Source organism: Jaculus jaculus, chromosome 8, assembly GCF_020740685.1.
Source record: "Jaculus jaculus isolate mJacJac1 chromosome 8, mJacJac1.mat.Y.cur, whole genome shotgun sequence".
Lineage (NCBI taxonomy): Eukaryota > Metazoa > Chordata > Mammalia > Rodentia > Dipodidae > Jaculus > Jaculus jaculus.
The window spans coordinates 120,200,108-120,272,196 of NC_059109.1; positions in this window are offsets into that span (position 1 = coordinate 120,200,108).

Genomic DNA, 72,089 nt, shown 5'->3' on the forward strand with positions numbered 1-72,089 from the left:
TGATAAAAACTATGGAGACTTTTAAATTCATAGTGAATGCATTGTATTTTATATCATATATGCATATCAGTTAATGGGGGACAGGGGAAGAATGTCATGGTTTGATTCAGGTGTTCCCCATAAACTTAGATATTCTGAATGCTAGTCTCCTCAGCTGATGGCAATTGGAAATTGGAAATTATAACCTCCTGGAGGCAGTGTATTTTTGAGGATGGGCTTATGGGTATTATAGCCAGTTTCCACATGCCAGTATTTGGCACACTCTCCTGTTGCTATTGCCTACCTTATGTTGGTCAAGGGGTGATGTCTACCCTCTGCTCATGCCATCATTTTCCCCTGCTATCATGGAGTTTGTCCTTGAGTCTGTAGCCAAAATAAGCCCTTTTTTTTTTCTCCAAAGCTGCTCTTGGCCGGGTGATTTCTGCCAGCAATGGGAACCTGACTGCAATAGGTGTGACAGACAGCTCCCTCTTGCCAGAATGACTCACTCTCCTGTTTTCCACCTGCTGTGGAAAATTGTGATGATCATCCTCTGCTTGTAACATGTTTTCCCTTGCCATCATGAAGCTTCCCCTTGAGACTGTAAGCCAAAATAATACAACACAATGCAATGCAAAGCAATACAATACAATACAATAGAAAATATATGCTTTCCATCTGCTGTTTTTGGTCTGCTGCTTTATCACAGCAATGTGAAAGTAGCCATTACAGCCACTCTGGAGATTCCTTTTTAATAGGCCTAGTAGCCTGGGCATCTGGCTTTTAAAAGCTTCCCAGATGTTTTAACCTGCCATCATTTTTCTGCGAACTACCACTTGGAGGTCTTTTGCAGTGAGCCTCATGCCCAGATACATGGACTATGGAAAACTGGTCCTGCCCACTAAATCAGTGATGGATAAGCCTTAGTATACATAGAATTTTCTAGAGAGCCTATCAAAGTAAAGATTGCTTCCCTCAGAGTTTCCAATATAGTAAGCCCAGGTGGGACTTAAAACATTGGCATTTCTATCTAGCTTTTCCGTGCTCTGCTCTTGCGACCAGTCCTGGGGCCCATTGGAGGATGACTACCATTGGTACTGTGACTTAACTTGGTTCGGGAAGCTTTTTATCTGTCTCTACCTAAGTGCTGTCTCCTAGTAACTACAATCAGTTCATCCTGGAATTGTGCTGGAAAGTCACCAGGGTGCCAGTGTGAGTAGCTTCCTACTTCCTTCCCCTGTGGCCTCCCAGGTCAGTGTGACAGTAGGCATATCCCAAACACAAGATGAGCTTGGCTGGGACAGCCAGCTGTGCCACTTAATAGCAGGTAATTGTGGGTATATTATTAGCTTCATTTTCCTAGGACTTTTCCTTATTTTACTACTGAAAGACCCACATCCCAGGAAACATCTTAGTCTAAGGAAAAACTCAGGAAAGCTGGTACAGCCCCTATTCTATTTTTTTTTTTAATTTTTTATTTATTTGTTTGAGAGTGACAGACACAGAGAGAAAGACAGATAGAGGGAGAGAGAGAGAATGGGCGTGCCAGGGCTTCCAGCCTCTGCTAACGAACTCCAGATGCGTGCGCCCCCTTGTGCATCTGGCTAACATGGGACCTGGGGAACTGAGCCTCGAACCGGGGTTCTTAGGCTTCACAGGCAAGCGCTTAACTGCTAAGCCATCTCTCCAGCCCCAGCCCCTATTCTTTATAGCAGTGGCAAGGAAAACCAAGCTACTTTTGTAGCATTTGATGCAGTGTGTATAAACCTTGCTTCACACAAAGGGATGAGGGGTATGGCCCACATCGTCTTTTAATATACAGTCTACAGGAGAAGGATACGCCATGCTTCTAAGCCATCAAACATCTAGAGTGAAACTCATGCAAGGATCCTGGTTTGAACAAACTATTTCAGAAATGGTGGCTGCTTGAAATCACCAGGAGAGACTCTGCATCCCTTCCCCCATTCCCAAGCCACAGTCCAAGGGGTTATATCAGGATTTCTGGTGTTAGAATGGAGGTATTGGTAGTCCCATGAGTCCCCTAGCTGATTTCAAACTTGATACCAAAGTCAAACGATGCTGGTCCATTTAAATGTCCCAAGTGTGTTCCCTCAATTGACAGCCTCAGATTAACCTGCGAACTTGCCAGACATGCAGATTTTCAGCATTCTCCCCTCCCTACAAATGTGATTAGAAAACACTTGCTCAAAATCAACAGAGCCCAAAAATCAGTGTTTGTGAACCTCACTGGTTCAGGGTATCTGTCATACTCTCACTCTGATAATGCCATTTTCAGTTCCTTTATTGACATGCCTAAATTTTTCCACTGAAAATGTTTTGTCTTTCTGGTAGAACTACATAATGTTTGGGTACTTCTGGTCTTTTTTAAGGGGGCAGTAGTGCTTAATAGACTATTAAATTCTGTTTGTAAGAACTTTACTTAGAACTTTTGAATTCACATTTAAAAATTAATTTGGCCCCTGGTTCTGATTTTTAGGCAATCTTTCCCAAATCCCCAAATCTAATGCCAGTGATATCCTAATTTGGTAACATTACTTGCAAGGCTTTTATTTTATGTTTCAGACCAGTTTATCATGGAAACTATCTGTGCTTCAAAAATCTGAGATTTCCTGGTCAAAAATCTCTGTGGCTTTGTTACCATCTTTGGAAGTAGTGTCTGAAAAGTCCATAAACATTATTTCCAAGGTTATTTGGCTATTTATTTAACCTAGAAAATCATCCCTTTGATTTTTTTTTTTTTTTTACATACTGGATTGGAGAAAAAAAAAATAGAGTTTCCTAAAGGTTTTTAATTCTTTGCTATGTATGTTAATGTTTTATCCAAACTCCAGAACTGCATGTTTAGTACATGAATTTAAGTTCATTTAGGTTGATATTTAAATAATTAAGTATACAAAGTTTTCTTAAAGATTAGACTATGGCAGATAGTTATTAGTTTTGTTAAATTCTATTATTAAAAATTGCTATGTTTTATAAATATAGAAAATGTTCTGATAGATAAATAATTTTAATATGTGTTTTGAGAAACAAAAGCAAGGCATCTGAAAGCATTGCACAGTGTAGGCATGTAGGTATATAAGTATATATCTCACTTATAAATGAATGTTTATTTCTCAATCAAAAAGTGATGCACTGCAATCTCCTGAACTTTTATGAATCTAGAAGTATTAGTGAGAGTAGTAAAATTCACCTATAAAGCCATAAAATGGCCATTCTGGTAAAAAACTTCTCTCTCTCTGTGTGTGTGTGTGTGTGTGTGTGTGTGTGTGTGTGTGTGTGTGTATACATATATATATCACTTAAAAATTATAATAATTATCTTTCTGGCATGTTGAAATTAAGCATCTTGTTATTTTCTTAAAATATTTTTTTCAGAGCTGGCTTAGCAGTTAAGCACTTGCCTGCGAAGCTAAAGGACCCCGGTTTGAGGCTTGATTCCCCAGGACCCACATTTCCCAGATGCACAAGGAGGTGCACGCATCTGGAGTTCCTTTGCAGTGGCTGGAAGCCCTGGCACACCCATTCTCTCTCTCTCTCTCTTTCTCTCCTTCCCTCTCTCTCTCTCTCTCTGCCCCTTTCTTTCTGTGTCTGTCATGCTCAAATAAATAAATAAAAATAAACAAAAAAGTCTAAAATAATCTTTTTTTTTCAAAAGTTATGACTAGTAATTTTGGAAAGCCTTAAAGGGAGTGGGGAAAGAGTTAATCAAAACTTAGGAGAGGGCTGGAGAGATGGCTTAGTGGTTAAGCGCTTGCCTGTGAAGCCTAAGGATCCTGGTTCAAGGCTTGATTCCCCAGGACCCACGTTAGCCAGATGGACAAGGGGGCACATGCGTCTGGAGTTCATTTGCAGTGGCTAGAAGCCCTGGCGTGCCCACTCTCCTCCCTCTCTCTCTGCCTCTTTCTCTGTCTGTTGCTCTCAAATAAATAAATAAAAATAAACAAAAATTAAAAAAAAAAAAAAACAGGAGAGGCAGGCTGGAGGGATTGCTTAGTGGTTAAGGCATTTGCCTACAAAGCCAAAGGACGTAGATTCGATTCTCCAGGACCCACATTGGCCAGTTGCACAAGGGGGCACATGCATCTGGAGTTCGTTTCCTGTGGCTGGAGGCCCTGGCATGCCCATTCATTCTCTCTTTCTCCATTTTTCTCTGTAAAATAAATAAATAAAAATAAAATATTTGAAATAATATTTAGGAGAGGAGCTAGAGAGATTGCTTAGTGGTTAAGGCACTTGCTTGTAAAGCCTAAGGACGCAGGCTCGATCCCCCAGGACACAAATAAGCCAGATGTACAAGGTGGTACACACATCTGGAGTTCATTTGTTGTGGATGGAGGCCCTGGTGAGTCTATTCTCTCTCTTTCTCCCTCTCTCTCTCTCTCTCTCTCTCTCTCTTTCTCTCCCTGCCTTCTTTTCACTCTCTCAAAAAAAATAAATTAAAATTAAATATTACTAAAAATTTAGAAGATATGAAAAAGCCATATGTAAATCTGCTACATTGTAAGTTAATTAAAATATAGGTACAAATTGGCAAATGAACACAGATACTGTGCATGGATGGCTTCTACTGCTCCAAGAAGCTATGGGTTAATTATTACATGGAAATTGCAAGGTATGGGATGTCCTCTATGACTTGTTAGTCATGGAAGCCTGAGAGGCCCCTAAAATAATATGGGCTGTTGCCATTGCTCTTGGTGGCCCACCAGAACTGAGTAGTAAGACCTTTTGCTTAAAACCACATCTTCTGTTTCCCGGATGCAGAGAAATTAAGCTGGAACTAAACAAGAAGCTTCCATCCCTATCAGCTAACTTTCTTGCTGCTAGAAGGTGTTAGGCAAGCTGCTGGGATAGAAAAGTCATGATTAGCCTCCCTCTGTGGTGGACCCTGAATGCTTCAGTACTAATCTTCCAGGCAAGAGGTGTTCAGTGGTGCAATAGCGACATGACTGCTATGGAAGTAACTGACTGCTTTCTGACTGGATTTGACATCCTCTCTACAAGAGGGAATTCATGCCTGATACTATAAACCAGGTCAAAATCCCACGGCTGAGGAAGAGCATAAGCCCTAGGCAGAGAAGACCTAATATGACAGTTTTGCTAAATAGATTGTATCATTGAACTGCCTTCTAAATATATATGCTAATATCCACAGATGAGGTTGCCTGCAGTGTGTACATCTAAACATCTCTATATGAAACATTTTAACATGTACACATGATCGCAGCAGGTCATGGATAGTTATTGACTTTTATTTTAAGCCTTTTAAACAGTGCTTCAATAAATGTTCTCCTACGAGGTTTGTGTTCATGAATGATTATTCTTTTAGAAGAAATGTCCAAAATGGGGAATCAAGTCAGTAAACATGAAATCTATGGATAAATTATTGAAATTTTTTTTTTTTGGCTGTGCTTCATTATGTGCTTTAATTATGTGCTTGTTTCTGAGACAAGATAGTACATATCCTAGGCGATACTCATTATGTGGCTGACAATGACCTTGAGCTTTTGATCTTCGTGCTTCCATCTCCCAAGTGCTAGAATTGCAGGTGTGCGGTCACTGCCCCCAGTTTATGCAGTGCCAGGGATTGAACATAGGGCTTCATGCATGCTTGGTGACCCCTACCAACTGAATCCATTCCCAGCACTTAGCTGTGTCTCTTTTCCAAGTCTCAGAGGTTTATGTTCATTCTAGTTGAAATCTTGTTTATTTAAAAAATAAACAGTATTTTCTTTTGCATATATGACCCTAAACTATCTTTCTTTTGTTGTTAATTGCTTTCTGAAATTTATTTACTTTGGTGTGTATCAATTTGCACTTTGTTGCCTTTCCCTGTGTTTCTCTGTCATTTGTTAATGGCATTAAATCCTTGAGTCTTTTGGTAATGCCAGAAATTTTACATATATGTATATTGATTTGTTGAGGTAGGGTCTCACTCTAGCCCAGGCTGACTTGGCATTCACTAGGGAGTCTCAGGGTGGCCTCAAACTCTCAGTGATCCTCCTTCCTCTGTCTCCTAGTGCTGGGATAAAAGGTGTGCGCCACCACATCCGGCTCAGAAATATTTCGATTTAAGAATTTAGACACTTGGGCTATATCATGTCTCCAGCTCCTTATTTATAGAAAGGACATAGATAATCCTTTCCTAATTCTCAAAGTGGAGTCAGGAACCCCTTTCTTCACATTCATTGTGAGCTGATTATCAGAAATGTTTCTTAGGCTGTGGACATAGCTCAGTAGCTAAAATGCTTGCCATGCAAGCATGAGTACCTGAGTTCAGATTCCAAGATCCTGCATGCTATACTGTTGGGATCTGTATACCAGACTGCCTAGGTAAGAAGGGAGGCAGACACAAGAGAATCACCAGGAAATTCCTTGGGTCAGTTAGCTGGTGACTGCAGAGGGGACCAATGTGCTTCAGTGAGGTGGAAGATGAGGAGCGCCAGCCAGAGTTGCCCTCTAACCTCCACATGCAAGTGCGCATGCTCACGCTCACATAGTAAACACACACACACAGTTATTTCTTGAGTCTTGCCATAAAACCCTATGATGTATGATCTACTGGGACTAATAGCTCAGGATTCTGAATTTTTATAAGTACCTCTAAACAAAGTTTGAAGATTTTACTACTGCTAATTTCGATTTATTTTTCTTACCATGGTATACAAAGATCACATGGAAGAATTTTTTTTTTTTTAAGCAAGGGTCTTACTCTAGCACAGGTTGACCTAGAATTCACTATATAGTCTCAGTCTCTCCTTGAACTCACATTGATCCTCCTACCTCTGCCTCCCAAGTTCAGGGATTAAAGGTGTATACCACCACACATGGCAAAAATCACATGGAAGAATTCAAGCTAAGTCTTACTCTAATAGTAAGCCGTAGTTTCCAAGGCTCCATTGTGCTCTGATTACTTATCTGAATTAAAATGAGACAGATATTTGGGGGATAGCTAAATGGAAACTCTGAGCACTGTTTCTTTAGTGGTTTTTAAAGATACCCTGCATCTTCTTAACGAACCTCTGTGAATGACCTCAGTCCAGAGGAGTATTAGGCAGTTTCAAACCAACCATTTTCCTTACTTTCCCTGAAGACTAGGTAACTATTAGAGCAGACATTAAACCCTAACCACCACCAGCTATCCCAGATGACTCAACTCCACTTATAATTACAGGAAGAAGAAGCCAGAGGGAGATTGGTGGGTATCTGTATAATGCAGCTGCAGGAAAGAGGGGTGTTCCAGTTTTGGTCTTACTCTAGGGACAATGGACTTTTCTTGGGGGGAGGGTACCATCTGTCAGTGTCCACCCACATTCTTAATATTATTCTTAAGCCAACTGGACTCTTAGGTGTTGAGAAATACTTGCGTTTGAAAGACAGACAAAAATAGACTTGGATATGGCAGTATATTTTAAAGCTGGATAACTAAAAACTGCCCAGTGTCTGGTATCAAAATGAAGAAAAGGGAGAGCAAAATGTCTGGTATTTGAAGAAACTCATGAAAAAAAAAAAAAAACATTTATGGAGCTAGAAGTAGAGCTAGGAGCTCATAGAATTACCCATTTCTATTAGGAAGAAGTGTGGATACAGAAAAATGGGAATAATACAACGTCAAAGATTGTTTATTGTATTATTAACTCATCAGAGAAGGAACTGTTGGAGAGGTGATGGTGATGGATGGGGGAAGAGGATTAGAAAGGAAAACCCCTGGGAAAGTCTTCCAAAGTGATAGGCTTCCATCATTTGAAACATGCTCATTTCTCCATCCACATTCCCCATAGGATCTCCTCAGCACTGACCACTCTGCCACAGCCAGGCTTCCTCAAAGTCTCAGAGTGTACCTGATCCTGCCAGCTTCAGGCTACTATGGACCTGTTTTGTCCACCTGACTAATTTCGGTTTAGTTACCATCGATTTCACTGTTTCCAACAGCAACTTTGTTATTTACAGAGGTACGCGAGGGGATTCTTCCATTTCATTTGGTGACTGGCAACTCATAAATAACAACAAAAAAAGGACTCAACTCACTGTTTTTTAAGAAGTATCCATTTTTTTTTTCATTTGTGGCTCCACATGTAGAACTGAAGGGCATTATGTTAAATGATAGGAACAAGGCAGACAAAGAGAAAACCCATGTTCTTGCTTATTTGTGAAAGGGCAAACAGTTGAGCTCATAGAAGTTCAGTACAATAGTTGGGGCTGGAGAGATGGCTTGACTCAGGCGCAGGGTAAGGTGCTTGGTGAGAATACAAGAGTGATTACTAGAGGTTAGCAAAGGTGTGAGGAGGTTGTTCTAATGGTATTAAGATATACTTAGATAGCATGACTGAGTCCTAAGGTTTCATGACACAGCAGAGTGACAACAGCCCGCACTTTACTACATACTTTAAGAGGAGTTAGACGAGGGTGAAGTTTACCAACATAAAGAATATATAAATATTTTCCGGGCATGGTGGTACATGCCTTTAATCCCAGAACTCATTAGGCAGAGGTAAGAGGATCATTTCAAGGCCACCCTGAGACTACATAGAGAATTCCAAGTCATTCTGGCCTACAGTGAAATCCTACCTCAAAAAAAAAAGTGTTTAAGGAGATAAAAATGCTAATAATTCTAACTTGTTTATCACACATTTTATATGTACATTAAATTATCACAGTGTCCCATAATTACATGCAATTATTATATGTCAATCTAAAAGGTGTTCGTTTCCATATAGATGTGTGAAGGCCAGCAAGGATTTGGGGTTATGTTAAGGCAAAGAAATAAAAATTTAATTCTGAGATTTTCCGAGGAATGTCTTGATGCTTGAAAACTCTTGGCTTCGAATGGGTTTCCTGTCCCTTTCACAGTGACAGGGTGGGCGCGGTATGTTCCCTACACAAGCTTTTCTGGACTGTGACACTGGTAATGAGAAAACATCCTCAGGAAAGAGTGAGGGTGTGACGGATGAGTGTGAAAACACAGTGCAGTCTGGCTGGAGTGGAAACCAAGGCACAGGGCTTGCTTTTGTAAACATGTGTTTAAGCTTTTGCGTAAATTGCTCCCTGACCTAGAATCATCCATTTAAACAAGCCCAGAATTACCACAAACTCACGCAAAACCAAGCCTGGCAGTGCCTTTATAATCCTTGTTGTGGTCTCTACCTGTTCATGCTCATTGAGCTTTGAGAACATTGTAATGAAAAAAAAAAAAAAAAAAAAAAAAAAATTTTCCAAGACCCTCAGTATGCAAGGATTAGCTCAGTTTTCCCTTTCCAAAAAAGACTTTAAAACCCATGTGTGCAAAGTTTCCTTTGCAGCAGTCCAGTGAATTGCAAATGAAACCAACCAGTGGCCCATGTCACTCATAAGCTATTCTAACCTCAAATACTTGCCTCAGAAATCCTGCCTGAACAAATTTGAAATTCCCAAACCTGGATTAAGCCTGTAAGCTTCAGTCGACCTCAATTCAAGCCCAGCTCCCTGGTTGTATCATGTATGACATTACATCATTGCTTTGCAATGAAACATATCATCAGAAAGCCAGACTCTACTTTCCTCTGAGGTTTTGGAAGAGCAATTCCTTTTTAGGGGCAAAAAAAAAAAAAAAAAAAAAAAAAAAAGTGAGCTGTGACCTTCATCTTCATATTGTAGGTCAAGTATCAAACCAAACATTCATCCTTTTAAAGAAAGGTTGCTATGGATCAACCGAAAGCCTGGCTTGCTGATTGCTCCTCTACCACTCAAATAACTACTGGGGCAAGGTCACAGGAGAAGATCTTGGGGAAGCCTATCCTTTACTTTGCACACTTGAACTAACTGGAAAGTTCAGGTAGGAAGAGACAAACTTCAAAAGATCAATTTTTAGGGATTATCAAGCTAGATAAGGTGGTTAGGTTTAGGAATAGTTAGAACCCATTTGCTCAGGATCTCAGCAAAGGGAGAATCAGAAATGACCTTCAGCACATAGAGCTTGGTAACAAAATAGAAGATAAGATGTTAGATATGCAGGGCCTTAAGAGCACAGCACAGCAGAATTGAGTTGAAAGGCACCGAGTGAGACTATAATTGGGGCAGAATAAGTCTGGTTTCAAGAAAGAGGTGAACCGCAGCAGACCCAGAGAGATCCAAGCTTTTCTGACTATGAATCAGCCCAACTCCTGAAAGAATCGCCATGCAGAGACAAAGGAGGGTGTGTGCCTGGGCAGGTCCAAGGCCGCAGGCCAGAGCATGCAGACCCACGTGTGAGGAAGTGAGGGGTAAGGGCAGGTAGCCAGGTTCCCAACACAAGCTGTGGTAACAATTGCTCCCTTCCTTCAAATAAACATCGGGAAGCTGCAGTCCCAATCATCCTTCATGATTCACAAGGAGAGAGGGTGAGGATTTAATATGAAAAGGGTGTTTTAAAATATGCAAATCACTCCACTCACAAACAGTTAATAATTTATAATAATCTTTATTTGCAGATAATTTGAATATTATGAACTGCTGCATGCTTCAGAGCATACTGATAAATGCTTCCCTGAGAACTGTCATGTGTTCACCTGGAATTTATCCCACTTTACTGCTCAGACCAAGGAGCAACTTCACTTGAGGTTGAGACACAGGCTGCTGCTATTCACACCATTCCTGAAGGAGCTGGTAGAGATGTTCTTCCCTGAGGCTCTACTGTATGTAGATCAATGACTAGAAGCATCTTGAAGTTAGGACTATTGACTGTGGAGCTGTGAGGAATTCAATAAAGCTGAGCAGTTCTCTGGGTGACTTGGGCAAATCTCTGCCTGCTGGTATAAGCAAGTTATTGCTGAACACCTGTGATGTACCTGGCATGCGTTGGAGGAAAGCCGGCGTCTTTTTCTTGAATTGAGAAAGAATTAGCTAACATGGCTGAGTCTTTACTCCATGCCATGTTCATGCCAAGTGCTTTCCTCAGATTCTCCCACTTGACGCTCCCCTCTGTGAACTCTGTGATTTCAATTATTCCCATTTAGTGCTTGAGAAAACTAAGGCTCAGGAAAGTTAGGTATCTTCTCCACAACATAATTAGTTTTCTATTGTGGCTGTAACAAGACACTGCAAAGTTAGTTAGCATTCAGACACAGCTGGGAATATTAGAAGGCGTATGGGTCTCCATGAGCTAGAATCAAAGCGTTGCAAGGCGCCACTTTTTCCTGAAGTCTTCCCGGGACAGGCTTCTTGAGTGCGTCTTCCAGGCTCATGAGTATGACCACCGTCCCACATCCCTTGTTTCCTTCCTCCAACTTCAAAGCCTCCATCTTTCTGATCCTCTTTTCATCTCTGAATCTGACTTCTGCTGCCTTCTTTTAAGGGTGTTATTGTTATTGTTATTATTTTGTTTGTTTGTTTGTTGAGGTAGGGTCTTGCTCCAGTCCAGGCTGACCTGGAATTCATTATGTCGTCTCAGGCTAACCTTGAATTCATAGTGATCCTCTTACTTCAGCCTTGCTAGTGCTGGGATTAAAGGTGTGCGCTACCATGCCTGGCCATAAGGATCTTTTTGATCACTTTGGGCTCATCTAAATAAATTGCCTTATCTCCAGGTCAATGGGATGGCACCCTAAGTTCCATCTGAAACCTCAGTTGCATTTAGCATATAACTTTACATAGTCACAGATTCCAGAAATTAGGATATGGCCATTTTGTGGTCATTATTCTTAATAGGATGAAGGGGAAGGAGGGAGCAATCTGGCTTCAGACATCATGTTTTAAACAGAAGAGAATATCAGTTGTGTTAGTCAGTACTCACATCTAGGCATGCAGGTTAGCCTCTCTAACAAGTTATTCTCTGAACATGTGGCTTATAGGTGTTCTTGTCCTAATTCGGTCTCTCTCTCTCTCTCTCTCTCTCTCTTTTTCTCTCCCTCCCTCCAGTCTTCCTTCCTGACGATTATGATGTATGTGAACCAGCTTCTTTCCAGGTTCCTTATGAGGTCCTGAGGAGTGATTTTGAATGTTCCTCTTCTTAAACTTCTATGAAAAGAACACCACCCATGGTCAGATACCTTCATGCAAAAGCCTAGCTAGCATGGAAATACACATGACAGAAAGCCATGGACACTCCCCAGGGGATTTCCATGTCACTGAGGTAAAAAATAAGGTCCTGTGTTTTTGCTCACAAGGTCTGGAATGTCCTCTGTCCTTCCAGCATCTTCCTTCTTATGTGCCACCAGGACTCTTTGCGCTCCTTCTTCCTACAGCCTCTGAAGTCTTCCGACCTCAAACTGTGTGGCTTCCTGGTTTTTACACTTGCCTGGAACCTGATTCTTTCCACATCATAGCATGATTGCCTAGTTGCCATCTGTCTCCCAGACCAGGGATTGATCAACTAAAGCCCATGGACCAATTCCGAATAATTATATGTTTTTGAAATAAAGATTTATTGGAACCCATCCATGAAGATTCACTTATATGTTGTCTGTAGCTTTTTTTTTTTTTTTTTTTTTTTTTGGTAAAACAGCAGAGTCGAGTAACTGAGACAAATACTACATGTTCTGCAAAGCCTCATATATTCGGTCCATAACTGTTTGCAGAAAAAGTGTACTGTCCCCCATACTGGAACCTCATGGAAGAACTACATCTGGATCATCTCCCATCCACCATAATTGTCCCTGGTGCCTAAAAAGAAACCTGACCCACGGAGGAAATCACAACTATTTTCGTAATATTGCAGGAATAAGTAAAATCTTAGCATGTCAGAATATAAACATGTCATCTCAGTCTCTTAACACCCGCACAGTTCTAAGGTTTTCTCTATGCAGAAATCAAAATTTGGAGAGGATGAAAGTCTCAAAGAAAAAAAAATATATGCACATATCTGTGAACATATTAAATACTAACGGCCAAAGCTTTATTGGACAAAGTTCAGGTCAGCTTTCTCTGACATCAGGTAGAGAACATGGCTTATGTGAAAGGTAATTTTTTGTTACCATGACAAAATACCTGAAGGAAAAGCCATGTAAAAGAGGACAGGTTTATTTGGGCTGATGGTTGCATTGCTGACCTGAGGTGAGGCAGGACGGCACGGCAGCCCAAGCACGGGGCAGAAGGGACTGTCTACCCCATGGCATTCGAGGAACAGAGAGACCAGGTCTGGGATGGCACATACGCATCCAGGGCACATCAGTCCAAGTGACCAACTTCCTCCAACAAGGCTGCACCTCCACTACCTAGTCCCCACCCCCTCCCAACAGCACCATCAGATTATGAGCCCACTAGTGGATTATTCCTTTAATGAAGTTAGCACTGTCCAGATCCAAACTCTTCCTAAAGCACCACTATTTGAGTATGAGCCCTTCAGCACATGATATTGCAGAGAGATACTTCATATGCAAGCCACAGTGAGTGAATGTCTAGCCACGATCTCTTCAACTACAAACCCAGGCTCGTTCTACTAAGTGCTTTGTGGTAGGCAGATTCTGGGAATGTGACAAAATGTAGAAGAAGCTAATGATTTTTATCCAGCTAGATCTCTCTCTTTTTTTTTCTTGAGTTCAAAGTACTCCTCGCTACAGCTGCCTCACAACATGGAAGAGGTTATTTCTGAAACACCAGGAGGACATGTCAAGAGGGTCCCAGTGATAAGCCCACACAGTTGGTGGATGATGATGCATGTCTTCAGCAGTATATCCTAGGAAATCATAATTAGTATATGTGGGGCACAGAAAATAATAGTATGCAGGGTGTAGACCAGCCAGTGAAATGAAGAGGTATCTGAACTTAGCCCCCAGCCTGTGATTAGGAATGCAGAGTCTGGGTCTAACCTTTGATGAGGTAAGAGCTAGAGGACATATGACATATGATTGCAGCTGTGTTTTATGGAATATAGGAATTATATTTTACCACAGATTTCATTACATCCATAAATCAATGGGAGGATTTTCTTGGAAAAGTGAAGTATATAACTTCAGTATCATCCAGCCAGAAGGCAGCAAGAGCTAAACTTAAGCAATGTGAGTGGCCCAGCATGGATTTCTAGAGAGCAAACCTGGAGTGTGGACAGTTTATGATTTTTAACTAAATAAAAGTCAATGAATCTAGAATCACGTTTAAATAAATCTTCAACCAAATAGACAAAGAAACTAACCAAATATCTAAATTCTTACAGATATTCATATTTATAACTTATCCATGGTCAAGAAAGTGATGTGTTCAACTTATATTTTAATAACTGTTATATGCTAAAAACTGTTCCAGACACTTCAAATGCTTTGAGGTAAGGTAAGGGTTTTAGAATCTTTACATATTGAGCTGGGAGTACGTGTGGATTTCCAGAGCAGGATGAATGTGGTCTTTCAAAAGACACTAATAATATAATCTGAGCCAGGTACACTATCCTAGACACTGAAGAAGTAGAGAAAAGGTGCATGCATGCACTGTGAGAGGATGAACCCCTAGTAGGGGAGAGAGGCACAACAAGAATTGTGTTAACTTGTAGAAAGCTACTGGAAAATAATTGAAATGGCAATTGTTATAATTTGTTCAGCACATTAAGAGTGGCATTTTATAGCAATGAGCTCATTAAGTACTATTAAATCTAAAAAAATGGCACATATTCAGTCTTTCAGATTATAGATTGATAATTTCAGGCTTAAATAACTTGGGCATCTTGGTCAAACCTCACAATTAATAACAGAATCTGGATACATGTGGCACCAGAGTGTCCATGCTTTATTGCCGTCATTTATCATCTTACTATTCCCACCCCATTTTGAATGTCCAAAAGTAGCTATTCAATGCAAAGAGAGCACAGGGGACCTGGAGCAGGAAGAGGAAAGATAGAAAGGTTGACAGAAGGATGAGATTTGAGTCAGAGCTTCAAAACACAAGTTGATATTTACTAAGCTGTAAGCAACAGGTACTCAGTGCCAATGGCACAAAACAGCAAAGATTTGGAAAGTTTATGCCTCTTCAGAGAGAGACTAGACAGTAAAACATGCGAGATGCTGAGAGAGATACAACCATGGGGAGATGCAACTATTCCTGCTGTGAAGAGAAGACCAGAAGCTCTATTCCATTAGGAAAGGGAGCCATTGACTTTTGCTAAGCAGCAGAGTAACTTAGAGGATGAGTCCATGGCCACAAAACATGCATTTCCCTAGATTCTTTGTCAGAATAACTATGGATAAATTAAGACACAATGTTAAAATAATCTCTCCATAGTAGTATGGGTAACAGGATGATCACAGGGTTCTCGAGAGAGAATTAACCCCAGGATGTCTGCAGGGATGGTAGTCTTAATGGGGAAGAGAGAAGGAACTGAGTTAGGAATTCAAAGAGTAAAGTGCCTTAGAGACATTACTGAACGGATCGGAGCACAGTGAGAGGCAAATTCAAAGTGGTAGCCAATAGGTCACTCTTGCCCAGAGGTCTTAGAAAGTGGACCCTTATCAAGTAGTCTATGGCTGTGTGACCATATAGTGAGGACATGTAATGAGAAAACAGAGGACCCAAAGAAGACATAAACTAATCAAAAACCAGCAACCTAAACCATCACAAGCATGGGCTCTGGCATTGTAGGAGCTCCGGGCAAAGCGGAGGGCCTAGTTTTTAGCCTTTTCCTGTGGAAACTTTATGAAGCCCAGATTGGAGAAAATGTTCAGATAGTTTTAAGGCTGGCATTTTAAGCCAGAATGCCTTCTCCAAGAGTGTATAACAGCACAATTCAATAACTCTGACCATTGTGGAAAAATGCCATGTGCCAACAGCAATTTTCCATAATTTTGTTCAGAAAAATCTGAAAGAAATGCAGAAAATGGATTTGCAGCCCTAGCAGCAGGCAGAGAAACAGTAGCAGAGGGCTGCAGGCCAGTAATTGATGTTTCAAATATCACTGAGTGCTTTGCCTGTAATTTCAGGGGAGAATGATAGTAATTAAAAGCACAAACTTACAAGTCATTTCTGAGGAGGGAAAATGCTGAATGCACTTTTAGTGAAGGGGGTTCATCGAAATGTTTAACTTTTTTTCCAGCAAGCTTTCAAATATGCAATGATTAGTTTTATATTCACAGAATGACTTTCTCCCCAAATGTTCTAAGGGGCCCCAAAATGGAGTGAATTATTAACCCCTGGGATTCCCCAGGAGCTGTCGAGAAAGTGAGTCCCCTAGGAAAAGTTCATTTCTTACAAGCATCAAACCTTTGTAAATGACAAAATTAAGACTTGACACCCTCCCCGAATGATGAAATCGTCTGTCATGATGGTTTGTGGCAGGAGAGATTTGGGGTTTTGCTATGAGCCCTATTTGTACTTGAATCCTCTCCTTTTCTGGGCCCATGATACATTGGATAGATCGTTCATTCTGCTTCACTTAACTTTTTCCTGGACTTGGAAAATGGGTATCACAAAAGCAATTATCGAGGATTAATGGGAAGCAATAAGCATGGGCTTTACTATTTTTTCAATTTTTTTTCATTACTTATGATCAATGCTCCATAAATATCTGCTATTCTTGATATTACTATTATTACTACCAAAATAATAAGGGCAGACTATTTTATATAGTTTATTTATTTTGTTTATAGATTATAATTTATTGAACTATAGATTGGATAAAACATTTGGACACTACAAAATAATAATGATAAAATAAATAAAAGTGTAAAAACCTAAGCTGGGCTTTATTCTCCTTTCCTGAAAGGTTTGCTGCATCTCTATTCACTTATCACTATGAGTATCCTAGAACACAGTGAGTAACCTGTAACTGTGTGTGGAGTTTATTTACATATGTAAATAGAAAAAATATAATTCTAGAGGGGTAAAAGACAGGTGCCTCTAGCCTCTTACTTCTGATGATCAATTTTGTGTTTCTGCTTTTCTCACTACCTGTGGCATCTGCATTTATTTGAAAACTCTTCCTTCAAGATCCTGACCAGGAGTGACCCTCTATGTCTTGGGTTGATAGTGGAGAAAATGGGCTCTACCTAAGAAAGATAAGAGTTGTGGATTGACATGATCATTTCAATAGATGCAGGAAAGGCCTCTGACAAAACACAACATCACTTCATGATCACAAAGCTGGAGAGAATAGGCATAGACAGTTTATATCTCAACATAATAAAACTATATATAAAGCACCTAAAGCCCAAATAATATTTAATGGGGAGAGACTAAAGGAAATTCCATTAAGATTAAGAATAAGACAGAGGTGCCCATTCTCACATCTGCTTTTCAACATAGTACTAGAAGTCCTAGTTTAAGCAATCAGACAGGAAAAAGAAATAAAAAGGATGCAAATTGGAAAGGAAGAAGTTAAGTTAGCCCTATTTGCCAATGACATGATTCTAACTGAGAACCTTCATCTCCAAACTCTTAAAAGTGATTAAATTCCTTCAGCAAAGGAGCAAGATAAAAAATCAGTACAGAAAAATCAGTGACCTTTTGATATGCAAAGAACAAAGATACAGAGAAAGAAATTAGCAACAATGTTCCATTTTCAATAGCAACAATAACAAAAATACCTTAGAATAACATTAACCAAGGATGTGAAAGACTTATATAATAAAAACATAAAACACTCTCTGTAAGGACTTGATCAAGTTTCAACCTTTATTCTGTCTTTCAGGATATAGGGTGTTATGGTACCAGTTCCTTTTGGGTGCAGTTTTGTGCCCCCCCCCCACTTACCCTCCCCTCCATCCCCACCCTCCCTAGAGTCCTTAGAGAGAACACCTGAATCAAAGATCCCTGGAAAGGGTATGATGAAGCCTAACCTTTATTTTCTCCTGTTTCTCTCTCTCTCCCTCTTTCATATTACCTATCTTTTTCTTCCATCTTTTCCCTTAGCACTTGCCTGTAACTCCTAGTACCGGGATACGGTTAACATCCACAATGAGCTGTTGGTTGATAAGACAGACTTACAAGGTTTCCAAAAAGAAGACAGACTTCTGTCATAGCACTTGATTACCCACCATAAGTTAATGGTAAGACCATACTGCCAAAAACACCATATGCTCTTCGTAGGGAACATGGAGAGACCTGGCTGGAATCTGGAAGAGAGCCAGTCTCCAGACAGCTGTCTAGTGCCTGAAGGTGCTACATGAGCTACTGGGAGAAAATGGCCAACATCTGTTCAAGCAATTTGAGGTATAACCTATTCAGCAGCAAACAACCTGACGTGATGCTCACACAAGTGCAATAGTGCCATACAGCCATGATGGGCAACCAACTGCTCTTGTATTGGCTAATAGATCCACTCTGTGAAACTGAACTCATAGCTGGAACTGGGAAACAAGTCAGAATCATATGAAAATAATGAGTTCACTCTCCAATATCAAGCTCTCACCAATCTTAGGCTACAAGAGGGCCTATAACTATTAAATTCTCTCTAAACTAATAATAGTTATCCCATTAATCTGGTTGTGATTTCACTGTCTGGTGGAGTATCTGCTTCTCTTTTTCAGATGGACACAACCTGAGGAGAGAAACAGCCCATCACACCTTACTAGGGCCCCAGCTGAAATCATAGAGTAATTGGGGAAATGAGCAAGAATGCTGCTTTCTTGGTGAACCTGATATTAGCACAAGGGTAAAGGAGATAGACACAGAGAACACTCAACTCCTACCAAAACAGAGATCCAGAGACACAGAGGCTCCCAAGAGCCCATCACTGAAGTAGACCTAAAACAAACCCAACATGGCTCAGGGAAACTCCCAAAGAGAGGACAGAAAGATTGTTAGAGCCACAAGTTGGGACATTATGCGCAGAGATATTGCCTTGCCTCTTCCCCATAACAGGCCCACAATCTACATGGGTATAACTGGCATCCACATTGGGAAGGGTCCCTTCAGGGGGGACCAGGATGAGGGTAAGGATGGTACCAACATGTGCTGTTCACACACTATGTACATAATTAATAAAAAAATAATATCAATCATTAAAGTAAATTGAAATAAATTCAATACTACCTCCCACCAAAAAAAAAAAGTTGTTGGTTGACCAAGATACCATGAGTAACAGTTGAAAAAGACATGTTAAGCAAATGTTGTAATCATTGTGGTGACCATTAGTGCTGTAGCACCATTATCCTTTCTCTGGTTTATCGGAAAGCACTGGTTATTCACTTCTTTAAGACTTCAAAGGTAATGATCCTACCTGGGAGGCTCATGCTTCTACCAGTAGACTAACACCCCTTACCCCAGCTCAAAACTGGGTCTTTGATGCCCCCAGAAAATAAAGTGGATACACTACATGAGGAAAGAGCAGTGCTTGCTAGAGTCATGCATCAGAATAAAAGGTGTCACTTCTTCCCAGAGTGGCTTGGAGGCAGAACAAGCAGTCATGATAAAATCATAGTACCATTTTTCAGATCCTCCCTAATTAATAAGTTAGCTGTGTAATCCCTGATGACTTTTTTTTTTTTTCCTGTCTGAGACCCAGCTTTATCCAGATGCAAGACTCAAGTTTCTCAAATACCTATGGCATTTTGCTAATTTAAAAACGGTAGGCATAGAGTTGGAATGGAAAAGTCTTTTCTCCCTGGAAACTGTGTGTCATGAGTTACACTGGAATAAATAGCAAAGTCAAGGAATTTAAAGATCAGCCAAGAAGCACGGAGACTCAGTAAGAAAGAGGTACCTGATAATCCTATTTAAAGCAAATATTCAATTATTTATTTCTAGTTGAAGTACCCAGGCTAAATTCTATTACAGAGCAATCATAGTGTGATGCCAAGGATGAAGGTGATACATCGTGGCTTCTTACACTCAGCATACTTATTTGGATGCCTACCCACGTTACAACATGTATCAGAAACACACTCATGATGAGTGGTACTCTACTATATGGAAAATACAGTCTTTCTATCCATCCAACTGTTCCTGAACACATGAAGCATGCCCCTGTATTTTGACTACTTTAAATAGCTTTACTACTATAGAAATACTGACTATTTACAGTCTGTGAGGTATTTGTTTGCTTACCTGCTTACTTTTACACATATATGGTGGTGTGTATAATATGGGGTGTGTGACGTGTACACACGCAAGGGCTGATGCAGCCTCCCATGCACTCACCTGTGGCATCCCATGGGCTTGCCTGCAGTGCCCAGAGGAGAAAGTCGGGTATCCTTTCTCCACCACTCACCTGCCTGCTTTTCCTTGCACCCATGTTCCTTACTCCACAGCTTGCCATTTGTGAGCCCCAATAGTTCTCTGGTCCCTGCTCTACTGCAGGAGTCAATTTACAGGTGTGGGTGGCCATGCCCACTGTTTACATGAATCTTGGAGATTTGAACTCGGGCAGTCTCAGGCCTTCATGCTTGTACAAGAATCACACTGAACCATCTTGCCAGCTCCATGCTATGAGTTTTGGCAAGGGTATGATGGTATCTGCCTACCATAATATTAGCATACAGAACAGTTTCTCTGAACAGTTCCTATGCAGTCTGTTATTCAACCCTATTTTACCCTTCAGTCTTGGAAATCACTGATTACTTTTATAGCCCATAGTTATTGGGGGTCCACCCCCCAGAATTACATCATTGGAATGCCCAGCATATAGCCTCTTCCTCTTGACTTATTTCACTAAATAATATACAATGAATTTCCTCCATGTCTTGAAAACTCACTTCTTTTTAGCTCTGAGTAATACTCCATTGTCTGGATGTACCACAATTTATTTTTCCATTCATGTTCTAAAAGATACCCTGGTTGCTTCTAAGTTTTGGCAATTATGAATAAAGCTGGCATAAGCACTTGTGCAGATATTTATTTAGACTTAAGATTTTTACTCATTTTGGAAAATATGAAGGAACACAACTGGTAGAACATATGGTGTAAAAAGGTTCATTTTCATAGGAATCTGCCAAATTATCTTCCAAAGTGACTGTCTTTTTGCATTCCCCATCAGTACCAGCATTTGGTGCTATTAGTGCTTTGAATTCTGCCCATCTTAACAGGTGTGTAGTGGTATCTCATTGTGGTTTTAATTGCAGTTTCCTAATGACATGTAATGATGATCAGCTTTTCATATGTTTATTTGACATCTGCTTAGCTGAAGTGCCTGTTCAAGTCTTTTGACTAGTTCTTATCAGGTTGTTTGTTTTGTTTTTGGTTGTTTGTTTTTTGATTGTTGGTTTTTAAGGATTCTGTGTATATTTTTGGATAAGAGTGCTTTGCCAGATATTCCTCTTGGAAATGCTTTACAATAAAAGAAACTTTACCATACAAAGTAGTGGGTTTCATGAAGGTATTTCCACACATGTATGTCATTCTATGTTATTCTTACTCATTCCTCTCCTTACTGGTCCTCTGTAGCCCCTATTCTTTCTTTCATGTACCCTTTTACACACCCAAATAAAAATCTCTTTATATTTCTTGTCATGTGTATTGCATTATTATCTCTTCCATTAAAATCTCTTGCCTCTTGCCTTGTTTTCTAGACTCATGCACACACACGCACACACACACACAAACCTAGATTCTAAATATAAGTGAAAATGTTGTGGCATTTGTCGTTCTGAGCTTGGCTTGTTTCACTTAACATGGTGACTTAGAAAACTTTCTATTTTCTTGCAAATGTCATTATCTCAGTTTTTTCTTTATGGGTAAATACAATTCCCTTGTGTACGTAACCTATTTTATTTAGCCATTCATCCATTGATAGACATCTATGCTGGTTCTATTTCCTTGCTACTGGGAGGATGGAAACAAGGATCAGGAAGGTACAAGTGTCACTGTGGTGGAATTGGGTATATGCACAGGATGTAACTGGGTCATTAAACAGTTTAGTCTTTTGAGAAACCTCCATACTGGTTTCCACAGTGGTTATTGTTAGTTTACACTCTCATGAGCAATGAATAAGAATTTCATGAGAATTGGAGAATTTCTATCTGATACCATAGTTTTCTATGATTTAAAGTTTTCTTTCTTTCTCCTTTTCTTCCTTCCTTTCTCCCCCCCCCATTTCTTCCCCTTTTTGTTGAGGTAGAGTCTCTCTCTAGTCTGTTGGTGTTGTATTACATTATTTGTTGATTAGCCTGTGTTAAACCAACCTTGAATTCCTGGAATGGAACCAAAATGTTAAAGGTGAATCATCTTCTCTAATATATTTTTGAATCAATGTACAAGTATTTTATTGGGAATTTATGCATATACACACATAAGGACAGTTGCTGTGTAGTTTGTTGTATCTCATCTGGATTAGTGTCAAGGTAATAGAAGCTTCATATGAGGTAGTAATTTTCATTTCCTTTCTATTTTTTAGAACAGTTTCAGAAGATGACTTGGTGATAGTTTTCTTTAAAAATTTGATAGTTTCAGCTAGTGAATTCATCCTATCCTGAGTTTTTCCTTGTTGGGAGATAATTATGAGGGCTTCAATTGCATTGATTCTCATGGCTGTTTATTTATATCACCCTGATTTTTTCTTTTCTTTTCTTTTCTTTTTTTTTGAGGTAGGGTCTCACTCTGGACCAGGCTGACCTGTAATTCACTATATTATAGTCTCAGGGTGGCCTCAAACTCACAGTGATCCTCTTACCTATGCTGCCTGAGTGCTGGGATTAAAGGCATGTGCCACCATGCCTAGTTCTTGATTTAATTTTGATAGATCATGTGTATCTTAAGTTTTTATCCATTTCTTCTAAATTTTCCAGGTTTATTTGGAACATAAATTTTTAAAAATATTCACTAAGTTTGTCTACACTTCACTGTAATTTATTACAATATCCTCCCTTTTATCTCTTTCTTTGTTAATTTGGAACTTCTGTCGTTGCCATTTAGTTATTTTGGGGTAGGGGATGATAATTTGGGTTTTTCTTGTTATTAATTAATCCAAAATATTGTTTTTGTTTTGTTTCTACATATTTTATCTATAATTTAACTAACTTTGGGCTGATGTTTTTATTTGCAGTATATAGTTCTTGGGGTTTAGCTTTTTGGGTTTTTTTTTTCTAAGATTTTTGGTAAATAATTAGATCATTTATTTGAGACTTCTCTGATTTTTTATGTACACAATTATATCTGTTGAATGGAATAGTCTGTAAACATCTATTAGGTTCATTTGATTATGGTGTAGTTTAACTCTGAAGTTTCTTTGCTGATTTTTAGTTTGGATAGCTAAAGATGGCTGTAGGACATTAAAATAACCTATATTAGGAACTTTCCCATCTTTTATGAATTAGGAACCTCAATATTCAGTGATATATATTTATAATCATTATTTTTTGATGATTTGTTCCCTTTCTTAATACACAATAGCCTTATTTACCTGGCTGATTTCGACCTTAAGTATATCAGATATCAGGGTACTAGTATGTTTTTAGCTCAATTGTCCATAAATCTTGCTATAATGATTCTTTAATTCTAATAGGAATTAATGTCAACATCATCTTCTTTATAACATATATCAAAGAATTCATGTAGAATGTTCATTCATCCTTTATCAAAGACTTAGTTGTAACTTACCAATAAAAGAAAATTGTAATATAGAATTTTCTTTGAAAGAATTTTAACTACAAATTCAGAAAGTTTACTGGACAGAGAGATGCCCAGATTATCAATTTCTTCATGAATAAACTTTGATGATATGTGTTACACAAGATATTATAGATCTTGTCAAAGTTGTTGAACTTTATGGCATTAAATTGTTAATAAATTTTATTATTATTTTAATACCTATATATATTAATAATAAGCATCTTTGAAACTTTTCTGATTGTTCTCATAACTGATTATTTAATTTTATTGATTTATCTAAGAACTAAGATTTTCTTTTATTGATACTCTGTAGGTGGGTATGCAATGCTTCAGAATAGAGCTTACTAACTGTGGGTTTTGCATATTCTCTGCCACATCTTCCACAATGTTTCCTGAGCATTGAAGAGTGTGTAGAAACTCTCCTTTAGTACTGAGCTCTCAGAGGCTCCTGATTTTCTGCTTTGATGAGTTTTGAGTCTCCTTATCTTGTCAGTCTCTCTGCTGATATAAATCAAACTCAAGAACACATGTAGGGTTGAAGAACTGCTGTGTTTATTGGTATTCTGCAACAGTACTGTACCAATGTCAAGCACGTAATGGAGGGCAGGGAACTGTACAACACAGGTAGACAGCGCCTAACTGCTGGGTGGCCTGCTCAGTGTTGGGGGCTGGAGAGCATGGCTAGGCTGTGCAACCAGCTTGGAAGTCCCTCTTCTGTGTGGGTGGCACAGTCTCTTCTATTGTTTTTCTATATGAGTCCTGCTAGATACTTATTTATTTACCTAGGCTATGTCCAAATATTTTTTATTTACTTTTTTTTTCTTAAGTTGGAACCTAAGATATTGATATGAGATCATTCTTATTTTCTCTTATCATACTGTTACTTAATAATATGCACAGAAATAGGTTTCCTTATGTTTTTAAATGTGTGAGTGTGTGTATTTGCAAGCAGATAGAGATGGAAGAGAGACAGACAGAGAAAATGGGTGCACCAGGGCTGCCAACCACTATAAACAGAGTGGTGGTTTGATTCAGGTGTCCCCCATAAACTTAGGTGTTCTCAATGCTAGGTTCCCAGCTGCTGGAGAATTGGTAATTAATGCTTCCTGGAGGCAGTGTATTGTTGGGGGGGGGGCTTATTGGTGTTATAGCCAGTTTCCCCTTGCCAGTATTTGGTACCCTCTCCTGTTGCTATGGTCCACCTTATGTTGTCCAGAGGGTGATGTCCACTCTGCTCATGTTGTCATTTTTTCCTGCCATCTTGGAGCTTCCCCCTCGAGCCTGTAAGCCAAAATAAACCTCTTTATCTCACACACTGATCTTGGTTGGGTGATTTCTACCAGCAATGTGAACCTGACTGCAACAAACAAACTCCCGATGCATGTTGTGCATCAGGCTTTACATGGGTACTGGGGAATCAAACTCAGGTTATTAGGCTCTGCAGGCAAACCTCCTAACCGCAGAGCCACCTTTCCAGTCATTATTCAGATAGATTATTTTTTCGGTTTCCCTTCACCCCCACAGTTGTGACCCTGCCATGTCCTCCTTTCTTCTTTCCTACCATGCTTCCTTGATTCTTCAGCCATTTATCTCCTCATCACCCTTTGTTCCCATTTACTGATCTTCTGTCTCAAAGCACAGCCTATGCAGACTCTTATGTCCTTATTATTTACATGCATACAAACACTAAAAGATAGGATCCACATGTGAGACTTATATCTTTATGGGCCTGGGTTACCTCACTTTGTATAATTTTTTCCAGTTCCATTCATTTTCCTACACATTTCATAACTAAGTTGTTTTTTTTTTATAAAGGCACTTAATCCTATAAATTTCCCCCAGATACATCCATAGTGGCATTCTAAAAAATTGATGTTTTGTTTTCATGTTCATCAAGTTGGAAATGCATTCTAACTTCCTTTATAATTTCTCTGTCATCTGTAAAGGTTTTTAGGAGTCGATAAGTTAGTCCACAAACATTCGTGGAGTGTACAGAATTTGTTACCAGTTACAGATCTGTTAGCAGAGTTCTATTCTTAGCTTTAAATGGATTCTACTGTGTATGAGAACATACTTTGCATGACTTAAACTTTTTATATTGAACCTTTTCTTAGCCTGCCATATGTTATATCACAGTAAATATTCTGAATGTGTTTTAAAAGAATATGTATGAGAGTTTCATGAATTCTATCAGGTTGAGGTGCTCGAGAATTTATACAAATCATCTATGGACTTACTGGTTGTTGATAGATTTTGTTTTACCAGGTTCAGAGAGAAGAACTAGAAATTCCCAACTATGCTTATAGATTGGCCCTTTTTGTTTTCTTTCTGGGTACTCTTGATTAGCTTTGTGTCATACATTTTGAAATTCTATTAAGTACATAAACATCAAGAATCTTTGAGTCTCCTGAAGAATTACTCCTAATACTATTATAAATTTAAAATGTTTATTCATGTTATCATTCTAAGCACTAAAATGTATTTTGTTTGATGCTAAGAGATAGTCATTTTACTCCATTATTTTTATTATTGTTAATACATCTGAATGCACTAATTCCTTTGAACTAATTTGTATGTTTTTGTCAGAAGTGTGTTTCCCTCTAATCGGGCTAATAGTGTGCCCTTCCTCTTATATCCAATCTGGCAACTGCTGTATTCTATTTTAAAAGCTTAAAATTACTTTTTTAAATTTGATCATTGATATATCAAGGCACAAAACTGTATTCATATATTTTCACATACACTCTTTTTTCCCTTGGTTTTCCTTGTTCTGCTACCTTTAAATGAATTAATTTTTGTTAGTCTGTCTTCTGTTCATTAGATTAGCTACAATAATACCATGTTTTGTTATTGAGCTACTGTTTTACAGTTTGTGAGGTTCACAGTTTTTTGAAGTGACCTAATAACACTGCCCATGTATTGTAAGGATCTTATAAAAGCATACCTAAAATTTTATCCTCTTGTTATTTGGAATATTATCATACATTTTATTTTACATATGTAATAAATATGAACTAAATATACATTTGTAATAAATATCACAGTATTATTTTCATTTAAGCAGTCTCTGAGTCCTTCAGTGATTTAAGTCATAAGAAAAACTTTATGTTTTTACCCACACAGCCAATGCCCTTCATTCTTTGCTACTGTGTTTATTTTTCCTTAGGGAATTCTTTAAATTTCTGTTGTAGTGGAGATCTGCTTATGACAAATTATTTCAACTTTTCTCTGTCTGGCAAAGATTTTATTTGTCATCAGTTGTGGGAAGATATTTTCACAAGGTATAAAATTTTAGGTTGTCCTCACATGCTGTATGCACTAAAAGATGTTATTTCCCTATCATTTTTTTTGCATTGCATCTTTGAATAAATCTCCCTTCCATGTTTATTTTATTTCTTTGGTTATATTTTTTCCTCTGTGGCCACCTTTTAGACTGTATACACATCTATGGTGTGTAACAAATTGATTAGTATTTGTCTTGGCATAACTGTCATCATATTTATGATGTTGGGTCTTTTTGTTTGCACATTTTAAATTTAGGTGTATTTCATCAAGTTTAGATAACATCTGGCCATTATGTCTTCAAACACCTGTCCTGACTTTTATTTTTCTTTTGGAAGTCCTAATTACACATTGACTAGACCATGTTGAATTATACTACTGCTCACTGATTCCCTTTTCATTTTCTAAGTAAGTATTTACTTCTCTGTCTGTGTTGATTATGGGGCAGTTTCTATTGGCATGCCTTCTTTCTTACTGGTATTTCTACCCTTTAATTCTAGTTAATTAATTTTATTTAGGGTATTTTTATCTCAAATACAATTGTTTTCATTTATAAAACTTCCATTTGGACCTTGTAGTAGCTATCTTCTTATTTCTGGGATAAAGCATCCAGCAAGAAGCAGCTTGTACAAAAGAATGGTTTATTTCTGGCTTACAGTTTCAAGAAGTTTCATAATAACATGAAAAGGCTGGTATGGCCAGACAGCTGGATGTTACAACTTCATATCAGCACGTAAGAATTTAAGACAGTGAGCTGACTGTGCCAAGCAGGGCTGGGACCTGATACCCCAAGTCCTACCCCCAGTGCCACGCCTCCTCTGGCAAGTCTCCACCTCCTACAGGCCCAGCTGGGGATTTAGTATGAGGCTTAATCACAAACTCATGAGATTGTGGGGGACATTTTACATTCAAACCACCACAGGCCTTATTTACAACTTCCATGTCTCCTAAGTTTTGCTGACATTTCTCAGTTGATGCAAGCCTATGTGTCACCTCTGGCTTGGCTTCAAATGATAAATTTATTTTCTCACCTATTTGGATGATTTGTAATTTTGAATTAGTGCTAGGCATTGTGCATTTTACTTTTGTGTTTTCATAAATGTTTTTGTCCTGTGAAGCTTTAAATTACTCGGAGACTCTTTAATATTTGGTCGTATGGCTTAAATTTATATCAGATGGGAGAATTCACTGTAGGAATAAATATTTTATTATGGAAGTAACACATTTCTGTAAACTTTACCCAGCATCTCATGAATTTCACCATTTTCCCATCTGATTCATAAGAATCTTCAACATTACTAGTCTTGTAATCCTTTCACACTCAAGTATACACAACACACACACAAATCATCATCCTCACTTTAATACTCAAGGTTTGCCTATATAGTCTCTAGAGTTTATGTTCTTTTGGTTCTTTTAAGATCCTTCTGTCGTCCATGGCTTCCCTGATCATTCAGTTCCTCGATCATCTCTGTGGGTACACAGTGTTCTTCCTACACTCCCCCTTCTGGTGCTGTGGACTCCCAACTTTCTCATGCCAGGCACTAGTACAGTCTAGAGAAGCTCATCATGCAGACATCACTGCCACCCATTTTCTTTTCTTTCTTTTTTTTATTCCTGAGGTATGGTTTTGCTCTAGCCCAGGCTGACCTGAAATTCACTACGTAGTCTCAGAGTGACCTTGAACTTATGGTGATCCTTCTACCTGTGCCTCCCAAGTGCTGGGACAAAAGGCTTGCACCACCACACCCCTCTGTGACATCCATTTTCTAATGCCCAGCCTCTTACAACATATTTGCTGAATATATGCTACCTACTTGTAAATTTTATTCTTTTAAATTGATAAGGCCCTTTACATTACTCTATGCTGGCTGCATCTAAAAATATTAACCATTATTAACATCATATAAGAAATGAGACTAAAGGTCACAATGGATTGATACTTCCTCCCCCACTTCCAAAGACTGACAATGATGGGGCATGGCTACACCAATTGTAGATCTTCCCTAGAAAGAAGAAGAGATGCTATAGTGCGCGGTATGAACAGTTAAATAAGTCACAGGGTCACGTTATCATGCACACACACACTAGCCTGAGATGTCTACAGCATAAGCTGACCTATAACTCCCCCTAATGTTTCCATTTTGAAAGAATTGACTGTGATAGCCTGGGTGTGTCTCTTTGCTGTACTACTTTAGTAGATCTCTGATGTTGAGCACATCCACTTTTCTAAGCTTCAGTATCCCCACCTAGAAAATGCTCATCAGTATCACCCCAGCAGATAGGGTCAATGCGAAAATCAAATAAGATGAGTCATGGCGAGTACTTGGCATGATAGGAAATAGAATTTTTACATGTATGTGTTCATTCAAATGCTAAGTCAAGCATGTGCCCAATAAAATGTATCTCCATTCTCAAATCAAATTATGCTTTCTTCCCCTACATCTTTCTCAACATTAAAAAGTTAGTTCCTTTACCCCCCTCTAAATTCCTGACATGTCAGGTATAAGTGCCCATTGAATAGCTCTTTAGGAAATCAACGTGCCCATCAGATTGCCACTGAGAAAGTTGGCATGGAGTGCTTTCTTTCTTTGCTGCTGAAAGCTCTAGAACTATTGATGTTAAATTTCTTTCTTTCCCAATCGTAGTGGCCACCTAGTTGGTTTTTCTACATGAGAATCTCATACTTATATTTTATGTCTTTCTGTTCTCATTTGACAACTTCATAATTGTTCCAACCCATAGTTTTACTCACCCTTCCTCTGTTGTTGCACATATGGAAGAACCCTACTGACACAATTTTGAATGTGTCTCACCTCCTGGTTACTCACTACTAAGGTTAACATGTGAAACCTGGGCTTTATTATCATTTTTCCCACTCCAGCTACATGGTTATAACATACTAATTTGCATGGGTTTTTTTGTTTGTTTTCTGTTTCCATTGTATCTATCCTTGGCCTTGACTTTAAAAGAAGAAATCATTTTTTTTGAGGTCTGTATACATGTGATTCATGCTGTGGCTTTTAAAAACATTTGGAGGAGGATGAAGGTAGAGATAAAGTAAAGAAATGACACAAGGACAGAGAGATGGCATAGTGATTAAAACTCTTGCCTGCAAAGCCAAAGGACCCAGGTTTGATTCCCCAGGACCCAAGTAAGCCAGATATACAAGGTGGCACATGCATGTGGAGCTACAGGCCCTGGCACACCTATTCTCTCTATATCTGCCTCTTTCTTTCTGTTTTTCTCTCTTTCTATCAAATAAATAAAAATGTAAAAATATTTTAAAAAAGAAATGAGATGTTTGTCATTGAGAAAACCAAAGAAATATGACCATTATGCAATATGTTCATACAATAAATACATTTAAAAAAAAGAAAGAAACACAAGGGCTGAAGAGATGACTTAGCAGTTAAGGTGCTTGCCTGTGAAGCCAAAGACCCCAGTTTTGATTCCCCAGTACCCATGTAGGTCATATGCACAAGGTGGCACATGTGTCTGGAGTTTGTGTGCAGTGATTAGAGGCCTCAGTCCATTCTCTATCTAGCTCCTTCTGTCTTTCTCTCACTCAAGTAAATAAATAAAATTTAAAAATTAAATAAAAACAAGACATAAAGTTTGAAGTTCTTCTCAATGATGCACAAAGATACCTTTGTTACATGATCTCTTTTAGGAGCCTTCTCTGAGGAATCACACTCTGGTGTCACACATCTCCCTCACTACTCACTGGGATATTGGATCATGTATTTATTATATCCCAAGAGAGCGAAGACTTATCTATAAACCTTCAAACAATTCAGCAATATTGCTAAAAATAGTCATATTCCAGTAAATGATTCTAAGCAAGGATAGAGAAAATGGACTGAGAAAAACTAGCAATATCCAATAGATGCTGGAGTGAAACTGAACCAAATTTCATATAAAGATAGCATTTGTTTCCCATCTGAATTTAGTGATAAAGACTGCAAGAAAACAATTCGAATGTAACTTGTGCAATGTTTGTCATCCAACTCAGGCACTCAGAGACATTTTATCACATTAGATAATGTGTCCTTGCAGGGAGACCTAATAGCAGGGAGGCCAAGAAAATTAAAAACTTCTAGTCAGGTAGGTACAACAGTATATCTAATAAGATTTACAACTGCTATACCAATGAGGCCCGGGTGACTCAAAAATGCATGCAAAAAAGGAGGGACATTTCAGAATGACAAGGGCTTAAGTCCAAAGATCATCAGATAAGAAAGGATGAAAGCTCTGGATCCCACACTTGGGTGTAAAGCACCTGTCAGGTGTAGATCATTTCTCTTCTTCCACAGTCTGTTGTGTTTTATATGCACAGCTCTGGCAGACATAGTCATCATCAACTTCATCTCATGTGGAGAAAACCTGGTGCTCAGAGAAGGAAAGCAATGTCCTAGGTCAGGTAAATAGATTAAAATATTCATATGGACACACACACACACACACACACGCACACCACCTGAGGAAGCTTATAAAAACCACTCACTTCCAGGTAGCCTACCCTCATATATTTTGACTCAGTAGCTAAGTGTAAGCAACTCAAGGGACCTGAGGGGTAATCAAGGAAAAGCATGTGTCCCCTCATTGTTAGTAATGTGTGACAAACTCTACGGGACAGAGTGGCATGAGAAGGGGTGTCCCTCACAGCAAGAGATTATAACAGGGTGGACCCACTTGTGGAAGAAGAGGAGACGAGCTAGGAAAGGTCCCAGGGAAGTGGATCCTAGAGAGGTCCTTAAGAACGTGATGTCACTCAGCAGCACAGTGGGGATCTTGAGGGTCAGAGACACCCTCAGGCTCTTAGAAGTCCCCGGATCCATTATATCAATGGATGACTATGGCTGGGTGAGATTTAGTGGGGGATGTGTACCAGATAGGCTTTAACTGGCTAAAAAAATCTGCTTGTTAGGACAATTTTTGAAGTAATTGTAGGTGTAGAACTTTGAATTTGGTGTTGGCAAGCTTTTTTTTTTTTTTAATGGGTCTCATCTTGCAATGAAGAAATAAACAAGGGCCAATACACAAAGGCCACCTTTGGTTCATTTGTGTGACAGAGGCATATCCCCTTGGGAGATAATGTTGTAGTATATTACAGGGCACATTTTGAGAAGGAAAAAAAAAAATGTTTCTGACTCCAGGTGCCTCACTCTTCTCACAGTCACCTTTGCCAACTCAACCAGTGGATAAACATGTCCATCAGTGGTTTCCTAGGAGAAGGTAGTTTCCCAGGAAGCCAAGCAGAAAACATTCAGGAAAGGCAGTGTGAGTGTGGGCACCTGCTGGATGGGCCTCAGAATCTGGGTCAGAATCACAAATATGTTTTCTTCATTTTAATGAGAAAAGATTATTCTTATAATCATTCTTTTTTAAAAAAAAAGCTAAAATTATTTATTTTATTAGGTGTATATCCATATGAATGTGAGCACATGAGTGCTATGGTGTGCATGCAGAAATGTTAATATTATTTACTTTATTTGGTGTGCCCATGTGCACATGCATGTCACTGTGTGCATGTGGAAATGTTAATATTCTTTATTTTATTTGGTGCATGTCCGTGTGAATGTGTGGGCATGAGTACTATGGCGAACGTGTGCAAATGTTAGCATTATTTATTTTATTTGGTGTATGTCCATTTGAATATGGGTGCACATGTGCCATGGTGTGCATTGAAAATCAGAAGACAACTTTTGAGTCATTTCTTGCCTTCCATCTATTTTGATGCAGGGTCTCTTGTTGCTTATCATTATGTTCTTGAGATTCTGGGAAGTTTCCTGTTCAGCCTCCCTTCTCACTGTAGGAGCACTTTGATTACAGAAGCCCATGGCAGCATTGAGTTTTTATATGAGACCTAGAGACATGAACTCAGATATTCAGAGGCACCCAGATACACTGAGCCATTTCCCCAGCCCATGCCATAATTCTCTAGGACTCAGATTTACCTAGTGAGTTTCCCAACTCAGTTAGGAATAAACAGGGAAATATACACCACATATGGACTTGGAAATCTAACTAACGATAAGCCCAGGAATCAAGTTTATTTGAGGCACAATCACACACCTAGCATCAAGTGAGCCTTTCCAGAGAAGTTAGTAAAGGAACATTGACCGAGGAAAGGATGCAGATGACATATTAAGTGAGTGGGCTCCTGTATGGAAGTTGGTGAAATCTGTGGAGCTACGAACTCCAGTCTGGTCTGCCCTCATCCCTTCCAGATCAAGAAGTCACATTCTGTTCTTACAATAGGCTGAGTCAGAAAACAAGGCAACTACTGGGGGTGTGCCATTTAAGCCAGTTATTATCCAACTTACAAGAGGGTATTTCTTTGAAAATAAAGGCTAGGAGAAAGGAAGACATTGATTAGTATTGTAGATAGCTCCATAATGCTAGGATGAACTTCCAAGCAGACATGGTTTATGGGTGGTTTGGAAAGGGAGATCTCTTTCAACTAATAGATCCAAAGTGAAGTTCCATCAATGGCATAAGAAGCTGGCTCTTAGTCATATATCTAATCAGAGAGAGAAACCATCAGTAGCCAAAAACCAAAAAGCAATAAGCACAAAAATCCAGCAACAAACACGATCCCTGGAGCTCAAACCTCTCTGAAGACCTTTGGGCTGGAATTCAGATTGGCCCCCAAACACACCTTTGGGCTGGACCCCAAGATTCATCTCTCCCCCAGTGACACCTCCTCCAGCCAGGTGGCTGGAAACCCAGGTTACAAACTATATTAAAACACCTGAGTCTATGGGAGACATACATTGAAGCTACCACAAATAGAAAGAAGACTTAAGGGGTGCACTCCATATTTCTGTTACAAGTAGAGATGAAGAAGAAATTCAAACCTCTTCTTAGAATTTTGTTTCTGCTTTCCTGTCCCCATTTCCTTCTGTATGACTTAGCCAAAATCTCCAATCTTTTATTAAATTTTTTAAATTATATTTTCCAAGTATTATCTCATGAGGATCTATATTTTAGGCTTAACATTAAATTGGCAACTTTCGGGGCTAGAGAGTGGGCTTAGCAGTTAAGGCATTTGCTTGTAAAGCCAAAGGATCCCAGTTTGACTCTCCAGGACCTACGTAAGCCAAGTTCCTGCTTATAATTGATTTTACTAATAGAAATTCATAACTGGACACAGAGACACCAATTTACTGGATCATAATCATATCTTTTAAATGAAAGCTTATAAAATAAACCACTAGTATATAATGGAAAATATCAGAGCTGTCATTTAAATGTGGTATGTGCCCCATAGGGTCATGTGTTTGAACATTGGATTCTCAGCTGGAGGCTATGTTTAAAGGTTGTGGAACAATTAGGAGTTGGGGCCCTATTGGAGGAAGCCAGTCTCTCAGGGTGGACCTTTAGGTTTTTTACCCTGGTCCCACTTCTTGATTGGTTTCTATTTCTTTACTGCAATTTCACAGTGTGATCAGTGAACTCATGTTCCCACTGCTTCCACCATGGCCATGATGGAGAGTTTTGCCTTGAACTTCTTATCAGATGCCTGATCACAGTTATTAGAAAAAAATAACTGATATAATCGGTAAGTATATTTTCATAAAATGTTGAAATAATATGTGTGTGTTTGTGGATACTGGATAGATTTAGAGGGAGACATTCACAAAAGCTTGAATGGCTCTGTGGTGGTTTGATTCAGGTGTTCCCCCATAAACTTAGGTGCCCTGAATGCTAGGTTCCCAGCTGATGGAAATTTGGGAATTAATGCTTCCTAGAGGCAGTGTATTGTTGAGGGTGGGCTTATGGTTGTTATAGCCAGTTTCCACTTGCCAGTATTTGGCACACTCTCCTGTTGCTATTGTCCACCTGATGTTGGCCAGGGGGTGATGTCCACCCTCTGCTCATGACATCATTTTCCCTGCCATTATGGAGCTTCCCCTTGAGTCTATGAACCATAAAAAACCTCTCTTTTCCCACAAGTTTCTCTTGGTCAGGTGATTTCTGCTAGCAATGTGAACCTGAGCGCAACAGTCTAGTCTCCCTTAACTTCAAGGCTCCTTAAGTTCAGTTTGACTTATTTGCTGTGTGTACAGTTCCTAGCCCAGTGGTTACAGAGAGTAGATGCTCAAGGGACATATAATGCTACATGGGAAACTACAGGCCATTGCAAATAGTGCTACTTATCAATAATGATACTCATTGATGAGAGTATAATTGATAGCACAAAGGGATTTAGTGTTATAGGTAACCTCTGCTTTGCATTTCTAGCTTCTTGATGTCTTGCTCAAAGAAGTGGAAAATATACAAAAAGTAAAGCAGCAAGAAGTCTTATTAGAGAATATATCAAAAGCAATAAAAAAAAAAGTGTGAAAGAATTACATTTCAAGGGAACAGCAGGCTCCTCCTTGAGCAAGATTTTCCAAGAGTCATGGGTTATTGTTTGAAGTGAAGAGGTGGCTACTGGGGGTATAATTTGGGCATTTCTCCAGTCTGGTTGACAGGCTCGGGTTATATAGTCATTTCTCTAAATACGCATGTCCCTTCTTCCCATGGCGCATGTCTCTTCTTCCCATTATGCATCTGATTTTAATCACATATGCATCCTACCATACAGAGGTCTAAGATGGCAAATAGGCAATTCTCCCTTAATGATCACTTAGGGGACACAGTATACCTTAGGATACAAGCACACAAAACCAGTGCAGGCTGTTTGCTCTCCTGTTTCCTGATCCTAAATATATACTTGGAACATATTTGAATAGAAATGGACACAAAAGAGATGTTACTAAAGGCTTCTGGGGAGGAGAGATTTACTCCAGTGGTTGAAAGGGGTGTATAGGCAGCTTGATGAATGAGCATGTCTCAGCTGGAACAGCGGTGCTTGTTACCCAAGCCAAGCAGTGTCCCGTATTAAGTCATGCCCTGTGCGTACTTGCCTTAGAAGGAGTTGGTCCAGTTCAGGTACTCTCTGTGGGCAGAGGGCAAAGGAAGTTTCCTACATGTCTGCCTTCCTTTCTTGAGGCAGACCTTGGCTCTAGCATCCAATGTGTTTATGTTAACTAAATGTTTATTTATTAGTGCTGGAGTTCAAACCCAGAGCCTGAAATATGCTATGTAAGTGCTCAACCACTGAGCTGTACCCTCAGCTCCTGTGTGCATTCTTAAAAATATAAATTAGGGCTGGAGAGATGGCTTAGCAGTTAAGCCACTTGCCAGCACAGTGAAAGGACCCTGGTTCAATTCCTCAGTACCTACATAAAGCCATAGGCACAAGGTGATACATGCATCTAGAGTTCACAGTGGCTAGAGGCCCTGGCACAGCAATTCTCTATCTCACTCTCTCCCTCTCTCCCTCTCTCTCTATCGATCTACCTGCCTTTTTACCTCTCTCTCAAATAAATAAATAAAGTATAAACATATATGTGTGTGTGTGTGTGTGTGTGTGTGTGTGTGTGTGTGTGTGTGTGTTATATACATTTATGGTTAATATCATAGGATTTGATATACATCAACATAGTGGAAGTAATTATTCCCAACATGCAAACCATCATGTCCATGTTTGCACATAGTTCTCATTAAGTGTGTGTGTGTGTGTGTGAATGATGAACGAGACAAAATTTCTGAATATGCATGTGAAGATCTTCAATAAAATGCTAGCAAACTATTTGACATTACATGACCAAAAAGATTATTTACCATGACCAACAGAATATATTCCTGGGATGCGAGTTCAGTTTCACAAGTGTACGTTAATCTACTTGATGAACTCTGCTAACAGAAACTCGGCTAACTCTACCAGTCTAATCACCAGCGTGGGTACAGAACATGAGGGTGTAAGGAGTACTACGTCTTGCTTGACTGGGAAGGCATCCCTGGGGTGCCGTACAAGACATAATGGCCCCTGTCCTGAACAATTCTGGCTGGAAATAGAAGCTTTCGTAACTGAAGGAGAAGTGAAAACTCTACAGGGAAGATTCAGACTTGATCCAAAGCAGAATCTTATATTGTGAGATAACAAAACAAAGACTATAATCACATGTCCATTCATTCACCCAAAGTCCTTGGCACAGCTCCCGCCATGGGAAGATGATGTTCTGGGCACTGAGGGCACATTAAAAAAAATAAAATGTCCACAATGATACTGTTGTCATGGAGTTGACATTCTATGCAGGGAAAGAGGAGAAGAAATACACTGGTATTTGCATCCACCTCTTACGTTTACACTAGATTATTACAAAGCATCTTTGATGTACAAGGTATATATGTCTCACATGTAATATGTAAATACATAACATAGGGACTGGAGGTAGTAATCCTAGAAGAACTATTGAAAAGTGACAAGGAATAGTCCATAGACCCCTTCTCTTAGACTCTTCATCTGTGAGCTACAAAGGTAAGGCAGGGTATCAGATATAAGGTTGATTCATATTTTCATGCAATGTGATCATATCAGCTACTTTCTTGTTGCTGGGACAGAATACATGACCTGAAGCAGAAGAAGGGAGGACAGGGTTCACTGCATGCTTACCAGCCCAAGGGGAAGTCTCTCGTGTGTGGCAGGCACAGGCAGCTCGTCTCACATCAGCAGGGAGAGACATGACGAATGCTGATGCACAGCTTTCTCCCTTTTATCCACCCCAGAATCCCAGTCCATGGAATGGCACCGCCCACAGTGATTGCAGGTCCTAATCTAGAAATTCTGTAATGGACATGCCAAGAGGTTTGTTCCCATGATGATTATAAAATCCAAGATTAACCATCATGGTACTTGACTTTAAAATTTCACCTTGAAGTTTAAATCTGGTGATCTGATGTCAAAGCAATTCAGCACTGCACACCGCCAGAAGGGCCAAGGCCAGTTTGTCAAAGGTGTTCTGCGTGGCCTTCATCATCTCTAACTGGCTTCTTTAACCAAGAGGAAGCCAGCAGGACCCTGGCTGCCCCACCCCTACTGCTCCACCATTGCCCCCAGTGCTTACCACTTACCACCTGTTGCATTAATGGAGGCATCATGGAAAACTGGGCTGGGCAGGATTGTCTTCTGAAAAACTCAGACAAAATTCTCCAACACTTTCAGCTTTCAGATTAAGAAACTGAGATTTATCAAGGCTGCTTTGATCAAGGGCTAGGGACTTTCCTGATCTTTGGTCAATAACAAAATATCCGAAAGTCTTTTTAATTTAAAAAAATTTTTATTTAGTTATTTGCAAGAAAGAGAAAAAAAGAAAGAAGGAGAGAGTGACATAGAGAATGGTCATGCCAGGGCCTCTAGCCACTGCAAAAGAACATCACACTCATGCTCCACCTTGTGCATCTGGCTTACGTGGGTCCTGGGGAATTGAACCTGAGTCCTTTGGCTTTGCAGGGAAGTGCCTTAACCACTAAGCCATCCCTCCAGTCCCCAAAAGTCTTAAGAATCTGACTTGAGAAAGAACTTTTTACTAATGAGCACACATTTTGCTAGGATTCTTTTCTTACAAGGGACAACCAATAGAATCTTCCCTCTTTGGAAACATCATCCTTCACATGCATCCTGTCTGCTGCATTCCCGTCACTCTGACCCCTGCTCTGTTCAAATAAGAGTGTGTGTCCCTCATTTGTGTGCTTGCTCTCTCCAAATGTCTTCAAACCTTTGACAGCTATGTATCCATTCAGTTTCATTGCATTATCCTCCTCTTCCTCCCCCCCTCCACACCCGCCCCAAACCTCTTGATTCCAGCCACCAACAGGTTTATTATGTCTTTACTCTGACAACACCAGGAAGCATTTTTCCTCCTTTGAACTCAAAGGTCGTCCTGATGTCAGTACTTTCTCTAATGGGCTAATCTTTGGCCCAACCCCAGTTCTCATAGACTGTGCACGTATGCCATTAGATGACGCTTTGTCATCTGGTCTGGAGAAGTCCCTGTAGGGACTCCATCTACAAGGCTGCTTTCCTGCCCTTCCCACGGCACTGCCTACATCATGACCTCTTTGTTTATTGGCCACTGTGCTATCCACTGCTAGCAACTTGAAAAGAAACGATCCATTTCATGAAGAGTACCATTCTTTTCTTTTCTTTTCTTTTTTTCTCCTTTCCACCAACTTTCTTTTTCCATCTAAGCATCTGAAGTACATAGGAACAGATGGACCTGTTTTTAAACACAGTTGCAAATTTTTTCCTCATAGACACATGTCCATGCATTCTTCAGCAACCTGGTTAACTCGTGCGGAGGTTCCGTGACAGCTGCTTTCCAATCCGCTCAGAGCTCATGTGATGACAGTACGTCCGTCTCCCTGTGCACAAACACCACTTTCTCAGATGAGGCTTTCTAGCCGAAGCCATTCCCCTAGCTTTGCAAATGCCAGCTCACAGAATGGAGCCTCCCAGCCACTGCCCATAAATTCTGAGCAGCCACACTGGCGATGGCAGCTGATCATTTCACAACTGTTCAGGTTGAGTCCACCCTTCATTTTCATCCCCAAATATTGGCCTTCATCCTTCAGGGGTCTCACACATCCCCAAGGCTGCAACAGCATCAACTCACTTTAGAACACATATTTTTCTAAGCGCTCAAGTGCTTCAGCTGAAGCTGAGGGATATTTGTGTGGGGTAGCAGATTGTGGGGAAATTTTATGTTTTAAAGTACTCTGGGGAAAAGAAATGGCTTTCTTTCCTGGAAGAAGAGAGAAAAAAAAAAAAGACAAAAAAAAAAAGACATAGAGCCAGTATAGGCCACAAAGAATAGAATCTCAGGGAATCCCAGAAACATAGATTCTTCTGGAAAGAATGGTACCTTTCATATGCTTTTCAAAAAATCCCAGATCCGGAAAAACCACACTGTCAGTGCTGGAAACAACACTTGTCTCGTGATCGGAAACTGACTTCCCTTTTCTGTAGGAAGCCACCTCCAAGGAGTAGAAATGAAGAGAGTTTCTGCGCGTCTGAGGGAAGCCAGCTTCTCAAAGCGAGTGCGCAAAGACTAGGAGAACTGAACGTTCCAGGCCACGGCTTCAAGTTTTCCGAAGCCTGTTTGCGTTGGCTGGCCTCGGCCATTCCTTTCTCTCCTTTTCAGAAGTGTGAACTGGGTTGGCGGCCGGCGTTTGTCCTGTGGTCTCTGCTAACTCTTCCATCTGTGTAAACTCAGCTCTGCCAGCCCAGCGGCACTTTCTCCTCAGCGGCTCAGAGGGACATGAAGGTCCCATTAAGTGGTGCTTCCAAGGCTTGCAAACGTGTGATGCTGGCTGTCAACTGAGAGTGTGAGGCTTAACTGTGCTGCCTTCCCAGGGGCTGGCCCTTCCTTGAGGACTAAGAAGCAAAGAGAATCCAAGCCTGGACTTGACTGCCTTCCCAGGGGCCCGGGGGTAGCAGCGACAGCTACACCTGGCTACAGTCTGAGCCACCGGGAGGCAGGGCATGGCGTTCAGCGAGGCCCTCCAGTCTCTTACAATTTTACATATGTTTATAAGTGTACAGAGATGTGTATTTACAGCTTGTATTTGTTTTGGAATGAAAGCATACAAATACAAACCTATATAGCTACAGTTCACAAATTTCCTCACACATTTATCTATGCCTAAGCTGATACTCTTGAACAAGATAACATCCTTCAAGAAATAGCACAGCCGCATTGTCAGATAGGACCATTTGCCTTGGGTCATATACTGCTAATGAGTAGAGCTGATGGCTTTTGCCAAGCTCAGCAAGTAACTCTGTTAAGTGCAACTAGTTATGAATGAAAAGGGCAGCCACAGTTAGACCAACTAGAAGGGAGAAGGCACATGGTCAAATGGAATGTTTTTACTACCTGAGAATGAACCCATCCTAGTGGCCACCTTCACTGGGGGTGACAGAAATCAAAGATAACTGGACCAAATAACCACTAAGAAGAAACGGCTTGAATTAGTGCCCCACTGCCCAGAATAACCCTAAGTTATATCACTGTTTAAGCCTGGGTTGCCCAAGGTAAAGTCATCAAGGCTTCTTGGAGAAATTTGCCTTCAGTTAACTGGTGCGTGTTCTTGAAGTTGGGTTCACTAGTCTACTGTATAGAGACATGAAGCCTTTAAGATTTATGTCAACATTATATCCTTGATCTAGGTCATTCACTAATCCCCTCACAATGGGATGCTGTTAGACTCCACAAAATGAATCTCGGCCATTTATTTTAAAGTTCTCATATTGTGATTGATAATTCCGAAGAGTGGCCAGAGACCTCAAATACAAGAAGAGCGTCCTTTTCATGGACGACCTTGGATGGCCAATCAAGAGCACAGGCAGGTACTTAGAAATGCAATCTGACACAAACAATGTGCATGTCTCAATGCACATTTACATGGATTCATGCACATAGTATACATATATTGTATAATGTGTCTTTATATTTTGTATGTTTTATATATTGGCTTTTATATTTGTTTTACTCTCTCTCTCTTGCTCTGTGTGTATGTGAGTATGTGTGTGTGTGTGTGTGGCTGTGTGTACGTGTGTATCACAGGGCACCTATCAAAGTCAGTGAACAACTTGAGGTTGATCTTCCACTTTTGTGTAAGGCACAGCAGTGCTTTCACCAGACTGGTGAGCTCTTGAGATTCTCCTGTCTCCGCCTCTCTTCTCACTGTGGGTGTGCTGTACTATAGACACCTACTGCAGCGTCTAGCTTTTACGTGGTTAATGACTTCCAAGCTCAGGTACTCCTGCCTGCACGGCAGGGGCTCTCTCTCTCCACTGAGCCACCTTCCTAGACCTATGTTTCATTTGAAACAACTCACTTGCGCAAGGATCCCAATACATAAACGATGATTTCCTTTGTACCGACTTCCAGTATTAAATAGACATGAATATTCTGCTTCATTATTTTATACATCCTTCCATCATTTACTAAATGATACATTAAAATTTAAGGTACTATACCTGCAACTATTTTTTTTTTCTTTTAACATAACACTAGAGTAAAATTAGTCTATATTTTTAGGGTTTTGGTATATCTATGCATATACAGAAAAATATGTTTTGTGTATTTTATAGCTTTCACATCCTGTATCATACTATACATAATATTTTGAAACATTTATGTTCTAAGAATTTTCAATGGTCAGTCATCCATGTTGATATAAGTCACTTTTGTCCATTGGAATTTCTACATAATATTCCCTTTGTACAGAACAAAAATCCTCAGAGAGTATACCTGTTTATTTTTCTGAAGAGCATTTATTTACTTGAGTATTTCTCACTCTACCTTCTTTTGGGGGTACTTGTGGGAGTTCATTACAAACTCTAGTTTTTTCTGTTGTTACTGGGGTAGCTTCACAGCTGATACTCTGTCTGTGGTGTGCTTCTTCGGTTTATGGTCACTTGGATCTTGCTGACTCCCCCCCCCTTGTCCTTTAATTATATTTATTAGCTTTTTTTTTTTTCTTGGTTTGGAAAATATTGGCTTAAGAATTTCTTCACTGTCTTAATTTGGAAAGAATTTTTTAAAAAAAATGTTTTCTTCTAAGGCTGTGAAAGGTTCTTTCCACTTTTATAAATTTAAATCTTGTAGGATAGATTTTTCTGTAAGATAAACACTAAGGACTTCTGCATGTTTCCATAGGAGTAGTGTAATGCCACAGAACCACTAGCGGAATGTCTGTTTTTCACCACTGACTCCTATTGCCACTTACTTTGCATACCAAACCGGTGCACACTCAAGGGTCTATGTGGTCTATGTGGTAGTCATTAGCACTGTTTACCACATCTTTCTACTTCCCCATCCTCTTAAGTACATAGTAAATTTCCATTTCCTGACCCTTTGCATTCCGTGAGGCCATGTGAATAGTTCTGCAACATGTGTTATGAACAAAAGTGACAAGCACACTTAATTGCCAGTGTAACTCCCTGCAAAGATCACTTCCCTTGGTCAGATGGCGAGAGAAGTGGCTGGAGCATGAGCCGCACTGCGCAACACACATGGATGAAGTGATCAGCTCACCGTGGACTTGCAGCAGGAAGCAGAAACAAACACCTTTATTGTATACTGAGGGTCTTAGGAGCTGGTTGTTACTGCAGCATGACCCTGCCTTCTCCAATGGCTCCTTTGAGGACAACCAGTAATAGCAACCAAACATAGCATGGACTCAAGGTTAGGGCATGGAGAGCAAGAAATAAAGAGGCTGTGACATAAATTGGAGGGACAGAAATCTGAAACATTTTGTGAAAGCATTCCTTAAAATCATTTGGAATTTAGGAATTCAGAAATATACTTATGAACTTGTAGCTCTAAGGGAAGACCATGGAAAACAGGATGTCAGTAAAGAGCCTTGGCTAAATTTGGCTTCATTTGACAGGGTGCTATGAGAAAGAGATGGGCTCAGAAAAGAACTGACAGGACTGAAAACAAGATGACAGGCAACCAAGAGCCCACACATGAGGGACTTTGTAGTATGGGGAAACCCAAGAGGTTCCCATCTAGGTCCAATCAAATATAACCCTCGGGACACTTTTCAATGACAAAGGACAATTAGAACTTGGGAAGGGACAAGGACCACATCAAGCATATGACACAGATTGCCAGGAGATGCTTTCAGTTGCCTAACCTATTTCGAATAAAATAAACTTTCCAACTAGAACCCAAAAGACTTATCCTGAACTAAATTTACAGAGAAGGAGACAGCAAAGAAGTGAGGGACAAGTAAGAAGATAAGAAACAATGGAAGTAGAAGAGTGGGGAAGAAAGGGAGAAAAAGTCATCTTTAAGTCCTTGTCGACTGTCCAGGCCTTCTGGTCCTGTTATGGCTTGTGCAGTCATTCCTTTACTCATTGCTGTGACCAAATACCTGGCATGAAGAGTTTCTTCTGGCTTACAGTTTTGAGGGAATACATTCAGTCATGGTGGGCAAGGCATGGCAGCTGCAGGCTCACATGTCACATTACATCCAGAGTCAGAAATAGGGAGAGAAGAGGAAGTTGAGCCAGGCTCTAAGACCTCAAGGCCCCTCCCCAGTGATCACTTTCCTCCAGCAAGTCCCCAACTCCTAAGGATTCCACAGCTTTCCCAAATGGCACCACCTGCTGGGAACCAAGTATTCAAACACAATGAGCCAATTGGGGATATTTCCCATTCAAACCACAGAGGGCTTTTCTTCTCATTTTTCTTTGCAACGTTAACTATCTTTTCACCCAGTTATTTTTTAAGTTAGTGCCACATACTATATATTCTATTAAAGGGAAAAAATATTCACTTCTTGTAATCAAGGGGACTGTCAATCACTAATTATCACAATATAATACAAATAATTGAGACTTTAATGGGCAGAAGGTAGGGATATATTTTTTTTTCTGGAGTTTTCTTATTTTTTTTTATGGGATAATCCTTCCAAATTCTAAGGCAGAGTGTGACAGGGTGCTGTGGGAGCTCCCCATGTTCCACAGCAGCTGGAACCCCATGGAATTCTTAGGGTTACATTCAGCTATTAAAAACTCTGGTCAGTTTTCACCTCTCCGCTACCTATTCTGGGGTGCCAGAGGACTCTATGTCCCTGGGTTCCCCCCCCCCCTTCTCTGGAATATTATCCTTTCAATGCTATCATTTTTAATACTATTCTGTTCAGCTGTTGTAGCTATTGATAGTGAGGGGAAGATCTTGCCTGCCATCATCCACCCACAACAGAAACAGCTTTTCATGTTCAGGAGGACTGTACAGCAACACCCTCATAAGCCTACAGCCCTCAGGATTCCTAGAGCTGTGTTCATACCATCAACACAAAAGAAGAGGCTCATCCATCAGTCTATAACTCCTTACTACCTCCACATTACAAGGTCACCCTGGGTTGAGGTGACCTACTTCTTGAGACCCCATTCCACTCCAAGCTTCCAGTTCTCCATTGTCCTTGGCCAGAGCCCAAGCTACACAGACATGACAGCTGAGGGGAAGTCTTGCCAGTCTGAAGAATTTGCCCTTCAGTATGTGTCATGTTAGGAAGTCAGAACATGTGACCCCTGAAGAGAGACTTTCAAGGCCTTGAAAAATGTATACACTTTTTTTCTCTCTCCTACAGAAAACAAGTTGGAGCCAAACAGATTGGATGACTCAAGAGGATTGCATGTCTTCAAATGCCTGGGCAGACCTAAGTGAAACTGCATCTGCTCCTGCCTCCTGCCACCCCACCCCCTTGAATTGGACTCAACCCAAGAGTGCCCTGGAAGGCAGGCGATGTGTGGTTATTTTTAACTGGTCAGTATCCACAATTTTTTAGTCTAGTTTAGTGAGGGCAAAAGTGCTTCCATTTGTTTTTAAGAAGTAGTTCTGTCCTTTGGTCATTTTTTTTTTCTTTCTTTAATTCATAATATGACCAAATCCAACACAATCATGTCTCAGGAGAATAACCTCCATGCCAACATGGCTTACTTATACTCAATATTACCTTGGATGGTAAATCATCCACTCTGTGGGTGACTTCATTTTCCTTTAAAATGAAACCCCCTTAGATATAAACAAGACTACTTTTGCTAGAAGAGCAAATTCACCAGGGATAGAAGTTTGTGAGAGAGTTCTTTCTCAGAAACAAACAAACAAACAACAACAATAACAAAAACAGGGCTGTAGAGATAGCTCAGCAGTTAAGGTCCTTGCCTAGGAAGACTAAGGGCTCAGGTTCAACTCCCCAGAACCCACGTTAGCCAGAAGCACAAGGTGATACATGCATCTCTAGTTCATTTGCAGTGGCTGGAGATCCTGGCAAGCCCATTCTCTCTCTCTCTCTCTCTCTCTCTCTCTCTCTCTCTCTCTCTCTTTCTATCTCTCATCTGCCTCTCTCACTCAAATAAGTAAATAAATAAATATTAAAAAAAAACAACAACCAGGAACCTGAGAATAAATCTGGGTAGGAATTAGAATGGGGCAAGCGATGATCCCAAAATAGAGCAGCTTCCTTCATCCTGGAGCCAGAAATCACATCGTATTAAGGTTTGCCTGTCTGTGGCAGTTGTTCCCTGTGGGGTAATGTCAAACAAGTCTTTTTTCCCATAACAGCCTTTCAGTTAATTGGATACAGAGCTCACACCCTCATATCCTTTCCTTGTGTTTTCTGTTCTTCAGGTGGTATACTTTTCATTTTTTCTGCTATTTCTGATACAACTTTTTTTGGCAGGAGGAAACCTAGATGGGCTAAAAAAAAAAAAAAAGTGTGAATAAGCACTCCATGTACATTCTAGTACACGGCAAATCTCTCCCTGACCTGTAAGCCAAACATTCTGACACCAGATCAGAGTGCACACTCAGAGAGGCATGTCAGTGGGCAGATTTCCAAGCCTCCTGCCTATGAAGGGAAACAAGAAAAACCCTGCCAATTTTTTTTCTTTACCCATATTAATTAAGAAACACTTTCCTTTCATTGACTCTTATGTGAAACTGATTTTTTTTTTGTCACTTGTTAGAATTATTGAGTTTTATATTGAACATCTTGATGAGACTTTATGTTAGATGTATTTGGAATTATTTTAGTATTTAACACATACTGGGCAATTCTGGAATAAAAATGAATACTACCTTTAATCAAATGTCTCTGTTTTCTGAAACTGTGGAGCCAGGATGGAACTGAACACCAAAATCGACTCCAAATCAGGCACAAAAATAATATTTTTGACTGATTGACTAGAATCAGAACACAAGCCCAGGTATCATATCACTCCTTCCATCTGTCACTCCAATGGTCCATCTCCACCTGTCTTCCCTGACTTGTTTATTCAGAGACAAGACAGAAGACAAGGAGTAGATATATAAATGCTGCCTGTAGTAGGTAGGCTCTGAGAATAATCTTATAACCAGTCTTGTAATCTTGGACCTGTACTCTTGTGTTCATGAAAGGTAAAATTCATATATTTGCTAATATCATAGTTTCATTATAATACTACTATTACTAATTATGTCAGCCATACAAATAGCCATACCCTCTGAGTTGAATAAAAATTATCATGGTGATTCATTACTTAGAAGAATATTTCTTGAAGATAAGATTTTAAAATACTGTTGGAAATGGCTTTCTAAGTCTACCAGAAAATTTGACAGTTTGGGGCTGGAGAGATGGCTTAGCGGTTAAGGTGCTTGCCTGTAAATCCAAAGGACTCATGTTTAATTCCCTAGGGCCCATGTAAGCCAGATACACAGGTGGAACATGAATCTGGAATTCATTTGCAGTGGCTGGAGGCTCTAGCACATCCATTCTCTCTCTTTCTTTCTCTCTCTCTCTTTCAAATAAATAAATATTTTTTTAAAAGGAAAATTTGATAGTTTCACTTTAAAAGTCTTTCTTATATTTTTAAATGTCATTTTGTGGGTATTAGCCTTATTAATATTAATGTAATTGTTGGACCAACTTATGCAGTATATGAGTTAATAAGATACCCTGGTAAGAGAAAAACACTGTTGGTAATGTTGACATAATTTTTGTATTTAGCTGAATTTCGTATAAAAATAGGCAGTGAAGATACATCATCACCATAGCTTAAGCCTCTAGTCCTATCAGGAGTCAAATCAGGCATCCAAGTAATTTCTTTTTAATGGTTTCAAATTATTCTTATTTTTATTTATTTATTTGAGAGAAAGAGGGACAGAGAGATAATGGGCACTCCAGGGCGTCCAGCCACTGCAAATGAACTCTAGACTCATGTGCCCCCTTGTACATCTGCCTTACATGAGCCCTAGGGAATCGAATCTGCGTCCTTTGGCTTTGCAGACAGGAACCTTAACTGCTAAGCCATCCCTCCAGTCCTCAAGTAACTTTTTTAAACACAAAGTAAACTGGCAGAAACACAAACACAGGCAGAGTTTGAATGGTATCAGCATCAGTGTGGGAAGTAAGAAAGGAAGAAAACAGCTGACACACTGGAGAATCCAAAAATGGCCAGCAGAGTCCCACTGGAAAGTACAGTGACTGACCAACTGCCCATTTTCCTTAATTCACTCACATTCTGCATCCATTTTTCTGGGCTGTCAGGCTTTGAAAGTGAACTACTTTAACCATTGAGGCCAAGTTCCATTCCCTAGTAAAAATATAATCCCAAAGATGAAAGGCCAATATATATCACAAATAAGAGGAAAAAGAAATGAGGCATAGCCACTCCGGAAAAAAAATACAAATAAAAGGGAAAATATTTCTTCGGAATTTAAGTCTAAAGCAGAAAGCTCACAACTGCAAATAAGTTCAACAAATAGTGATTTAAGAGGAATATAAAACAAAAAGGAAACATATTAAAATCCCAAAGGAGAGTTAAAAAGAGATAAAATGACTACAGAAAAAGTAGTAAATATTGAACACAAATGTCGAAGATGTATCAAATGTGTAACAGGATATCCTGAAGATGAAAAACAATGAAACAGTAGAAAATATGATTAAAATATTTGAAGGAAATATTGAAATTAAAATATGTAGCATACTTTATAATACATTATATGCTATAAAATTAAAATTACATATCAAAAAAATCACAGAATATGACTAAAAGACTCTAAAAAGAAAGACAAACATATTCTAGTAAAATTAATGGGCTTTAAAGTAGGTAGAAATTCAAAAGACATAAATGAAAAGAATATTAGGGTTCTATCAGTGTTTTCACTGGCAATGTGCTTTGTGCAAAACAAAAAAATGGGGCAAGTCTTCTTTAAGAAGCTCACACCCATGCTCTGGGTTGAAATTTAAGCTTTTTTCCTTCTCTGAACATTAAAGTCTATATTGAGATATCTTTAATTTAAAAAGAAACAAATGGCTGTTCATGGTGGCACAAGCCTATATTCCCAGCAGTGGGGAAGCAGAGGTAAGAGGATCACAGTGAGTTCAAGGCTACCCTGAGACTACATAGGGAATTCTAGGTCAGCCTGGGCTAGAGTGAAACTCCACCTTAAAAACTCGAGAACAAAGAAAAAAAATGAAATAAATAAAAGTAAAAATAAAAAAAAGAAAGAAACGGGCTGGAGAGATGGCTTAGCAATTAAAGTGCTTGCCTGTGAAGACTAAGGACCCAGATTCAATTCCCCAGTACCCATGTAAGCCAGACACACAAGGTGGTGCCTGCATCTGGAGTTCCTTTGCAGTGGCTGGAGGCCCTGGTGTGCCCATTCTCTCTGTCTGTCTACCTGCCTCTTTCTCTTTCTCTTTTTCTTCTCTCTCTCTCTCTCTAATTAATTAATTAATTAATTAAAATAAAAAGAAGCAAAGGAATGGAATAACATATTTAAGATACTCAAGAGAAAGTAAAAGTAAACCAGGGACTTTGTGGATGGCCAGAGAGATGGCTCAGTGGGTAAATACACTTGCTTCAAATGATTGCCGTATCACAGATCCAGGCACACTCACGCTGCATGCCAGGGCTCAGATGCTGAAATGGATTCACCGCCTCTTAGGCTGGGAGGACAACAAACACACAGCAGGACACAAGGAATGATACTTAAATCACTGTATGCCCGGTGAAATAGGAATAATGCTGACAATAACAATAACGATGATGATAACAACAGTAAGAAAAGAACTCAGGTAATTCTGTTACAACTCACTTTCCAGGGGAAACTACTAGAAAATAAACCTCAAGAATCTTTTGGGCCAGTGAAATGTCCCAGTGGTTAAGGCCTTGCCTGCAAAGCCTTAAGGGCACACAGGTTTGATTCCCCAGTAACCATGCAAAGCTAGATTCACAAGGTGGCGCATGAGTCTGGAGTTTGTTTGCAGTGGCTAGCGGCCCTGGTGCACTCATTCTCTCTAGCTGCCTTTCTCTCTTTCTCCAAAATAAATAAATAAATAAATAAATAAATAAAATATTAAAGAAAAAGAAACAGAATCTTTTCTCCCAAGCCCTTGCATCTGAGTTGGCCTTGTGGCTTCTTTTCCTCTAAGAGCACGGTCTGCAGTGGGGAGCCAGTTCGACATCCGTACCTTAAAGGGATCTTTGAGCTCCTGTTGTCATTTCTGGGCTCACATGACCAAGGCTAGACAAATGGAAGATATGCGGCCAAAATCAAGGTCAGCCTAGACTAGCCCTCCGCTAGCCAACCTTGTGGCTGACCTGAGGTATATGAGCAAGATCCAACCGATGTTACTCAAGCCTTGGCCCTCAGAAGCAGAATTGCCCAGCTATAGTTTCGAGAACAGTAATAATAGGTTTATTTTAAGCTGTTAAGTTTAAGAGTAGAGAGAGTAAGAAAAAGTTAAGAAGGGAAAATAACAAAGAAAATAAAAAGATGTATAAATGCCTGTCATTCCTCAAGTACGGCCTCAAATGCCCCGGAACCTGTGGAAATGTAAACTGCCCACAGACCACCCGACAGAGGCTTACTACTTACTGGCAAGCAAGATCTCAGCGTCTCCGAGCTGCCGCGACGGGAGCCTTGCTGTCAATTCCTTCTCTAGCTGGTTCTTACGAGCAGACTTCGACTTGAGCCCCACCAGTGCCTGCCTAACTCTCACTTGAGTCTCCTCTTTCCATGGGCCTGGGTACCAGTGCCATCCTGCTCAAAAGTGGCACTCGTGATTCAGTCAAGGGCACAGTGGTCGCCATGTTCCTGCCACCCTGCTGCCAGTCTGCGTACAACCAGCGGGTAGACCCGGGAGTCTCTCCCCACTGCCACAGGATCTAGAACATCCCATATGTATCCAAAGATTAGGACAGAGATATTGTTGGAAAGACAATTAATTCATTGTTATTAATTACTTTAGCTTGCCTCAACTGTGTGACCATTGGAACTTTTCCCTGCTAGAGATGCTGCAAAAGGAACCTTCTAGGCCTAGTCATGGGAAGTCCTTGTAAATATGGCCAATTCTACCTTAAAAGCTGAGCAAAACACGTGCAAGTGAAGTACAATCCTGTTTTCCATGTGAATCTCAATTACTGTTTGATTTTTGCCCTTTCTCTTCATTTTGGTTGGTTTTAATCCCTGAGTGGTCATAATTCAAAGATGGAAAGCTGAAGTGTTATCATCTGGTTAGGTCTCCAAAGGGGAGTTGGACAGCAAGTAATATTAGTGAACTTTTGACCTTGAACTTTCTCTGGTCAAGGCTGCCTTTAATGGTTCATTTATTCACACACACACAAACTGTATACTAAGACTAGTCCTATTTTACAGATGAATAAAGCAAGTATATGGAAAGGCAAGAAGCAAACTAACCCCCAAATCTAATCTAGTGGCCCATATTCTTCTTCATCTGTGTCCCCAGGTCCTCTGCCTGGTACTGTAGCCATGAATTGGAGCTCATTTCCAAGCAAGCTCTCCCTCCAAGTCAGAAATTCCCCAGTGTGTGATGCACATGAACCTGGATTTTCCAATTGCGCTTGGCTCCGACTCCCTGGAGAGTTTATAGCAAATTGGGAAGGCTAGTACTGTCTCCTGCCCACTCCTGCTAATTAAGCTACTCCAACTGACACCTTTTGGCTGGTTCCAAGAGGATATTATTTTTAGCTCGTGAGGGTTAAAGGGGTAGGGAAGTGTGCCAGATTTAGGTTGTTGGGGAGGGGGCAAGAGCTCTAGAGAAAGGGAAAAAAGCTCAAAGGCATACATTATGATTATGACTGCATTTAACAATATGGGAAAACTGGCTGCCTAGGCCTGTCTCAGAGGCCATAAGGAAGGTTCCTAAACTCTGCCAACCGTCTTAGCAGCTCTGCCACACTGACCTGTGTGGGATATTTCTATACCCACACTGTCCCAGCAGCACTGCAACTGTAGATACGAGGAAGGTTTATAATGATTATAAGTGTCATTGCTGTTTACGGAAATGAAAGGGTCATGAGTGTTTGCAGGCCACTCCACACCGTTCATTCCCACAGGTCTGTTGCAGTCCCAATCTGGCCTGTCCTCAGAGGTAATGAAGGGTGCGCTAACAGGACCCTGACGAGGCAACTGGGGTTGCGGGGTTAGTGATCTGCAGGGATCCTGCTAATGAGGGCCATGGCAGACCTTGGACAACTAGGCTCGCGTGGCCACAAGAACCCACCTGAGGTGCGCACTCTGGTTGTACCTTTCAAGACCCCATTTATCTAAGTTGGTTCTATACCTGCCACCTCTTTCTTCCTCAGCCGCTCCCTCTTACTTCCTCTCCAATATTCTAAGACACCAGATCCCCAGCCATTTGCCAGGAGTTCTGTAAGCTGTCGCAGCAGCCCGAGCAGCTCAGTCCTGCTAAGAGAACCTTGCAGACCCATGACACAGACCATGGAAGCTTTAAGACTCAATTCATTCGGAAATAAGAACATTTTCTTTTGTTTGCCCATGCTCTTCATGTGATTCATAGATGACAAGGTTTAGTCTGACAAGCAAAGGCTCCATTGCACAACCAGCTAACATTTTCACCCCTGGATAGAGTAAGAAGAGAAAATACTCAACAACACATTGAAGATCAGTTATCTCAGCCTTCACCACACTGCCATTTTTTTTTAAAGAAGTGAATGGAATTGTCAGAATGTGCAATAGACACCCATGGTATAACTGAGTGCATCTGAGTCTTTTATTTTTCTTTTTAAATAAGAGTTGCATGTAGCCCAGGCTAGCCTCACACAGACTATGGTAGTCAAAGGTGGCTCTGAAATTCTGATCCTCCTCCCTTTATTTCCAAGTGCTAGGCACTAGCTCATCTGGTCTAGGCGGTCCTGGGGATGAAATCCACAGCCGTACACATGGTAGGCAAGCATGCTGCTAGTGGTGGTGAGACAACATTTTGTGTATGTTTTTGGAAACATGGTATCATATTCTGAAGTCTTGAAAGGCAGTTATTATAAGACTGATGAATGACTTAAGTGTACTCATTGGTTGTGGGTAAGAGCCAGATCTGGATTTGAATTTTAGCTCACAATCCTATTATATAAAAGACCTCAAGCTAGGGCTAGAGATATGGCTTAGTGGTTAAGGCACTTGCCTGCGAAGCCTAGGGACCCATGTTCAACTCTCCAGATCCCATGTAAGCCAGATGCACAGAGGTGAGGCAAGCACAAGGTCACACATGCCCATTAGGTGGCACAAGTGTCTGGAGTTTGATTGCAGTGGCTGAGGCCCTGGTGTGCCAATTCTCTCTCTCCCCTCCATCTCTCTAGCTCTCTCTAAAATAAAAATAAAATAAATAAAAATAAAGACCTTCAGCTAGCCTTGTCACCTTTGAAAACGTAGCTCAGTTCCTACGTGGTTTGATAGTACTTGTGTTGTAAGGAAGAGTGCAAGGTGTCATGTGTTGATACTCCTGAAGACCTCAGCACAGAGCCTGGCGGGCAGTGCATCCCCCCTGATGGTGGTCTGTTGGCCATCTGAGACCAGGAGAAGCCAAGAGATTCACAGCATCCTTTTCACCATGAGGTAGGCTATCTTTTTCAACCCTCGAGAAACCATCTGTTCTCGAATAGCCAATGAGAACTAAACACGTGGTGATTGTCATGGATCTGGAGCCAATGCCAGACTCCTCCTGTCATAAGTAACACAGAACATGCCACAGACCCCTGACATAAACAATGAATTCATTGAAGAGATAATGATAAAGACAATAACAACCTGATATTTTTGGTGTGCATGTGTATGTGATACATATAGTACATGTGCACGTGTCATATGTACATGTGTGTGCAGATGCATGTAGCCCAGGCACATGCATGCAGAGGCTAGAGGAAGATATCAGTTAGCCTCCTCGATCACTCTCCCATCTTACTTCGCTGAGAAAGAATCTCTCAATGAACCTGGAGCTCCCATTTTTCAGTTAGTCTGGCTGACCAGAGAGCCCCAGTGATCATCGTGTCTTCATATCGCTCAGCGCTAGGGTTACAGACATGTGCAATCACGCCAGCTCTTTGTGTGGGTGCTGGAGTTGAATTCAAATCCTCATATTTACACAAAATGTACTCTTGCCATTTGAGCCATCTCCTCAACCCATAAACTGAATCTTAATGATGGGTGGTCAGTTAGTAATATTAAGCTAAGTAATAGTTTTATTAATACATGTTTTCCAAGGGTATGTGGGAAATGCTTAACTTGAGTATTTATCCTCAATCTGGAGCAATTCTGCCCAGCCACCCACCTAGGACACTGACAATATCTGAGAGCATTTTTGGTACTTACAATGAAGGTAAAGAAATATATTGGGCTGGAGAGATGGCTTAGTGGTTAAGCGCTTGCCTGTGAAGCCTAAGGACCCTGGTTCAAGGCTTAATTCCCCAGGACCCACATTAGCCAGATGCACAAGGGGGCGCACGCGTCTGGAGTTCGTTTGCAGAGGCTGGAAGCCCTGGCACGCCCATTCTCTCTCTCTCTCTCTCTCTCTCTCTCTCTCCCTCTATCTGTCTTTCTCTCTGTGTCTGTCACTCTCAAATAAATAAATAAAAATAAACAAAAATTAAAAAAAAGAAATATAGCTAAAATTTAAACTAATGATGTTTTACGTTGAAGCAAATTTCACTTCATAACTCCCTTGAGATTAATTTATAAATATGAGAGTTTTGATTAATTTTGCATTTCAATATTTAGAAAATATTTTTCTAAATGTGAAATTCAGAGGCCTTCTGGACAACCATTGTTTCAAGGCTGCTGGAGACGGCTTTCACAGTTCTGTGTTTTGAGGAAGGCTTGAGGATCAGAGGTCAAGCTAATGCTGGCCCTAGTCCCTGGGCATGACGAAGCTTGTTCCTATAAACCCTGTCACGTCCATGCCCTCCAAGAGAAGACACCAGATGAGAGAAATAAAAGAGAAAGGGAAAGTAACTCATCACTAAGATGCCACTTACCTTAGATGCAGTGTATAGATTTTCCTCATCTAAATCCACCCCCCCACAACCACCCAGAGCATGGTTCCTAATTCAGGGATAGGATTTCCCTAATGGCTGCCAAGATAGAAATCCAAACATTCAACAGCACAAAGAAAAAGGTATAGGTCCCATTCCTTGTTTAGTTTTCTCCACTTTCCATGCCCGCTTTGCCCATCTGAGAAAGTCATTAGTGAGAGAAGAGACATTATGAGTGCTTCCTTGAAAATGGGACATGTTTGCTGTTTTTGGAAAGTATCAGCCTGGAAGAGATCAAATTTAGTAGAAGGCAAAATTACCAAAGTGAAAATTCACATGATCCTTTGATTTCAGGCGCCCTTGGTTAGAAGCTGGCACTGTTGTTCCCCTCAAACCCACCTGTGTTCGCATGAGTCAACCAAAGTCATACGCCATGGCCTTGGGAGGCCCACAGAGGAGCTGGGGGAAACTGGATGAAATACATGTGGAATATAAGCCAGAAACTGCCAGTGCTGGCCACACAGGCATTTGTTGCTCCAGAGAAATTTCAGAAGCTGCAAATAGGTTAGTGTTATGAAAGAAAGAAAAGAAGGCTCGAGGAGATTCATGTTTAAACTCACAAAGCTTTAGATGCCAATGGACTCATGAAGTCATTGTCACATTTACATATTAGCCCCTCAGCCTGTTCCCTTCTTCAGGGGTCTGTGTTCTCCTTGGAGCCAAGCTCTTTAAAGGAAAGTGATTTTCCTGTATCTAGTTTCCCCATACTTACAATATATGGCTATGGTGGATCATGAATCATTACATTTTAATCCCAACATTGGTGGATGTTTTACACAATCCGTTGAGCCCATAGGAGCTCTAGCATAATATATTTCAATCTAATTTATCCATAGTGAACCAGGACTAACAACAATTACAGCATACAGGGGATGCCCAAACATAAAGGGACCAACTTCAGACACAGTGCCTTAGTGTGGTACTGGCTCACATATGTTTGTTAGCATGGTGCTGGCTCAGGGAAAGGCTTGTTAAATGAAGGAGCAATATATTTGCGCAGGAATCCAGCCAAGATTTGCTGGCTGAGTCTGCCCTGAGAGGTATGATTGTCTAGTGTACGCTGCTTGCTGTAGAGCCCTGAAAGCCCTGAGTCCCTTGAACATGATAGGTGAGTACTTAGGGTGGGAGAAAACCCATCTGATGTGGCCAGATCAGCTTTCTTCTGCAGTAGATGCAAGGTAAGCAAACTTTCACAGAGCAGATAGATCTCCAGGGATGAAAAAAAAAAATAGCAATGTGGGGCTGGAAAGATGGTTTAGTGGTTAAGGCACTTGCTTGCAAAGCCAAAGGGCACAGGTTCAATTCCCCAGGACCTACGTAAAGTCAGATGCACGAGATGGCACATGCATCTGGAATTTCTTTGCAGTGGCTAAATCCCTGGTATGCCAGGTCTCTATCTGCACACCCTGCCCCGCGCTTCTCTTTCAAATAAATAAATAAAACATTTTTTGAAAAGTAATGTGGATAAACTTAAAACAAAAATAACCTCAGCTTTAAATGCAGAGAAGAGAAATTGCATGACTTGGTAAACCTCTAAGTAGAATGAGGGTGCCTGAGTTCCCTGGTTGAGTTTTGAATGGAGTCTCTAGAGGTGTAGCATGCCTTAACCTTTGCTTCCGATGTTCCATCACTCTGCATCCCAGTGCATCATTGATAAGGCCACGAGTGTATTTCCTTATTTATTAAAAGGCTCTTGCCTTGGAGGAACCATCTGGAGAAGACAGCTATTACCACCTGGTAAGATGAGATAATGGCCATAATACAGCTAATAATATCTAACATTTTTTGAAGTCCCTATCATATGCCAAGCGCTGTGGTAGGTGTTCAGAACTTGTAATTACCCTTTGTAGTTTATCCTATAGAATCAAAGCTTTAGCTCCTGCTTAATCAGTGGTTCTATTTCAATGTCAGAAACCACATAGCCTTATTCTGTACCCATAAAGGAACTGAGGATTTAGTTAGCTGTCCTAACTAGGGTGAGGAGACTTGGTAACTGAATCAAAGTGATTAAATACGAGACACTCTTTTGAGCACCACCCAATGACATTGTAATTCATTCAGTAAGTGCTTTTTTCTTAGTTATATATTCAAATAAGTTCCCTGAGCTATCAAAGTTTCATCACATAATAAAAAGAAGTCTATCCTAATCTCATAGTTAGAACAACAAACGCACACATCAGGATGCTCTCTGACAATAAAACCAGTGGCTAAGTATGAACTCCGTGCCAGTCATGGTCTAGCCCCACATCTGTGTACCAAGCAAGGCCGGCACGGGGGTCCCTGCCCCGAGGAGAAGGTATCCGAAGAAAAGCGACGGCACTGAGACAGGCAAAGAAAGAATAAATAGCTAAGAAAACACTTAGGAGTTAGCCAAGGTGGGCAATGCTAAATTGAGAAGGGATTGTCAGAGGAGGACCCTACCGGGATTTAATATTCAGGTGGAAGATCCTTCTAGAAGGAGAGATGAGCAAGGACAGAGACCCAAAGGCCAAGAAATTTAGATATTTAAGCACAAAAATGGCCAGTGTGGTCCCAATGGCATAAAGGTGACAGAGACAAAGAAGGGGGAGAGAAAGGGTCAATAAGGGGCCAAACATGGGGTCTGGGGGCCACAGCTGCAGGATGTCCACATTATGTAAGCCTCCCCAGCAGAGCAGTACTCAGTACTGCCCATCCCCCATACTTGCAATGGGAGGTTGTGGCCTCCTGGACAAGTGTACCAGGAGTAGGCTCAAAGCACAGAGGAGGTAGAGTTAGGACTATTGAGAATGAATATTTCAGAAAAGATCAAGGGCATACGACCTTTGAAATCTTCATAGCTTTCTGATGTGGATAAAAGTAGCAGATAAGCTAACAAGACCAGTTTCAGAATGATGTAGCCTCAGTTCAGATCCTGGCTCTGTGACCTACCAGCTCAATGACATGGGGAAAGTTGCTTAAGCACTTACTCCCTCAGCTCCCTCATCTGTAAAGTGGAGCCAGAGATGGTATTAAGTATGAGGTTTTTATGAGAACTCGGGAAGTTAGTACATGTAAAGTCCTGAGGCCAGAGCAGGACACATGATGTTGTTCATCAAATGTCTTGTACTATTATTCCCTACTCTGGGCCAATGCACCAAGTTCTGGGAATTAAAAAATGGGCAAACAAGCTGGAAGTCGCAGTGCATGCCTTTAATCCCAGCACTCGGGTGGCAGAGGTAGGAGGATCACCATGAGTTCGAGGTCAGCCTGAGACTACATAGTGAATTCCAGGTCAACCTGGACCAGAGTGAGACCCTACCTTGAAAAAAAAATGTCTGGGTAAACAAAACAAGCCAGTGAACAGTTAAAAAAAAAAAAAAAAAAAAAAAAAAAACAGAGAGAGGAAAGTTGGCGGGGGGGGAGTCACTGATGGCCTACTAAATGCCCTGTTATTTGAAATGCATTAGCTGAGGCAAAATAAAACCATCCCATTTTTATTCTCTTGATGGTCTGATAAAATAGAGGGGGCGTTTCTCCTAAAAATAAGACATTGACATAAATTCTGTACTAAAGGCATGCAAATAAAGGTTTTTGTGTAAAAGATAAGATAAGATTGCAAAGAATTCTTCCAGGTGAGAGGAACTGAAAGGTGGAAAGGTATCAAGGTATCCAGACTGTTGAAGAAAGAATTTTGCTTATGATTTGATGGCTCTTCTCTTTCATCGGCCTTTGATAATTGAGCCAAGCCTCACCCTGTTTCTGTCCTGCTACAGGATTTCCTCTGGGAGCTCAGGTCAGGTGAGCAAGTGGAAACACAGATTCTAACCCCACAAAACATAGGACCGGGCAGAAAGATCCTCTCTCAGGCGTGGGTACTGAGTCACCTCACCTCGCTCCTTCATGCTCTTCTTCACTGGCCACTGGTGCATGGCCATACCATCTTCAATGACTTGAGAGACTTAATAGTCTATGAAAAAAGTGCAACACACTCGTGGCCACTTCTGGCATTTCCCGTTCTTTCTTGGCTTTGTTTTTTTTTTTTTTTTTTCCTGATTAATGTTCTGCAATGCACAAAGCATTAAGCATGGTGCCATCCATGCCAGTGACCTGAACTAAACCTAGAATTGCTAGATCACATGGCACTACTACATCTGGCCTAGTAGATAGAGGCAGTTGTACGCACCTGTCCCAAGGACAGCCAAACCCTGCCCTGGCCCAGAATTGCAGTGGAACAAAGTACAGGAAACCTCAAGTGGAATGAGCAGGGTCCGCAGGATTCCTTCTATGATAAATGTGTACCCCAAATGAACTAGCAATAGGGGAGTAGGAGAGGGGAAAAACCAAAAGCAGATGAGACTCAACCCATGGGCTTGGAGAAATGGTAAAACTAGTGGGCACAGAGGCCCGACAAGAAGTGTGAACAAAGCCCACAGATGTTGGGTAAGTGAGCTGACTTCAGGGAGAAAAAACAAAACAACAACAACAAAAAAACCCCAGCAGTTTGGAACAAAATGTCTTCCCGCCAATATCTTTAGCTCTGAATTCCACAAAGCACTTGTTACAAAGGAGCCATGTGAATTAATTCCACCATAGTCCCTGTCATTCTGGAGGTCTGGCTATCCACCACCCCTGGGGTCTGTGAGGCTCAGCCCCGTGATAACAAGACCGGTTCACACATCCCTGTGTGAGGTCTTGGAACAGCAGTTCTCAAACACACATGGCTTAGCTCCCAGGGGATGCCTAATGATATCCGGACACAGTTTGTGCTGTTATAACATTAAGAACGGTCCTCTGGCTTTCAGTAGATAGAGGGGAGGCTTGAACCATTCTACCATGAACTGCATGGGACCTCTGTGACAAAGGCCCATCCATCTTGGAAAACTCTCAACCGAAGTCAGGCTGAGAACCGCCCTGGAGTCAACTTCTCGTTACTGGAAGCCACTGCGGGCACTTTCTCTTCTGAGGAAGCCCAAGGAATTCAAGAAACGCAATGCTCACTCACTCTTGCCATATGCTTACTGCTCCAGGGCACTTTGGAGAATAATAGGCTCTCATCCTCCATCAGGCTCATGGCTCAGGCCCCACTGCAGAACCGCTATTTAGTACAGTCGGTTTGCCTTGTAAGGGTTCAGCTATATAGATTCAGTCGCATAGACAACATTTAGCAACCTTGGAAATCACCCAATCATATATTGTACTTGGTGCGTGCCATGTGTGTGGCTTATGTTGATGCCAACAGCTGGGTCTGTGTGGGTTTTCATGTTTAAATATCCAAAACTTAAAATACCACACGCTCATCGGTCTACTGAGAAATTTTCTACATCAATCTGTGCAGGGCAATGGAGGAGATGTTACTGTATGAACCACTGAACACACTGACTAGGAGAGCTGCTTCTCCTAAAGTCCCAGAGAGTGAGAGAAAAATAATCATGGGGACAACGTCTCCACAGTGCATCAGGCTTGGAGGAGATTAGCAACTCAGGGAGGAAGAGTATGCCTTCTCTACAACGAGTAATCGCTAATTGTCTATGCCCTGCTTCATTGACAGGGGACTTCTGAAATGTATTCCAGAGTCTTTCAAATCAACACACTCTGGAGGAGAACTAATAGACTCTGTTAGGACTCAGTGGTCCCTATTCAGAGCAGCACTTCAAAGCACTCTGGGAGAGTTAGCCAAGAGGAAGCTTCTCATATCTAGCAGGACAGGAGTACCAGAACAGCAAAACCTTTTTATTTTATTTTATTTTATTTTATTTTATTTTATTTTATTTTATTTTATTTTATTTTATTTTATTTTATTTTATTTTATTTTATTAAGACTGGATGTCTGTGGGATAAAGACTCTTAAAGGAAGATAGGCAAGAATCAGTGGTGCAAGGGAGGATGATGGGAGTGAGTTTTTCCACAGATTTTTATCTCAGAGCAGGCCTCTGGGTCATGAATCTGAAAGCAGTTTTCTTAACTAATGCATAAAAGTAAAGATCCAGAGGTGGAGAGATGGCTTAGTGGCTAAGGCACTTGCCTGCAAAGCCCAAGGACCCATGTTTGACTCCCCAGATCCCACCTTAGCCAGACGCACAAAGTTGAGGCAAGCACAAGGTCACACACGAACACTAGGTGGCGCAAGCATGTGGCGTGCGATTGCAGTGGCTGCGGCTCTGGTATGCCAATTATCTCTCTCTTTCTCACTAACTCTCTCTAAAATAAATGAATAAATCTCCAATCAGGTAGGAACTCAACTTCCAAACATGATAATACAACGCCAACTATAATGCAGGTATCAGTGATTCAGTGACCCTACGGCTATCAGGAACCAGGTTCCATGTTCTCACTTATCTCGATACAAAGAACACCAAGGGCTCTGTCTTCATATTTTAAAAGTTCCATGAGTTGAGTCACAAAGCCATGGAGTCAAGTATTTATATTCCAAAATCTTTCTTTTGAGGGAAAGACAGGCTCTTTGCCCTATACCCAAGTCTTCTCCTGTCTATAACAGGAAACTTATCCATGTAACTTCAGAATACCTGCCAGGCCATCGCTGGCAGGAAAAGATGACAAGGAAGGTCACTCATGGGTGGGGACCCCTCACTGTCGTATCTGCACTTGGCTGTGTTCTCTTGCAACAGTTAACCAGTTGCTGGGGCAAGCCACTGTCACTGAAATGCCAGCTTTGTGAGTGACCCTTGGAACTAGATTAGAGACACCCCGATACAGAGAAGGCAGAGTCAGATACACTTATAGCCTGCAGTTTGGAATGATAGCATTTAGCAAATCTCTTTTTTAAAAAAATTTTTTTTTGTTCGTTTTTTATTCATTTACTTGAGAGTGGCAGAGAGAGAGAGAGAGGAAGAGGCAGATAGAGAGAGAGAGAATGGGTGCACCAGGGCTTCCAACGACTGCAAATGAACTCCAAATGCATGTGCCCCCTTGTGCATCTGGCTAACGTGGGTCCTGGAGAATCGAGCCTCGAACTGGGGTGCTTAGATTTCACAGGCAAGTGCTTAACCGCTAAGCCATCTCTCTAGCCCCAAAACTCTTTTTTAAAAAATATATTTTATTTATTTATTTGGGTGGTAGAGACTGAGAGAAAAAGGGTGGGCCAGGGCCTCCAGCCACTATAAACAAACTCCAGATACATGCACCTCCTTGTGCATCTAGCGTACATGAGTCCTGGGGAATCGAACCGAGGTCCTCTGGCTTTGCAGACAAATGCCTTAACCGCTAAACCATCTTCTCCAGTGCGTAAACTCTGTTTTGAATAGATGCCTATCATTCATGAGAACAAGTTAGGGATTCTCTCAGCCTGGAAGGGAAAGCAACAGCAGTAGAGAGGTAACTTATCCTTCACGTCTAGTAAAGGTGCGGCTTACCTGGGCCTTTTCACGCACAGCTTGGAGCTCAGATTTACCAAATTGACTTCTTGTAACTTCTTTCCAGTTGCTGGTCAGGCCATATGCCGGTACTCAGGCCTAATTCTCTACATCTGGGCAAATATACAGAGAAACAATTTTGTATTTGACGAGGGATTAATGTTTAAAATCTGAGATGTCTGATATAAACCAAAAAAAGAGTATTTCCTTTAATTGCTTGGCACTTATGTAGTTAGGATATTTATTTTATTCTGGTATTTAGAAATGTCATGGAATACATGCCAGAACATCTTTTATAAGTGTATTGTTAAAACTATAGTGCTGTAAAATGGTGATGTTTTAAAGACTACTGGTCCACAGGGTAAAGTCTACAAACCACTTTTTTTATTTTTAATAAAAGATTTTTTTTGGTGTTTGTGTGTAATATGTGTTCTCTCTCCATCTTGTACACATGCATATGTGTATGTGGGATATGTGCCAACTGTGTGCTTATGCATGTTCCCTGTGAGAAGCGGTGCAGGGGTTAGAGGAGGATATCAGGTGTTCTTCTCATCCTTCTTGTTTCCATAAGACAGACTCTTGCACCGAACCTGGAGCTCCCTGCTTTTCTGTTAGACCAGCTGGCTCAGTAGTCACAAACCTCTTTCAGCCTATGCCTGCATCAGTCCTTGGGATGCAGGCTTTTCACGTGACTGGTCGGGTTACACTCAGGTCACCATGCGTGTGCTGATAGCCAGTGAGTCATCTCCTCAGCCCCTAAATAAAGTTTTTGGAACATAATTACTCCATTCATTTGCATATAGCTTGTGGCTGCTTTTGCCTTATCATGGCAGAGTTGAGTCATTGTAACAGAGACCTCATGGTCCACTAAGCCTAAAGTACTCATGCTCATGTCCTTTCCAGAGAAAGGTCTGCCTCAGAAAAGCACCAGAACAGTTTTACCAGATCTGAGTTTTTCCTCCTTAAATGAGAGGTTTTCATAGGGTGGTAGTTAAAACCTAGAATCCTTTCCTGCCCTCTGATTATTTAATTAAGCATACATTTTGGGTGCGTCATGTATCTAATCGTGTAGGAGAATGTGGGGACTGCGTCCTCAAGTTTTCTCATATCCCTACTGATGATTGATGTACCCTTTAAGTCCTCTGTGGCTTTTGAAGAGGAATGGCGACTTGAAGGGTATGCTGTCCTTCACCACTTCTGTGCCCAAGTCTCTTCAACCAATCCCCCCGCGCCTCCCATGCCGTGCTTGTTCCCTGTCCACTCTCACACTAGATCCATAATCTCCCACACCTGGAAGGAACCAGGTGGTTTCTCCTTTGCAAAGTGCTTAGCTTATCAGTAGCCAATTTGGAGCTGGGTACAATGGCACACACCTGTGATTCCAGCACTTGGGAGGCTGGGCCAGGGAGATCACCAACACATGACTGGCCTAGGCTACTTAACAAGACTCTGTCTCCAAACAAACAAAATAGTAGTAATAATCACTTTGTTTTGGTATGTGTTGGTGTCTGGCTGGATCTCCACAAACCACGTACTGGAAATGTAATTCTCCAGTGGAACCCAGTGGGAGTTGGTCAGCTAGAGGAGGTGAGGTTCTCCTGAATGCATTTTGGGTTTTCTTGTGCTAATGAGTAGGCTGTTGTACTGCAGGACTGGCTTGGCCATGGGGTGTGAGCCATGATCCTGTGTTCTCTGCCTTTCGTGGATTCTGCTTGCCCTTCGCTTTCCACCATGAACGGAAACAGCTTAAGTGTCTTACCAGAAGCCAAGCAGCTGCTCTCAGGCTTCTAATCCTCCAGAATCATGAGCCAAAATGGGACTTTTTCTTAATAAATTATCCACTTGCAAGTACCACTGGTATAAGACAGCAACGAAAAGAAGACTGAGACTATATAAATTTGTGCAGAAAAGGACAGAACCCCCACATGTGCAGCAGGAATGAAGGTTGCCTCTCAGCACCTATCCTTGCCATCACCCTAAGTCCTCCCCATGGGCTCTGATGCCAGCCTCCCATTTGCCTATGGTAGCCCTTGTCTCTGGTCTTCACCACCCATGACTCCACGGCGAGGCTCTGTGAAATGTATGTATTGGGTCCCAAGACTGACCCCCTCTGACCCTTGGCTTGCCATTGAAGAACTTAAGACTTAGATTGGTCACATGGAAGACCTAGAGCGTGGTCTTGTCTAATGGCTTAGTCTCTGCTACAGCCTTGGCTCCAGATGGCCTGCAGTCAGCCATCCAGAGCTGCGGGGAAACTGCTGGAGACAAGGGCTGCTTAGCAGTTACTCAGCAGACTTACATTTGAAGAACGCAAGTGTCTGGCTACATTATGAATGTTTTGCCTCCCTCTTGCCTTCTAAAAAGGATCAAGCTCTGTATGTGTGTTTAAAAAACAAGTTTGTGGATAGCTATGCATTCAGGGAAGGTCCTTGTAAGGCGTCTCAGTGGGATAAGAGTGACCAGACAGATTAAGGTAAAATTGTTAGAAGCTTAAAATGCCAGACCAAGGCATTCCCAAGATTGTCGGCTAACTTTAATTTGATGTTAAACTTTCGGGTTAGAAAAGCAGCCCAGGGCTAAAAAGATTGCTTAGTGCTTGAGGCACTTGCCTATGAAGCTTAAGGACTCAGGTTCAATTCCCCAGTATCCATGTAAGCCAGCTACACCAGGTTGCACATACATCTGGAGTTTGTTTGCAGTGGCTAGAGGCCCTGGTATGCCTATTCTCTCTCTCTCATAAATAAATAAACTATTTTTTAAAAGTATCCCATCTCTCTACTTTAATATGTGATTCCAGGAGGTATTTAAGTCTTGCCATTAGGAAAATAAATTATACAGACACACTACCTTGTTTCAAATCAGTCTCTTTCTATCACCAGGTACCAGAAACTTAGACAAGTTTAATTAACTTGTTTGTGACTCAGATCCCTCACTTGCAAATCAGGAATGATAGTAGGGGCTGAGGAGATGGGTCAGTGTTTAATGATGTTTGCTTGAAAAGTCTGCCTCGTGAGTTCAGTTCCCCAGCCAACCACATAAAGCCAGGTGTGACCTGGTTGGCAGCAACAAGAGATTCTGCCATGCATACGCAAACATACACACACACACACACACACACACACACACACACAATAAATCAATAAATAATGTTTTTAAAATAAACAAATAAATGGCAATAGCAAGCATAGCCTTGACCATACAGAGCACTGATGGCAAAAGCTAGGTGTCTGGGTCGTACTGGACTTTGTACCAGGCAGTTCGTGTTACTGATTTTACACGGAATTGGGAATAAAGCAAAGTAAGCAGTAACCCTGCTTGGTGTCTGTGTAGACAGAGGCACAGGTTTGGGTAAGTACTCAACGGCAAGCACAGTGAGGACCATCAGGACTTACCAGCAAACTCAGCAACGTCCAACTCCCAGCCTGGGCTTTTCAACATTGCCGCAACGGCCCTGTTTCAATAACAGAGCGTGTTTACGCCCAAAGTGATCCCAGAAATCAGCATCGGTGGCCTGAGACAGAAGCAGATGGCGGAGGGAAGCGGGAAGCGCTGGTTTGCATTCGGCAGACATCCTGCTCTTGAAGAAATCGACCCCTTGTAAAGCAAACAAACAAATCTGAGAAATTGTGGAGATTTCTTTTTTGATTTTGAGATTTATGATGAGGCAGTTATCATTATGTATGTTTCACTAATCTCCAGTAATCACCCTGTTCATTTGCTATTTTCCTTCTTCTTCTCACTCCTTGTATGTAGTGATTTTGTTATAACCAGTGTCTCTTGGCAGAATATCACCTATGGCCCATTTCATGAACAAGAAAATCTAAACAATTCTTATTAACTGGAAATCCTAGGAACACCCATTTTGTGTGTGTATGTATGTATGTATATATATACACATACATACATATATATATATATATGTATGTGTGTATATATATATATATATATATATATATATATATATATATATATATGTATTGTAATTGAAGGACTCCTGTGCCATGAAAATACTGTGTATTGTAACTATGCTCATCAAAATCAGGTCAGCATTGAAAAGCATTTGCTACCAAATTATATTGTGAAATAGTGACCAGGTTGTTAATTTGCAAATAAGCAAATCCCATTTTATAAAAAATATTTTTATTTATTTTATTTTTAAGAAAGATTTTTAAAATATTTTATTTTTATTTATTTATTACTATTAGGGAAAGAGGCAGAGTGAGAGAGAGAGAGAGAGAGAGAGAGAAAGAATGGCTGCACCAGGGCTTTCAGCCACTGAAAACAAACTCCAGACACGTGCACCACCTTGTGCATCTGGCTTATGTGGGTCCTGGGAAATTAAACCGAGGCCATTTAGCTTTGCAGGCAAGCACCTTAACCTCTAAGCCATCTCTCCGGCCCAAGAGAGAGAGTTTGTACCACCAGAGCCTCCAGACACTGCACTGAAGCTCGAGACGCGTGCTCCACCTTGCACACATGTGTCACCTGTGTGCCAGGCTTACATGGGACCTGGAGAGTCAACATGGGTCCTTAGGCCTCACAGGCAAGCACCTTAATCATTAAGCCATATCTCTAGCCCTAAAATATTTTATTTTACTTATTTAAGACAGAGGAAGAGAATGGGTGCACCAGGGCCTACAGCCAGTGCAAACAAACTCAGATGCATGAGACAGCTTGTGCCTCTGGCTTATGTGGGTACTGGGAATTGAACCTGGCTTCTTGGGCTTAGCAGGCAAGCACCTAAGCACTAAGCCATCTCCCTAGCCTGTAAATCCCATTTTGATCCCAGTGGAGAACATGGGGCATGAGTTACAATCTCCATGACTCACCAGAGCCAGTTTCAAGGAGCCAAGGCTAGGAACCGGAATGAGGCGCAAAACAGAAGGAGACATGCTTGAGGTCCTCAGGGAGGATGGAACTGGCTGCACTTTCATTCTGTGTCTGTCCCAGTGCCAAGTGCTTCACAGTGATTGACGTGTCAGCAATCCTCTAAGTGAGGTGTCATTTTTCTTCTCACTCTCCAGATAGGCAAACTGAGGCTAAGAGAGACTCAGTCTCTGGATCAAAGGCATGCTGCTCTTTCTTGGTGGAGCTGAGCTTTAATATGATCCCCAGCTCACCTGATTAACCTGTAAGTCTTCCCTGAGGTTAGATGTTCCTAGCATGGAGATCCTCTGAAATACAAATACATGCTTGCAGTATGCTCAGTCCACTAGGGATCAGGTGTGAAGTAAATGTGATGGTGGGAGTTGGGGAAGAAAATACAAGGACCACCGTAGGAGTGTGCACACCAGGCAGCCATCAACAGCCCTGTGTCATACTATAGCTCCACCTCAAGAAGGAAGAAAGATAGGTGTAGGCCCTCTTATACCCCGTGATTGATGGTAGCTTGATATTGTAGAGTGGGCTTGTGTTTGGGTATGGTTCTGACTTGTTTCCCAGCTCCAGCTAAGGGTCTAGTACCACTGAGTGGATCAGTTAAAAAAGTAAGTGTTATCTCAATTTTCCGGGTGCTAACTTACTCTCCGTTGGAGAATCTGCTTCTCTTTTCCAGATAGATGCAGATCCTAAGAAGAGAGCTGCCCCAACATACCTCAAAAGGGGCCCAACTGAAACTAAAGACAACTGGCGAAAAAAGTAAGGGTGATGTTTTCCTGTGAACTGGATACCAGCACAAAGGGGAAGGAGATCAACGCAGAGAAAAATCAACTCCTACCAAATCAGAGAGCCAGAGCCTCATATGCCCCCAACACCTCAGCACTGAAGCAGACCAAAAATGAACCCAACATGGCTCAGGGAAATCTTGCGGAAGAGGGGGAGGAAAGAATGTCAGAGTTACATGTTGGGTCATGATTTGCAGAGACATTTATCATACCAATAACTGGAGGCTAACTCCACAATGCACGACCCATTTACATCAACAAGGAGGGTCTAATGGGAGGGGGCAGATCATAGATGAGCCTAAATAATGGTACCAAACTGCCTGTATTCACTGAAAAGAAAACCAATAAATTAAATTTAAAAAAAAAAAAGGAAGAAAGAACACAAAGGAACAGAGGGGAATGAGAAGAGGGAAAGTGGTAATGGGCCAATTGTATCTGATAGACGTTATTAGAGACAAGGTGAGTTTAAAGGACATCCACACCTGGCTGCGTGTACAGAAAATGTCCAAAGGGTAAAAGTAAATTGTCCAGATAGAGTAAGACCCCATGTTTAATTAAATAAAGGATTCATGTTCTCTTCCTATGTGCCTCTTTCTCTCTCTATCTCTCTCAAATAAATAAAATAAATTAAAAAAAAATTAAAAAGGGGCCAGAGAGATGGCTTAGCAGTTAAAGCACTTGCCTGCAAAGCCAAAGGACCCAGATTCAATTCCCCAGGATGCACATAAGCAAGATGCACAAGGTGGCACCTGCATCTGGAGTCCGTCTGCAGAGGCTGAAGGCCCTGGTGCACCCATGCTCCCTCTGTCTATCTGCCTCTTTCTCTATCTCTCTCTCAAGTAAATAAAATAAATAAAGAATTTTTTTAAAGATTCATTCTTTTCATCAAACACCCAAGTTCCTTTCATTTTGTCTGCTCTGCCATCTTCCGCTTATGAACTTTGTTCTCAAAGCAAGGCAGTTTGTAAGTTTATACCTGTAAGTGCAAGCATTCAGAGGAAGAGGAAGACTGTCTCCTTTAATGTGTTCATCTTAAGGTGTGGACACCTTCATGGAATACCCCAATCTGTTTCCTGAGTGAAGAAAACCAATCACAGACATACATTTTTTTGGCAAGGGGAAGGGACTTCCATGGCTTATAATGACTTTTTAAAAAATTAAAAGTTAGAATTAAGAGATTTAGGTGTCATTCATTCTGATATTTTCAAATACATTTTTAAAAATATTTATTTGAGAGTGGGAAGAAGGGAGGGAGAATGGATGTGCCAGGGCCTTCTGCCACCGCAAACAAACTCTAGACACATGCACCAATTTGTGCATCTGGCTTTATGTGGGTAATGGGGAATTAGTCTCAGGGCATTAGGCTTTACAAGCAAGTACCTTTAACCACCGACCTGTCTCAATAGCCCTCTACCTCATTTTTGTCATTTGATGCCCCCTTCCTATCTCCATTTTCCCTGTGCCCCCAATTCCTCTCTTCTCCCAAGCCCCCCTTCTACTTACAGGTCATAAGTGTCTTTTCAGCCTGACCTCACCCCTCTTTCGGCTTCTCTCTTTATACTGATTTTGGTTACAGTTCTACCATTTTAGGTATTACCAACACTTGCCCACCTATGTATATATAGGTATAGATAGTACAAGCTAATACCCACATGTCAGAGAAAACACATGGTTTTAATCTTTCTTACTTTGGGTCACATCATTTAACATGATTTTTTATAGGTCCATCCATTTTCCTGTGAATTCCATAATTTCATTTATCTTGCTGCTGAATAGAATTCCATTGTGTATATGTACCACATTTTCATTATTCATTCATCTGTCGATGGGCATCTAGGTTGATTCCAATTCCTAGCTATTATAAATAGAGCCTCGATAAACATGGATATTGACTTTTTGAGAAGAAAAAACAAAACAAAAAGAACCAGGAGAGTTGCTTCCTCTGTACTGTAATGCTTGACCATGACATATGTGTGCCCGCACCGAAGAGGACGCTTCAGCTACTTACATGAGGCCACTGACTGCACGGGACACTGAGACGGACTCAGTGTCCAACCACACATGAGCCCCGTGGGGAGTCCAGCAGTGTGTGTCAGCTCCCTCAGGTCCCAGGGCTCCTGCGTATTTGTGCACTCACTGAAATTGGAGAGATGGTCAATGAAGACAAGACTTCCTCCCTAAAGGACTTTAAGGTCCACTGGAAGAAAGAAAAGGAGTTTAACAGGAAAGGTAGAGCTGGACGTGGTGACTCATGCCTATAATCCCAACACTCAGGAGGCAGAGGTAAGAATATCTCGAGTTTGAGGCCAGCCTGAGATTACTTAGTGAATTCCAGGTCAGTCTGGGCTAGAGTGAAACCCTACCTTGGAAAAAACAAAACATAAAAAGGTATACACATAATTTATAATGTGGGCCACAGTGTCATAAGGGGAGTCAAAGATGCTAAAGAGATAGAATATGACCGAATGTGCATCCTTCCTTCTGGGGTGACTCAGGTCCTTATCCAAGTCTCAGTTCATGCATCAGTCCTCTGGATGTCTGGTGCTCTGAACCTCCTCCTTCTGCTAAGTGATGTCGCACTGCCTGCCCGTCAGTCAAGGAAGGCACTGGACAGAGATGTCATGACTCCACTATACAGTAGTGCTCCTCTGAAGAAGAGAACAGCCACCCGATGTCCTCTGAGACGTGTCAAGAGGAGTGCTAGAACCTCAGTGATCTCAGAAGCTTAGTCTTACTGATGCTTTATACCACTGATTGATTGGTTGATTGATTGATTGAATTTTTGAGATAGGATTTCACTCTCTAGCCCAGGCTGGCATCCTCCTGCCTTAACCTCCCAAGCACTAGGAGTCAAAAATATACCTGAAATAGACTTATTCATTTTTACTATCTTCAAAATGCTATCTTGGGCTGGAGAGATGATTCAGAAGTGGTAGGCACTTGCTTGCAAAACCTGACAACCTGAGTTCGATTGCCCAGTGTCCACATAAAGCCAGATGCAAAGTGAAGCATGTGTCTGGAGCTCATTTGTAGTGGCAAGAGGCTCTAGTATGCCCATTCTCTCCCTCTCTCTCTTTATCTATCTATCTATCTATCTATCTATCTATCTATCTATCTATCTACCTACCTATCTATCTATCAAATAAATAAATAAAATTAGAAAATATAGGGCTGGGGAGATGGCTTAATGGTCAAGCGCTTGCCTATGAAGCCTAAGGACCTGGGTTCAAGGCTCCATTCCCCAGGACCCACGTTAGCCAGATGCACAAGGGGGTGCACACATCTGGAGTTTGTTTGCAGTGGCTGGAGCCCTGGCATGCCCATTCTCTCTCTTTCTATCTCTGTCACTGTCAAATAAATAAAAATAAACAAAAAGTTTGACAAAAAAAAAAAAGAAAAGATAAAGGTGAGCACAATGGCCCATGAAACTTCAGAGAGTTACTTATAGCACTGGAGAAGAACATGAGGTTTTGATAACTTATTATTTTATATCATAGAATGGTCCCCAAATGAACATATACAGTAAGCCCACTCTGCCCACAGATGCTGCAATACGTATTCAACTAACCATGAATCAAAAATAGTCAGAAAAAAAATTACTTGTGCACAGAACCTTTTTTGTGCCATTGTTTCCTAAACAATACAATACGGCAACTATTTGCATAGAATATAAAATAAATGAGGTGCTATATGTTATTTAAAGGTGATGTTGATAGGTTATATTCAAATACTAAATCATTTTACATGAGAGACTTGAGCATCTATGCATTTTAATATTCAAAGAAGGGGCTGGAGCTGATCTTCACTCAGCTTATAAGAGATGATTGTAGGTGGTATACATCCATACTCAACAAAAGTCTTTTGAGGGAGGGTTGTCCATTACATAATGTCCCTGGGTATTTGTTTATTTCTTGTCAAAAGGTTTGAGCCACCCCTAGCCCTGTAGATTTCTAGTTTTATCTTCCCACCCTAAACAAGGGAAGAAAAGACTTGAGGCAAATCTCTACGTTTCAAACATCCATGAAGCAGTTCTATGTGATAATAAGAGAGGATAGCAAAGAAGGGGGAAAGGGGGAAATTACTGGCTTGGTCAAAGCTTGCAAAATGGCACCAGTGATTAAAACATCTTATGCTGTCCTCGGGCTGCAGAAGCTATCACTGACAAAAGATCTCATACACACCCGCACAAAAGGAAAGAAATTAGCCATTAAGAAATATTTCAGCATAATGCAATTATTACAGCTGTATAATTGAATGGGGAAACCATTGATCTGTAGTAGAAAGGAAATTGCTCTTCTCATTGTGTTCCTATGAATATGTGAACATTAATCTCCATCTATAATCAACGTTCATTTCAAATCTGATTGCATGCTACTAAACACCCGTAGCTATGCTAACATTATGTTAATATGGTTCAACATCATAGCTCCCAGCTTCACAGCACAAATATTTTTCTTCGGCAATCAATAGTAATTTCAGCTGAGTGGATGGAAGTCACGTTTTAATGGTAATCTTTCCTCCAAGCCTCTGAGTGGAAACTCAGTTGGTGTCTTAACATGGCTGCAGTGCCCTGCATATAATCAGATAAATTAACCTGAATAGAAGTAGAAAGGGGAAGGAAGGGGGAGAATGGGGACCAGAAATCAAAACCAGCCTGAA